This window comes from Lactuca serriola, chromosome 5 (assembly GCF_051521515.1).
Source record: "Lactuca serriola cultivar US96UC23 chromosome 5, Lser_US96UC23_V15, whole genome shotgun sequence".
NCBI classification, from domain to species: Eukaryota; Viridiplantae; Streptophyta; class Magnoliopsida; order Asterales; family Asteraceae; genus Lactuca; species Lactuca serriola.
In genome coordinates this window covers 8,346,665-8,418,753 of record NC_136412.1, presented here as the reverse complement: position 1 = coordinate 8,418,753, position 72,089 = coordinate 8,346,665, and the positions used below count along the sequence as shown (strand labels likewise).

Below are 72,089 nucleotides of genomic sequence, written 5' to 3'. Positions count from 1 at the left end.
ATATTACTGAAAGCACAGGATCCATACTCAAATCGGTGAAAGTCATGGACAGTCTAAGGAGATCTTGGGAAGAGGATTCTTGGGCAGATTTTGATCTTTGGCATGTTGTATTTTAGTTTGGAGATGAGCACTCAGGGAGGTGGTTTAGGTTCTGGTTCGGGTTCTTCTATGTTTCAGGTGTTGGGCTGATTAGCGAGCAGTTTTTGGAGTTCATTTCTTCAGAAATTTCTTGTAGTATTTCAAAGATCTTGGATGAGCGCTTGGGTGTGTTCCATGCTGAAATTATGGCTATTGTTAGAGCTCGAACTCCTTCTTTCTTGGAGTTTCATGCTTGCAGAGCTCCTCCGTTCTATGGGGAGAGAGACCCCACTGTTAGTAGGAGGTGATTAGTAGATATGGCTAATGCATTCCGGATGAGTTTCTGTCCTGAGGAAGCGAAGATTAGATATTCTTCCTGCCTATTGAAGAATAGGGCACATGATTGGTGCGAAGAAGTTGGTAGTGAGTTAGGTGATGATGTTGTTGATGCTATGTCATGGGATGACTTCTTGACCAGGTTCCAATCTGAGTTTTCACCGGTGATTGAGGTACAACAGTTGGCGCAAGAGTTTCTAGATCTTCGCTAGACTACGGAGACTATGGTAGAGATCACTGCCAAGTTCCGGGAGAGGGCTTTAGTGGTTCCGCAGTATGCAAAGGATGACTAAATAAAGAAGGTGAGGTATCATGATATGTTGTGGGATGATATCAGGGAGTTCATGAGTATTATGGGCTGTAACACCCTGAATGATATGATTTCTAGGGCCTCAGAGTGAGAGGTCGATTTGGAGCACCTCAGGAAGAGGGGTTCAGGTCAGTTGCATGTGTTGAACGGTCCCAAGAAGAGACCCAAGACTTCTGATCAGTATTGAAGAGGCCTCCACGGCTGGAGTCAGTGCAGCACATGCATGAAACTGCATGATGGAGTTTGTCATTCCAGGGGATTGGGCTGGTACAAGACTAGCAGGGTTTGTCACGTCAGCAGGGATTGTCCATAGGGGGGATCCCATTATGTTTTCTCTGCGATTAGGTGGGCCACAAGAAGTCGGTTATCCGATGTTAATGGTATGAGCATTGAGTGCGCCTACTCTTGCAACTTTGAGGATCACCCATGAACGAAAGGGTAGGGCAGGATCCCCAGCGGAGAGGAGTCGGGCTTTGCAGCATCAGACACGGGAGGCCAGGACTCCAACAGGCGATGTTGCGGGTGTGTATCTTTTACTTTCTTTTCGGTTTATATCTTTATTTTGTTGTTTGGAATCTTGCATCATTTTAGATAATCACATCTTTGGTTTACTTCTCAGCTTATGGTTGGGTTATATCTTCAAGAAATGTTAGATGCTATTTGCATGCGATGAATCTTTAGTAGAGTAGGGAAATGTCGGCTACCTATTTGGCAAGTTCCTAATGTTTGGTTGTTATTTTAGATTGAGGTCGAAATCGGTTTTGGAGGCTTTGTATGGGAGGTTTATGGTCAGAATTCAGCATGTTAGTTATTCAGTATCGCCAGAATTCTGGGGGTTTTGCATTGGTGCGCGAATTGGCTTTTGAGGGTGCCAAGGGTGATGGCTTGTCGCTGTGGTTTGGATTGGAGCATTCATCCTTAGGACTTCAAGATTGAGTGTGATAACATTTTGAGCATCCGGGGTTATCAATAATTTTGAAATTTGGGAAGTGTTCAGTTCCTCTTCAGGGGTTCTTTGGTCTTCGAAAGTGTCAAAAGTGCCTTATTTCCGGCTGCGTTGTAGTCAGTCAGAATCAAACAATTCTTTGGTATTGGAAGTGGGATAAGATTCCTCATTTCACTGAATGGGTTATAATTTTAGTTGCCATCGCGAGGGATCGGGAAGTTGGTATAGTATCATGGGAGGTGAGCTGGATGATCAGATCGGTTGAGATTTCAAGGGTATCCGTTAGGGTTCAAGAATCGGGTGAATAATGAATTTGGCTAGAAATGGAATGCTGGTATTGTTCGGTGTAGGGTATGGACAGTTCACGTTAGTCAAAATAGATGGATCGGGAGAATCCATAAGGAGTAAGATGTGGGAAACCTTAGTCCAATCAAATTGGGGGAGAACCGTTTAGGTATTCCGGACAATAGTAGGTATGGAACAATGATGAGTTTCGCATCCCCATCAGGTTGGAAGGCGGCCTGAGTGGCTATCTAGATTAAGGATCATGTGATTTGGGAGTTCGGGAAACTCCCCAACATTGGGTTTGTATCTTTCTGGTGTTTGATAGCAGGCTTTGGGGGAACCAGGTTAGGGTTCCAATCATAACTCGAGTTCAGCTTGGATGTTTGATCAAGTGCATGCTCGAATCTAGTTGTGCATGAATTGCAAAGTTAGCAGTAAGGATTTGGGTTGCAGTTGTGGCTAGGTGCAAGTGTTGTATGACTGCGAGGTGGCCTGTAGCATTCACTAGTTAGCGGTTAGCATGGAAAGTGTTGTAGACTATGGGGTGGCCCGTAGCATTCACGAATCCCTCTGCAGCGGTGAGAGTGTGGAAAATATATGATTTGGTCATAGACTTCTTCAGATGGTTTATGCTAGGGTGATCTATTTGCAAGGTTGTAGCAGGGCCACAACATGTTTGGAATCAGGATTTGGTAGGTCATAGGGGACCAGGTATGAGAGAAGACTATAACTGGTCCTGTAGCGTTCAGTTATCATCAGGAGGGTGTCGTAATGGTTCAGGTAATTATTAATAGTCAAGGTTTTCTTTCAGAAGTCACGTACGGAGACTGTAGATGTGTCTTTTGGCTTAGCAGGTAGGTAGGAATTAGGTATTTCAGATAGTTGACGGGATTTGGGACCTAGGAGGTCTCAGTTGTTTGTGGGAAGCAGTGTCATTAAATAATCTCAGAGTAATTGATTTGACCTTGTTGCATAGCTCTCGTCTGAGTCTAACCGTTGTTGGGATGAATCTTCTACTTGAAGGATTATTTGAGCCTTCTGTCGAGTATCAGTCTCCTATAACTGTATATGGTCAGTAACTATGTTCCCTTTGAAGCAGCAATGTGATCTAGGGTTGGAAGCATTTTGTTTGGTACGAAACTCTATGGGGTTAGCATGGTGGTGGTTTGGTGTGGGAAGTCTCATAGGGAATTAGACCATTGATACTTTAGGTTTCGAATTTCAGGTGAGGTAGGATTGGTTTTTATTCAAGAGATTGAGGAGTAGCTCTTCATCGAGCTTGAAGAACTTTTCTAAGGATGGTTTCAGAGATTGGGTTAGGCTAGTGTATGATCAGAGTTGGAAGTGTTATGTTTGATCTGTTATTCATCGAAAGTTTGGCATAGAGTTGTTTCAGCGTGGGCGGTCTATCGGGGATTCAAATCATTATAGATTTCAAATCTTAGAAAAGAAGAAGTGGTTTGCAGAGGTTGAGGGTTTGATTGTTGTCCTCGGGATGGAAGTTTCAATTTCGGTTTTAGTTGTTTTGGGAAGACTATCGTATGCACATAATTTTCGATTGTGCTCCTTAGGTTGTTTGTTTTGATATGAGTCTTGTTGAGGAGCGATTTTTGAGGATGAATCTAAGTTAAGTGGGGGAGAGTTGTAACACCCAGAATCTAGAAGATTAATTGTGGAAATAAATCCCCTTTTGAAGGGACCAACATGGTGAGTTGATGGTGGGAAACTCGACGTGTTGGAGGCTTTTGGGACTCGCAATTTTTTGGACCAACTCGACGAGTCTGTGAAGGGAACTCGGCGAGTTGAATACTGATTGAGAAACCCTAATTTTTAGGGTGTTGCACCGTGTTTGAAGACCTTATGTTCTTTGGTTGGCCTCCTTACCAGCCTCCTCTGTCCAAAAACAATAAAATTGAGCATTATCTTCCATTGTTTAGTGTGTGAGTTTAGGAGAGCCTTGAGTGTTCAGTTTTGGTGCAGGTTGAAGGAGCTAAGGAATTAGGAGTTGCTTGGCATGAAGAAGAAGTGTTAGATCCAAAAACTTTGTCTGCCATGTTTTGAGGTATCAAGTTCTCACTTTGCTTATTAGTTTCTTAGATCTCTTCTTGGGTTAGATTTTATGTTTTTTAGCCATGGTTGGGTGGATGTTAGGGATTAGGATGTCACAAATGTTTATTCTTTCAAATATAAGGTCTAAATGAGTTCTTTTGGCATAAAGGTTCCAAGTTTATGGATTTAAGGGATTCATTTATTTATTAAGTCTTTCATTTAGCCCTTTTTGAGCTTTTGAGCTCCCCCTAGTCATGCTTAAGCATAATGTTGGAAACTCTACATGGCCATCTAGCCTTATGGGATCAGATCAGTATTTTGGGGTTTTGTTTTTGATGATTAAGTGCTTCATGGTTAAGCCCTCCCTCTTTTAAGTCTAGGGTTTGGGTTTTGACCCATTTACGTGATTCCTAGAGGTAAAGTTGGACACTTTAACCTTTTAAATCTCATATTGGTCAATATATGAGTTATGGAGTTCCTAAAGTCAATAATGTTGGCTTAATGTATTAAGATATGGGTTTCTGGCGAACTCGGCGAGTTTAAGAATAAACTCGGCAAGTTGACTCGGTTTTTCCCCAACTTTGTAGTTTTTAGAGGAACATGGCAGGTTGACGGATAAACTCGGCGAGTTGGGCCAGCTCAGGCCATTGACCTTGTCTTTGAAGAAGTTGTTCTAAGGGGGTACTTGAGGTAATCAAAATCGTAATTAAGAAAATTATGGGCTTAGGATAAGACGCATATGGGGTTGAGCCCAATTTTGAAAATTAGGCCATTGGTGGGCCTTTGTGGATATTTTGGATTTTGGCCTCTGTCTTGGTTCATGTTGGGTTAGGGGTAAAATGGTCATTTTACCCCAAGTAAGGATTATGGATAATAGCTAGGAACCCAATTGCTAATTGGATGTGTTGTTGGTATTGATAGCTCGAAAAGTCGGTAGGGCAGTAGCTAAGGATTTCTTTCAATGAGCTTCTGCATTCGAGGTGAGTCTCCTCACTGTTCTATGGGTCGAAGGCACCAATGCCGACCCAGTTGGTTTATTTATTATAAAAAGACCCAAGGGTAACCTTTGGCAGTTTGTATGAATGACCAGGAGATGACTTTTAGGAAACTATATGCAGTACCATAATCTGAATCCTGATAGTTAATTAGTTAAGTAGTGTAGATTGTATGCTAGTTGTCTTTGTGATGATTGTATGGAAGACACGGAGGTGGTTCATGGCACTGGTCTGTAAGACCTAGGTTTTTGGACCCCGGACCGGCAAGGAAGACCACGAGGTGGCTCTTCACATAACACCAAGACTATGGATGACATGTATGGATCGAAGTTATGATGTTATTTATGGCTCAATTGGTATGTGTAGTATGAGGTATTTGGGGAACTCACTAAACTTTGTACTTACAGTTTGTAGTTTAAGGTTTCAGGTACTTCCGGTTCAATAGGGAAGGGTCTGGCTTGATCACAGTGCATCCACCCGTTTTTTCTGCAATATGTGATCTTTGGATAAACTCCGATAAATTGTTTTGTGTTGAAATGTTTTGCAATGATAGAAAAGATTACTTTAGTGTTTAGAATATACTAAAATTGAAATTTTTACCCTTGAATTTTGGGATGTTACAGTATCAGAGCGTTGGTTTGAGGGATTCAGGCACACTCTTGGGTGTGTGTGAACTCAAACTGAGGACTTAATAAAAATCTTTTGAAAGAAAACTATTTTTTTCTAAAAAGGTTTTTACAAAGAAAAATAAGGTGTGATGTATGTAATCATTTTAAGCTTAAGTAAGTGATTCCTGGAATACCTATACTTGAATGTTATGCCTTAGTATGCTTCAATGTGAATTACATGCTAGAATATAGCTAAGGATCTGCTCATGATTTCTTGATTGGATGCTTAATTAGGATAGATACCTTACATTCCTGATATGTGAATTATAAGCAATGCATAATAGTGAGTAGTTGGAGGATCTTCTGGAATTGCATGATAGAATTGCCTAGTTTTTAGGATTATTTATTACCAGATGGTTTTGCTCAAATGCTATTCGCTTTGTGCGATATGAGGCCAATGTTGATGTATTAAGTGAATAAGTTAGGTTGCATTATATAAGGATTAAATAATTTGTGAATGCTTGATTTGGCTCTATCACGCAGCTCATGGTTGAGTCTAGCTATTGCCATACAAGATCTAGTACTCAAGGATTATTTAATTCCTATTGCATGTGATTATATTTGCGAGATAGTTAGCCAACATTGGTGGAAGTTTCAATTATGGCTGAGAGCATGGTGAGGTAGGGTTCCTCGTAGAGTGATTAAGGATAGTGTTAAAAAGTGCTTATATGGATAGGGGGACCCTAGGAAAGCCTAGGAAGTATCTTAGTGTGATTGAAGTATGTTGTTTAACAAAAGGCCCTATGAGTTTAGTTATAAAGGAGTGACGTAGAGGATTCAGGATGATTCTTGAGGAAAGTACGGATAGGTGTGGAAGGTAGTATTGAGCCAGTACTACTAAAAGCACAAGATCTACTTGAATAAAGGAGAATCGCGTAGATCATAAGGAGCATGTAGTGTAAGAGATTCCTCATATATGTTTTGATCGTTTATATGTTTTCCTTTCAGCATGGTGGTAATCACTCGAGGAGGAGGTTATGGTTAGGCTTTGGGGTTGAACCGATTGATTAGATCATGCAAGAGTTCATCACGTTAGAGATTACTCGTCGTGTTTTGGATCATAATCTTTTGATCTTTGGTACGATTAAGGAGGGGGTCATGGATATTTTGGATGGGCTCTAGGGATCTTTCCATAAAGAGATACTAACAAGTGTGGGAAGTCGTACCCTCACTTTTCGACTGTTTCGTGCATGTAGGGTGTAACACCTGGTTTAAGTGATGTTCTAATTTCAAAATGTCGGGACGAAATTACGGTTTAGGCTCTTTTCCAATATTTTAAATGTTGGATTAAGTTATTAAAGCCATTGATTTGTGCAGTGAAGAAGATGGTAAAATTAGGAAGGTTTTATCTTGCTCTTCTTGCATGAATTAAGGATTTTAGTTTCGTATGTTTTTAGTCAAAGGTAACTTGATAACAATTTGGGGCTCATTGATACCTTTCTGCTCATATGAATAACACTGAAAATGGAGTTGAAACGAAGAAGTTATAGTTATTTGAAGTTAAATTGGAAGTTTGGGGTTTTGCCCTACATAGGGTGTAGTCAAGCTACACAGGGCATAGCTTCTTAAATGTGGATCATATTTCTAACGGGCTACAGATGGTGTAACTTAGGTTACGTCAGGCGCAATCGCAGCAGATGAAAACCGTAATTATTTGGTTTTGAGCCCTATTTAAGAGCTCTAACTTTTGGGAAACCCTCTCATGACCAGCCTCCATCACCTAAGATCACTCTCTAGGAAACCCTAGCCTCCTATTGCTTGTTTTGAGCATTGGCATCAATTATGAGTGTAATATCTGACGTTTCGGGTATGTTAGTTTGTGTTTCAATTTTGAGGATTTAGGAGGGACTCGACGAGCCGAGAGTCTGACTCGTCGAGTGACGTCGAGTTGATTGCGGGTATTTAATGAGAGGACTCGATGAGTCCAAGTATGGACTCGCCGAGTAGGTGATGGGCAGAGAAAACCCTAAGTTCCAGGGTTGGAGCCGATTTATAGGAACTTAAGACCTTAGATGCGCCTCATATCTCCTATGAGAAACCCTAAATCGCCATTGCATCCTTAGGAGAGTTCTTATGATGAAATCAAGTAATTTGGTGGCTTTTGTGGAAGGAAAAGAGCATGACTCAAGCAAGGAATGAGATGGGGGCAGTGGATCTAGCATCTCTTCGCATGGGATTGCTATAGGAGGTATGAATCTATACTTGTTCTCGTATATTTAGTGGTTTTCTTGAATCTAGGATTTTCTTATTGATTCTTTAGCTTGGATTCGAAGATTATGAGGTCCCAAGCTGGAATAAGTCTTAGATCTGGACCTTAAGAGGTCCAGAGAGTCCCAATCATTCTGCTTTATGTTGTTCCATTACAGATATGAACCTAGGTTGCCATTTTAGAAACTATTTCACCAAAAGAAGCCTTGTGTGCATTGCATGAGTGTCAAGATTGGACCTTTACGTGATTATTGGGCATAGGTAAGTCAATTCTATAGGTTAGAGAAATAGATCTGACCTCAGAAGGTCGTTTGAGTGTTGCCATGGAAGAAACTCGTCGAGTCCATAAGAGGACTCGACGAGTCGATTCGGGTTGCCCCGCGATTCGTGACCAGTGGTAACCCGTCGAGTGAAAGGTTAACTCGACGAGCCGAGTGAGAACTTAGGAGAATTCATAGGAAAAGCACGGACTCGCTGAGTCACCTGAGTGCACTCGACGAGTTTGGTCAAAGTTTGACCGTTGATTAGAGTTGACTTCAGTTGACCTTAGGGTTTTGGTCAAACTGATTCAAGAGAGGTCAGGAAGGGGTAGAATGGTCTTCTACCCATTCTATAGAGATGAGGACAAGAGAAAGTATTAATTAGAGATGTTTTCCTTATGTGTTAGGCAGAGGCTCAATCGAGGTTATCAAGCCAGAAGCTTTACTAGACATCATGAGAGGTGAGTCTTCTCACTATACTTTACCTAAAATGGTAACTATGTGTGACCGGAAGGTCTTATATGCTACGCGGAGTATGTGATATGTGTTGCTATGTGATATGTATGTGTTATGATATGTTGTGAGTACCATGATATGGACCGAAAGGTCAACTATGTATGGACCGGAAGGTCAAGATGATGAGGACCAGAAGATCATACGGGTAAGGTCGGAAGGTCTACCAGAGTTGGGATGGAAGTCCCCTGAGACACATGGATCGGAAGATTCCATAAAGTTATGGCCTTGAGTGGCGTATGTGTTGTATGTGGTATTTTGAGGAACTCACTAAGCATTTATGCTTACTGTTTTATGTGATATGTGTTTTAGGTACCGGCGGGATCGCAGGAAGCGCCGGCATGATCCGTACACACTGATAGGAGATATGTATATGAGATCTTGGGATTTTTTATTACGATTACATATGATACATTGGATTTTATATTACCTTATGAATGAAATTATGTTTTTAAAAGTGAAAAATTGTTTCGAAAATTTACGTTGTTACAAGTTGATATCAAACTGAGGATTTGAGAAATTTTTTCATAAAAAAACAATTTTTCAATAAGCGGGAAGAAGTAGTGTGTACGATCAGTCAGCGCCCGAACGGTGATTTCTCAAAATACCCTTACATTATGTGTTATGAGATATGATATGATATGATATGCTATGTATGCTAGAGTAGGCTAGGTATTCATATTAGGACTAGAGTGGCCTGATTTGTGATGCCTTAGCCTAGGAGATTATTCTTGTTATGAGATGCTTGAGAGTGAGTAGGTAGTAGTGAGGAGCTTATGAGGGGCCTACCGAAGGGTAGCCTATGTTTAGCGAGAAGTAGAGTACTTGTGATCTAGGATCCTAGGAGGAGGACTTGGGGTGAATACTGATGTGGTGTGAACGGTAGTATAGGGTCCATACTACTGAAAACACCGGATCAGTGCGCAGCCCAAGTAAGAATCTGTCACACCCCAAAACCAAGAACGGCGGAAACGTTCTGGGGCGGAGGACGTCGTGTATAGTATCACAACACAGTAAATGTAAATAAGCAAACAACATCATCCATTGCATTAAATATATAATTTTAATACAAGTGTGTTCTGTACAGTTATAGACACCAAAAATAATGAAACACAAAATAATATGAGATGAGTCTTGAATGCACTCCATCTTCTCAAAAGTTGGCCCCGGTACCTGTCTACTGATGACCTAAGAATACAAGTTATTTTGAAAGAGTTTATCAGCATAAAGCTGGTGGGTTCATAAGTATTTTTAGTGTCAATGTTTCTTGTAAAAACGTTTGAACCTGTCTCAATGTATAAGTTTGTAAAAATGTAAGTAAATGTTTGAAAGTGTTTGTAAAAGTTTGAATCACTCAGAAAATCCTATATTTTCTATAAAAGTAACCTTCTACCAAGGCTAGGCTGTTTTGTAAACTTTTCTGTTGTAAAGTGTGTGATTACCCAAATATAACTATCATTTGTTAAAATATAGTTTGTACATTAATGCTTAAGTGAGATTATCACTAAAATATGTAATGGGTAAATCATTGTAGTACGGTAGCTTTGTATATTAAGACTACTGCTGTACTAAATACTACTACCTTAAACCGGATTTATATTAAGGCATAATGTGATAAATTGCACCATGCTATCGACTGGTAACAACGACATAATGAATGGTCGTAATAAAAGAAATGACGTTTGGCACCCGCAGACCTGCAGGTCCGGCTGTAGCTAGCAGCAAGGTGTAGGATAGTCAATCCAGTATAGATCTATACGCAAACTCACGCTCTCCCTCCAAGAGAATTCTGGCTACAACTCGGGCCATGACATTTAAGGCATGCCCGATACAGTGGATCACAATTATTACGTATTTATGTATATGTATTGTTTCTCGTATATCTGTATATGTATTGTTTCTCGTATATCTGTATATGTATTGTTTCTCGTATCTCTGTATATGTATTGTTTCTAGTATTTCTGTATATGTATTGTTTCTAGTATTCTGTATATGTATTGTTTCTAGTATTCTGTATATGTATTGATCCTGCGTTACCCCGACGGTAACCAGCTAATGATGTACTGATGAGTATGACTATGGAAGTACTTTTATGTCTATACATGTATATATGATATATAAGTAATATGGAAATGACCTTCGGAGGGTCACCCGAAATCCCACCAGACCACATCCAAATCGAGGAAAAGGAAATAGGGCGGATGGCATTCCTAAGCCTTTTGAACATTATTTATATACCTATACATATATGGGCATGCAATTGGATATATATAAAAGCATAATTAAGTTTTCATAAAACATTGGAAGCATAAATATGATTTCAAGAGGAGGTCGACTTGATGTCGATCTATAAAACAATTTGAAGGCATAAGTTAATAAAACAGTTTAAGTATAAGAAGCATCTGTTTAAATCACAGTCTATAAGTAAGTTTGGATAGTAACACAGTTTGTAAAACATTTCAAAGTAAAACAATTTGATAAACAGTTTGAACAGTGGTAAAAATCGTTGTTTTCCTAGTTATTAATCACATGTGATTAAATGCAATCACATGTGATTGAAGCAATAACTTATAAGTATTTGACTTGTATCCCCCCCCCATAAAGTATTTAAAACACTTAAAATCATTTCAAAGGTTGATTCAAGGGGTATGAACTCACTTGTGGTGAATCGTTTGAATTGCAGTTTCGGCTACCGTGCTAGGTGACAAACGGAGACTGGTTTACACGCACGAGCCTAGTTATCATATAATAAGCATATATATAACTAATTAGTCAAATAATAACTTAAATAAATAAGTTAAGACACTTAGAAAACATTTAAACACTTTTTGTGAGTCTTTAGGGTTCAAATGGTTGTATCTAAGTTGCTACGGGACAAGGCAAAAGGGTTTGAAACATCAAATAGCCTTGTATAGGAGTTCACCATCCAACAAACCCCACACCTTGGAGTTTACGGCCGTAAACTCATAGGTTTATGGCCGTGAACTCCTCAAATGGTGTTTTTGGGTGTTTTGTGGTGTTATCTTGCATCTAGAACACTCCTATCTTTATTGGAATAATGCATGAAGTAGTTTTAAGGCTCTAGAACACTCCATAAGGGAGTTTACGGCCTAAGGTCCTTCACCTTAGAGTTTACGGCCGTAAACTCTAGGAAATTAATTGATTTGAGGCACTTAAACATCAAGAATGGCATCCATGATTTTATCTAAGGCTAATGGGGACAAGAGGCACACTTTGGTGCCTTCACTTGGAGTTTACGGCCCAAGTCATGTTCCTTGGCCGTAAACTCCTTTCAAGGAGTGATTTCTATGTGTTCTACTCTCCATTCTAGTCCCAAAGGTGCAAGGTAAATTGTCTAAAGGCTTAAGGGTAGCTTGGAATGATTTTTGTCCCACAAAATGGGGTTTACGGCCCAAGAAGGGTTCTTGGCCGTAAACTCTAACTAACTTGTGATTTTGATGAGCTTTTGGTGTTCTAAACAAGCACAAGTACTAGTAGTTAAAGTCCTTAAGCATTTGGGGAAAGTTTTAGGGCATTTAAGCCCTTGAAAAGGGGTTTACGGCCCAAGGTAGTTCCTTGGCCGTAAACTCCTAGAACTTATGTTTCTTGGATGATTTCTAGGCTATAAAGATCATACACAATGTCCTTGATAAGTCCCCTAACATGTGGATGGGTCTAGAAAGCATTAAAGTTTCATTTTGGAGTTTACTCCCCAAGAACGTTCTTGGGCGGTAAACTACCGGATCTTGATATCTAGACAAGTAATTGTTGTTAATATGCATTAAACAAGTATTGAAACACATATAGAAAAGTAGACTCACAATCTGGGATGAAAACCCGAAGATCCGTCAGAGAGAATATGGCTTTTCTCTATTTGGAATTGTGAATAATGAATTAATTTAATTCAGAAAACTATTTATAGTCCTGGAATATTTTGACAGAAAATATTTTTATTCCTGACGTTGGACTGTAACAGTATGAAACTTGAAATGCCCAAGTTTCACAAAACCAGGAGTATCCACTCTCCTGATATCATCTAAAACATGAACCCTAATGTACACAAACTTGTTCTGAAAAGCTTGAAAATCACTGAAACTGAACTAGCTTCTATTGAATAGATGATGTTCGTACAATGGAAATTTCGGGTTGTCACATCATCCCCCTGTTAGAGGGAATTTCGTCCCGAAATTAGAATTTAAGCAAATAAAAGTTACAAACAATTAAGCGAAAAGATGAGGGTATTTCAACTTCATCTGATCCTCGCGTTCCCAAGTGAATTCCGGTCCTCGCTTGGCGTTCCAGCGAACCTTCACGATAGGGATACGGCTTTATTTCGTCTGCTTGACCTCACGGTCCATGACCTCTACAGGTTCTTCCACGAAGTTGAGGCTCTCGTTGATCTCGATCTCGTCTAGTGGGATTACGAGAGTCTCGTCGGACAGACACTTTTTCAAGTTAGATACGTGGAATGTAGAATGTACGTTACGCAGTGTGTCGGGTAGATCTAGTTTGTAAGCTACGGGGCCGACTCTGGCAAGAATCTCGAAAGGCCCTATGTACCTCGGATTAAGCTTCCCACGCTTGCCGAAGCGTATCAAGCCTTTCCAGGGTGAGACTTTGAGAAGGACTCGGTCTCCCACCTGAAATTCCAAAGGTTTTCTTCGTTTGTCGGCCTAGCTCTTCTGTCGGTCTCTAGACGCTTTCAATCGTTCACGGATTTGAACGATTTTCTCTGTCGTTTCCCGAATGATTTCCGGACCAGTGAGAGTACTGTCGGAAGCTTTCCCCCTCGCTAATTGGGTATCACCAACCTCAGCCCAGCACAGCGGGGATCTGCACTTGCGGCCGTAGAGAGCTTCGAATGGTGCAGCCTTGATGCTTGTGTGATAACTGTTATTATAGGAAAATTCGACAAGGGGTAAATGAGTATCCCATGCCTTCCCAAAATCAATCACACAGGCTCGCAACATATCTTCCAATGTTTGGATGGTTCTCTCACTCTGTCCGTCGGTCTGTGGATGGTAGGCTGTGCTCATGTCCAGCCTTGTTCCCAGGGAACGTTGTAGGGATTGCCAAAATCTGGAAGTGAACCTACTATCTCTATCAGAGATAATGGAAATAGGTACACCATGCACTCGTACAATTTCCCTAATGTATGTTCTCGTAAGTTTCTCCATCTTGTCGGTTTCTTTGATAGGCAGGAAGTGTGCAGACTTGGTCAATCTATCAACGATGACCCATATGGTGTCAAGTCCACCCGTCGTCTTGGGCAACATGGTTATGAAATCCATAGTGATCCGCTCCCACTTCCATTCCGGGATCTCTGGTTGTTGCAGTAAACCAGAGGGCTTCTGGTACTCGACCTTAACCTTCGCGCAAGTAAGGCATTTACTCACAAAGGTAGCAATCTCTGCTTTCATATTGGGCCACCAGTATAGCTTTTTAAGATCCAGATACATCTTATCTGAACCTGGGTGGACGGAATACCGAGTGTTGTGCGCCTCGGTCATGACCACGTCTCGGAAACCACCGTGTTTCGGTGTCCAGATCCGGTACATGAAATATAAAGCTCCGTCACCCTTGGCTTCGAAGTTCTTGTCCATTCTCCTAAGGGCTTCAATCAACACATTTTCAGGTTTCATGGCCTCAAGTTGAGCCGCCTGAATTTGCTCAGTCAAGTGTGAATGGATGGTTATTGATAATGACTTGACTTTGCGACCAGAATATTCTTTCCGACTTAGGGCGTCTGCTACTACGTTGGCTTTACCCGGATGATAACGAATATCGCATTCGTAGTCACTGAGTAGTTCGACCCACCGTCGTTGTCTCATGTTGAGCTCCTTCTGATCGAAAATGTGTTGTAAACTCTTGTGGTCGGTAAAGATAGTGCTCTTCGTTCCATACAAGTAATGTCTCCAGATCTTCAGAGCAAACACTACTGCTCCTAGCTCAAGATCGTGGGTCGTGTAGTTAACCTCATGTGTCTTCAACTGTCTCAAGGCGTAGGCGATGACCTTACCTCGCTGCATCAGAACACATCCGAGTCCTTGGTTGGATGCATCGCAATAGACTACGAAGTCTTCTATTCCTTCAGGAAGGGACAGTATTGGTGCGGTGCACAAGGCTCGTTTAAGCGTTTGGAACGCTCTTTCTTGCTTCTCTTCCCAGTCAAAGGCCATGCCTTTCTGGGTCAGGGTCGTAAGAGGCTTCGCTATTCGGGAGAAGTTCTGAATGAACCTGCGGTAGTAGCCAGCTAAACCTAGAAATTGACGAATTTTTGTAGGTGTCTTTGGTGCTGACCAGTTCTCAATGGCTTTTATTTTGGATGGGTCCACGTGGATTCCTTCTTCACTAACCACGTGTCCTAAGAATTCGACTCTTCGGATCCAAAATTCACATTTTGAGAACTTCGCATAAAGTTTCTCTTTCCGTAGTGTCTCTAGAACTTGTCGCAGATGATCACTATGCTCCTTCTTACTTCGGGAGTAGATCAGGATGTCGTCAATGAAAACGATGACGAACTGATCTAAGTAAGGTCGGCATACTCTATTCATCAGATCCATGAAGACTGCGGGCGCATTGGTCAATCCGAATGCCATCACCACGAACTCGTAGTGTCCGTAACGAGTTCGGAAGGCTGTCTTCGGCACATCCTCCTCGAGCACTCATAACTGGTGATATCCGGATCTCAGATCAATCTTGGAAAAATAGTTCGCCCCTTGCAGTTGGTCGAATAGATCATCTATGCGTGGCAGAGGGTAACGATTTTTGATCGTCAATTTGTTGAGTTCTCAGTAGTCAATACACATACGGAATGATCCGTCTTTCTTCTTAACGAACAAGACCGGTGCTCCCCAAGGTGAGAAACTTGGTCTTATAAAGCCCTTGCTGAGCAGTTCGTTAAGTTGACCAGAGAGTTCTTGCATCTCGGCTGGTGCTAAACGGTAGGGCGACTTGGCTACTGGGGTAGCTCCTGGGACTAAGTCTATTCTGAACTCGACTTGTCGTTGCGGAGGCAACCCGGGTAGTTCTTCTAGGAAAATGTCGGGAAAGTCGCTCACTACTGGGAGGTTCTTCAGTTCTTTCGTTTCTAGGTTCGTGTCGACGACGTGAGCAAGGAATGCGTGGTATTCTTTGCGCAGATATTTCTGTGCTTGAATACTAGATATTATGCGAAGACTTGCACCCGGTTTGTCGCGGTAGACTATAAGTGTTTCGTTAGACGGGAGGTTTAGTCGGACTGCTTTCTCGTAGCACATGATGTCGGTGCGATGATGACTTAACCAATCCATGCCGATAATAACGTCGAAACTTTTTATCGAGACCGGCATAAGGTCAATTGGGAATGAATGGTTATCTAAGGTTAGAAGACAACCTAAGTATATGCTATTAGTGCTTTCAGTTTTCCCATTGGCCATTTCTACTGTGAATTGTTCATTAAGTGCGTGTGGTTGTTGCTTCAGCATGCGAGCAAATTTGTGGTTTACGAAGCTTCGCTCCGCTCCACTATCGAACAGAATGCATGCATAGGAGTTATCAAGGAGGAACGTACCAGTCACCACTGTCGGGTCAGCAACTGCTTCCCCGTGGCCTATTGCTAGTACCCTCCCTGCTCCTCCAGTATTCCTCGCCTTTGGGCAGTCCCTTTTAAAGTGGCCTGTTTCGCCACATCCATAGCAAGTTGGGCTCACGCCAGAGCCATGAACTTGGGAGATCGGTTGCGCCGGGAACCTACAGAATCGGACGGTGTGTCCTTTCCTGTGGCAGTTAGTACACTGCATTTCACGGCAGGCGCCGTTGTGGTGGAAGTTGCATTTGTTGCACTTCGGCAAACTTCCAGAATACTGCTTCCCCGGAGCAGTAACAGCAGTAGGGGCTACCGCAGCATGTACTGCTACGATTTGCTGTTTCTTTGAAGCTCGCTGTTTCTTCTTCTCATCCCAAAACTTCCGCTTGTTGCCAGCGGGTTTAGAGGGTTCTGGGATGGCTAGAGTGGTTGTAGTTGCAGGGGTCTTGACTCCATGGTCAATAAGTCTTTGTGCCAATCGCTTAGCATTGTCGAAAGTAGCAGGGTTGGATGCTAAGACATTCCCCTGGTATGGAGGTACTAGCCCCCATACATACCGTTCGATCTTTTTCCCCTCAGTGGGAACCATGTTGGGGCATAGAGCCACCAGTTCGCTAAAGCGGGCAGTGTAAGCGATCACGTTGGTGCCCTTCATTGTCAGATTCCAGAGTTCATGCTCCAACTTCTGGACTTCGCCCCTAGGGCAGTACTCCTCAGTCATGAGGTCCTTCATCGTTGCCCAGCCCATGTCGTTAGCCACGACGAGAGTTAGGGCTTTGACGTGGCCGTTCCACCACGTTAGGGCTTTATCCTCGAAGGTGCACGCGGCATATTTCACTTTAAATGCAGCCGGGCATGAACATATTTTGAAGACTGATTCAGTCTTCTCGAACCATTGCGAGAGAGCAATGACTCCGCCGGTGCCATAGAAAGGCTTCGGCTTGCAGTTTGTAAAATCCTTGTAAGAGCACTCTCTCGAGCGCACAGGGATTTCAACTGGGATAGATTCAACAGAGGTTCCACCTCTGCTAGCATCCGATGAGTGATACTGAGCCATGGCAGTTGCCACTGCTGCAGCTACGGCAGCATTCAGGGCTGCAGTATCGATGACTGCAGGCGGTGGAGGTACAGGATTATTCCTATTTCTGGGAGACTTGTGAGGAGGCATCCTTCAGCTATAAGTTTATAAAAACAAGAAGGATGATAAGAATCAATTTGTAAGCAATGTGAGAGTGACCCATGGACTAAATAACCATAGCCCAACAGTTGAATGAGTGTTTGAAATCACAATAAGAAATATTAGTAGGAATACACTAGTGTACAAATTTTTCCCACAGATTAGGTAGATTTCAATAGTACGGGTATTACTGATGTAATAAGTTCAAGGAAAAATCGACCTAACAGTAGGTCTTACATCATACCATAAGGACAATACTGATAGTCCTAGATTCCTAATTAGAGTACCGAAAGTTAGGAATATTTTACAGACAAGTGCTACTTAGAGCCCATAAGTTCAAGGCTATCCCTAAATCAAAAGAGAGAGATGTACTAGACATCATCTAATGGCGATGGGAATTCCTCGGGCGATCTCTGAGGTCGGACACTTGGCGAAACACCTCTTGAAGGTGTCGGTCCTGAGCTCTCTGACGAGTTCGAAGTTCTAAGACTTCAGCACGGGAGGCAGCCAGCTGTTGCTGCAGAGTTTCGTTGGTTCTTCGGGTCCGTTCCATGTCTTCTTCAAGACGGCGAATGCGGACTGTATTGACACCTAAATTGGCATCAATCTCCACGACCCGGTCGATGGCTACTCGACCTTGCTCGACATTACGAGCTATTCTGCGGATGATTACCGGCAGAGCTCTATCAACAGAGCCACCATCGCTAACATTGTAAAAGGTTCGGTCCCCAAAATATGGTAAGGGATGACCCTGCTCATCACTCCAGCGATTCAGATTGTTTGCCCACATGGGAGTAGGACCTGGAAACGCTGGTCGAGGGTTGTTGTTTGGGGCTTGACCTACAAGCGGTAGGTTGTTGACTTCAGGCTCGGAGTCAGATCCATCTGAAAAACCTTCTGCGAGGTGATCATCCAAAGGGATTGGATGATCATCTTCGGGCTCTTCATCGATCCACCCGGCATTGCCTTCATTGGGAAAGTACGGGTCGCCATGATGGAATCCAGCCATTTAGATATACGCGAGAAGAGAGGTATAAGAATATAGTATACGTGTAACTAATAGAACAAAATACTCCTATAGTATTTTAAGGTTAAGTTCTACTGATCTTCTTGTGGTATTGTTGGTAAGTTTTTAGACTTGTTAACATATCACAACCATTCTAGGGCATATGCTAATCACTCCTAGGACCAGCATAGTTGATCAGGCTATGCCATTCCACGGACTGACCATACATCCCCGAGCTCACTTGTGATATTCAACAATCGTAATACTTTTGTTCTTGTCATTGTGACACTGATTTTAGTATAATGTAGACTAGTATACTTAATTAAATATTTTATTATTTAAAGTATAGACACTTGGTCAGAGTGTTTTAGTCCCTTTTGGGTTTATAGATTAGTATATCTTTTGTGGGTTGATATACTTGATTCACTATAAACAATGCTCTGATACCAATCTGTCACACCCCAAAACCAAGAACGGCGGAAACGTTCTGGGGCGGAGGACGTCATGTATAGTATCACAACACAGTAAATGTAAATAAGCAAACAACATCATCCATTGCATTAAATATATAATTTTAATACAAGTGTGTTCTGTACAGTTATAGACACCAAAAATAATGAAACACAAAATAATATGAGATGAGTCTTGAATGCACTCCATCTTCTCAAAAGCTGGCCCCGGTACCTGTCTACTGATGACCTGAGAATACAAGTTATTTTGAAAGAGTTTATCAGCATAAAGCTGGTGAGTTCATAAGTATTTTTAGTGTCAATGTTTCTTGTAAAAACGTTTGAACCTGTCTCAATGTATAAGTTTGTAAAAATGTAAGTAAATGTTTGAAAGTGTTTGTAAAAGTTTGAATCACTCAGAAAATCCTATATTTTCTATAAAAGTAACCTTCTACCAAGGCTAGGCTGTTTTGTAAACTTTTCTGTTGTAAAGTGTGTGATTACCCAAATATAACTATCATTTGTTAAAATATAGTTTGTACATTAATGCTTAAGTGAGATTATCACTAAAATATGTAATGGGTAAATCATTGTAGTACGGTAGCTTTGTATATTAAGACTACTGCTGTACTAAATACTACTACCTTAAACCGGATTTATATTAAGGCATAATGTGATAAATTGCACCATGCTATCGACTGGTAACAACGACATAATGAATGGTCGTAATAAAAGAAATGACGTTTGGCACCCGCAGACCTGCAGGTCCGGCTGTAGCTAGCAGCAAGGTGTAGGATAGTCAATCCAGTATAGATCTATACGCAAACTCACGCTCTCCCTCCAAGAGAATTCTGGCTACAACTCGGGCCATGACATTTAAGGCATGCCCGATACAGTGGATCACAATTATTACGTATTTATGTATATGTATTGTTTCTCGTATATCTGTATATGTATTGTTTCTCGTATATCTGTATATGTATTGTTTCTCGTATCTCTGTATATGTATTGTTTCTAGTATTTCTGTATATGTATTGTTTCTAGTATTCTGTATATGTATTGTTTCTAGTATTCTGTATATGTATTGATCCTGCGTTACCCCGACGGTAACCAGCTAATGATGTACTGATGAGTATGACTATGGAAGTACTTTTATGTCTATACATGTATATATGATATATAAGTAATATGGAAATGACCTTCGGAGGGTCACCCGAAATCCCACCAGACCACATCCAAATCGAGGAAAAGGAAATAGGGCGGATGGCATTCCTAAGCCTTTTGAACATTATTTATATACCTATACATATATGGGCATGCAATTGGATATATATAAAAGCATAATTAAGTTTTCATAAAACATTGGAAGCATAAATATGATTTCAAGAGGAGGTCGACTTGATGTCGATCTATAAAACAATTTGAAGGCATAAGTTAATAAAACAGTTTAAGTATAAGAAGCATCTGTTTAAATCACAGTCTATAAGTAAGTTTGGATAGTAACACAGTTTGTAAAACATTTCAAAGTAAAACAATTTGATAAACAGTTTGAACAGTGGTAAAAATCGTTGTTTTCCTAGTTATTAATCACATGTGATTAAATGCAATCACATGTGATTGAAGCAATAACTTATAAGTATTTGACTTGTATCCCCCCCCATAAAGTATTTAAAACACTTAAAATCATTTCAAAGGTTGATTCAAGGGGTATGAACTCACTTGTGGTGAATCGTTTGAATTGCAGTTTCGGCTACCGTGCTAGGTGACAAACGGAGACTGGTTTACACGCACGAGCCTAGTTATCATATAATAAGCATATATATAACTAATTAGTCAAATAATAACTTAAATAAATAAGTTAAGACACTTAGAAAACATTTAAACACTTTTTGTGAGTGTTTAGGGTTCAAATGGTTGTATCTAAGTTGCTACGGGACAAGGCAAAAGGGTTTGAAACATCAAATAGCCTTGTATAGGAGTTCACCATCCAACAAACCCCACACCTTGGAGTTTACGGCCGTAAACTCATAGGTTTATGGCCGTGAACTCCTCAAATGGTGTTTTTGGGTGTTTTGTGGTGTTATCTTGCATCTAGAACACTCCTATCTTTATTGGAATAATGCATGAAGTAGTTTTAAGGCTCTAGAACACTCCATAAGGGAGTTTACGGCCTAAGGTCCTTCACCTTAGAGTTTACGGCCGTAAACTCTAGGAAATTAATTGATTTGAGGCACTTAAACATCAAGAATGGCATCCATGATTTTATCTAAGGCTAATGGGGACAAGAGGCACACTTTGGTGCCTTCACTTGGAGTTTACGGCCCAAGTCATGTTCCTTGGCCGTAAACTCCTTTCAAGGAGTGATTTCTATGTGTTCTACTCTCCATTCTAGTCCCAAAGGTGCAAGGTAAATTGTCTAAAGGCTTAAGGGTAGCTTGGAATGATTTTTGTCCCACAAAATGGGGTTTACGGCCCAAGAAGGGTTCTTGGCCGTAAACTCTAACTAACTTGTGATTTTGATGAGCTTTTGGTGTTCTAAACAAGCACAAGTACTAGTAGTTAAAGTCCTTAAGCATTTGGGGAAAGTTTTAGGGCATTTAAGCCCTTGAAAAGGGGTTTACGGCCCAAGGTAGTTCCTTGGCCGTAAACTCCTAGAACTTATGTTTCTTGGATGATTTCTAGGCTATAAAGATCATACACAATGTCCTTGATAAGTCCCCTAACATGTGGATGGGTATAGAAAGCATTAGAGTTTCATTTTGGAGTTTACTCCCCAAGAACGTTCTTGGGCGGTAAACTCCCGGATCTTGATATCTAGACAAGTAATTGTTGTTAATATGCATTAAACAAGTATTGAAACACATATAGAAAAGTAGACTCACAATCTGGGATGAAAACCCGAAGATCCGTCAGAGAGAATATGGCTTTTCTCTATTCGGAATTGTGAATAATGAATTAATTTAATTCAGAAAACTATTTATAGTCCTGGAATATTTTGACAGAAAATATTTTTATTCCTGACGTTGGACTGTAACAGTATGAAACTTGAAATGCCCAAGTTTCACAAAACCAGGAGTATCCACTCTCCTGATATCATCTAAAACATGAACCCTAATGTACACAAACTTGTTCTGAAAAGCTTGAAAATCACTGAAACTGAACTAGCTTCTATTGAATAGATGATGTTCGTACAATAGAAATTTCGGGTTGTCACAAAATCCTTAAGGTACCAAGGAACAAGTAGGATTGGGTGATCGAGTGCGAGCATACTCGATCGAGTCTCTGGTATCTTTGTGTTGTGTTTCAGAGACATCATGGTGGGTATACGTCATGCCAGAGAGCAGCGGAGTTAGAGATGACGAGATTTGCAGGATGATTCACGATAAAGTGGGCCTCTAACGTTGAGGGATATTTCTACACTTGTTCCTGTCTGGAGCATTTGAGGGTACGATTCGCGCTGAACCAGCTCCGCTTGGGAGTGAAGGACTAGTGGAAGTTTGTGTCGACAGACTTCACTCCTACAGAGATTACAGCGGTGACCTGGAAGAAGTTCACCACCATGTTTCGAGAAGGTTAGGTTCCCTAGTGGACAGGGAACGGTTAGCGCAGGAGACCTTCTCCTTTAAGCAGGGGACGGAGTTCGAGACTGTGATTACACAGATGTTTCATCAGAAGGCGCAGTTTTGCCCTAAGCATGTGTCTTTTGAGCAGGCATGCATGAGTCGATATTTGAGCATTCTGAGGAGATATATTCGGGAGTTCATGGCGAAGTCGATGTACCGAACATTTTCCAAGCTCCAGGAAAATGCTCGGAAGAGGGAGATTGAGTTGGGGACTCAGGCCAACGACGGGGTTGAGCCTCAGAAGAGGTGATGTCATGGTTCGAGTACCATGATTGGTAGCAGACCGAGAGGTGATGTCATGGTTCGAGTACCATGGTGGGTGGAAGATTGAGAGGTGGTGTCATGGTTCGAGTATCATGATTCGTAGTAGATGATGCTTGTACCTTTTTCCGAATTATTCTGTCATGATGGATTAGGTGGAGATTGAATGTGGAAGGGTATTAGGCTTGAGGGACATGTTGAATGAGTTTCAAAGAAGCATCCCTTGAGAACGAGGTTGAGATAATTTCAAGGATTTTTGGTGATATAACAGATGTAGTCGCAAGACTCAAGGATGAGTAGAGATGGTGCTTATGGAGGATTGTGGCCTGAGTTGAGCAATCAGCCGATAGCAGGGATGTCATTTTCTGTGACCGGAGTAATTCTATTCCGTTTCATGTGGGAGACGTAAGAAGTGTTGAGATTTCGGTTTCAAAGTTTGGGAGTACACCCTATGGGTTGACATTGATGGTGATCTTCCCCCAGAGTATCGGGCAGTATATTTTCCGTGAGATAATGATATAACCTGAGCAGGTTGTCAGCGGAGACTGAGATGATCAATGACCAGGATGCACCCTATTTGGGCATAGTAGGGCGTATGTTGGTTGTAGCATCTGATAAACAAGAAGAGTGTGTCGGGGTGGTGGCCCTTTTGTTTATGATTGGTATCGAGTGGGGGAATGGAGTCCTTGTTCTTGTGATGATTCATGTGATGGAACATTGGTTGAGAAGACGAGGATGAGGAGTATGATTATTCATAATTTCCAGACTGAGAGTCAGGTGTCTTACTGGACGATCGAGAATCCTGGTAGTAGAATAGTATGAGATTATGAATGACTAAGAGGCAATCATGATGAAAAGTTTCTGGAGATTTCATCTCCGGTTCGGGGTAATGGAGTTGCTTTATCCCTATCGGGGAGTTCATCAAGCATTACGTAGCACCTTCCAGGAGTAGGTGCGATGTTACTGGTGGAAACAGTCTATGAGATAGATTGTTAGTGCGCCAATTGGTGTTGGCTCAAACCCTAAGTGGGGGAGAACCGGGTACTTTATTAAGGAGATTTGATATTTGTTCAAAATCGGTTAGAGAACTGGATATATAGATATGTTGTGCAGGTTCATGAGATCATGGGTATTGGTGGTCGAGGCAAGACGTAGAGCGAGATAATGCATGTAGTGCATGTTTGTGAATGGATGAGTTTCCCCATGGCAAGTAGCCGTTGGTCGGAGACCTTGGGGTAGTTAGGAATTCTTCAAAATTATTATGGTGAATTCGAGATGGTTGGCTCGTAAGATTAGTCCGGCAACGGAGAGAACTCTGGTTCATTGTATGGGCGGTTGTACGGTTTTGAAAGAGCAGGAATTAATTATGCAACAACATCAGGGTCGTTATGAGTATTGTTGCATGAGTTTTGAGCAATATAGAAGGAAGTTTTAGATTGTCGCCCATATGTTCTGAGTCACTGACGATTCCTTCATGCTTCAATTGAGAGTTGGGATACTCTGTAGTGGCGTGTTGTGAAATGAAGATTTGTTGTAAGATTCGAAGGGAATGTGTAGGTGTATCTATGTATGATGCTGAAAGAAAGAGATCAGGGGTTGAGGCAGTATGTCGTGAGGTTCTATGGTCATTGTCGAGGTATCTGAGTATGATGACCTGAAGTTCGGATTAATGTTGAGTCTTGAGTTGAGACTGCAAGTGGCATATTAAGTATCTCTGATACCAGTGGGAGCCCTTGGGTATTGGCATCAGAAGGAATTGTTTAAGAATGAGAATTCAAGCAGGGAGAGGTGTCTTGGTGATGGCGGTTGTCGTCAGGCGGTTGTCGTCAGGAATAATGATGTGTAATTTGGATAAGTGTAGGCACCTATCTATGTTAGTCCACGGAGCATGAGCTAGTGGACGCAGGGTGGCGGTAACGTGAGAATGAGATGGTGGGGATAAGTCATAGGTTGTTGTGATGCTACAAGAAGCCGTAGTACTTACTAGTTAGAGGTAGTTGTGATGCTACGGGAAGCCGCAATACTCATTAGTCAGAGGGAGGCTGTTGTGATGCTACGGGAAACTGTAGTACTCTCTAGTCAGCGAGAGGTGGTTATGAGGAAGTACTCTTTGATCAGAGCACGACGCCGAAGAGTTTTGGGTTAGGGTAGCCCTAATAGTTAAGTTTTTGGGAGCCTGGCAGTCGAACCAGGGAAGAGAACGGGGTCCCCATACGTGTCGGGAATTCTTATATCCTGACTTGAGTGGTGGTTTTCGCAACAAGGGGAATTGGAAAAGTGGTATTAGCGCGGATTGCAGGTTGAGTCATGAGATGATTGTTTCATTGGGACAAGTGGTTCCAACTTTGGGTCGGACCAAACTCTCGAGTTTGAGCTTGGCTTTGGTAGTGTGTTAGGTAGGCAAGAGGAGATTTTGGATTCTGAGGTGGATTATTAGTGGAGGGGTATTGTTGTCACATGATATCTTAGACCCGGTGGGGTCACTTCGTTAGTACGGGAAATACCAGTAGGTGCATGAGGCAAATGAGTATTAATTCGGCTAAGGTCAAGGGTAAGACGATTCCCAATGGGAGTATGGTATTCGTTGGGGTAAAGAGAACTTATGACTTGTGTGTCACTGGGCCGAGATAATTGATTTGACAATTAAGTGAGCGAGACACTGGGAACATGTTATGAGTAACCTTTGGAAGTTAATGGCTGGTTGAGAGATGACCTAATACCCAGGTGATATTGTCATATTTATACATATTTTAGGCAATATTTATTTACGTTTCTATTGATATTTTGGTTATTTCCTTAGAATAATGGTACTTATGACTTTAAATTTTTATTTTGCAGCCAAATAGAAGCATCTTCGAAGATAGGGACTGAAATTGATAGAATATGGAACTTTGGAGGATTAAAGAAAAGAAGAACGGAAAATAACCAAAAGACGTTCTCACGACGTGAACAAGTCATGGTTCACGACGTGAGTGGAGATTTCTATAAGATATGCATGCGGGTGGAAGAGTCCTTGCCGAAAACGTTTATCCCATATTCACGACGTGAATCCTTATGGTTCACGACGTGAGCTCGGGAAATCAAAAAACTATAAATTCCCTTGCCCATTACGACTTGAGGACTTTTTGGCTGATCGAGGGGTTTCCAGAAGACGATTTTTAGCAGAGGAGAAGTTCTGGAAAAAGGTTTTCAACACCAAAGGAGTAGAGGTTCATAATTTAGTTTATTTATTTGATACTTATGAACATGTTTGCCTATTTAGTTTGTGTTTGTTAGTTGCTATTATGAGCAGCTGAATCTAGATACTCTTGTTTAGCTAGATGAAGTTTCTAACTTATGAATAGCTTAATTTTACATGGATTTATTTAGTAAGTTGCTTGTGTTTGATTTATCATTACCAAGCATTCTTATGTTTGTTTCTTTAGTTGTTTAAATTCATGTTTTGTGTAGCTTAGTGACCATTAACTGCATGAACTTGTTTACCTAATGAATTAGTGAACATTAAATTGTTAGAGCTAGGATTGACCAATCTTAGTTAGTAATTAAAGTAAATAAATTTAGCTGTGCTAGAGAACGTAGATTATGACTATACTTGCGTTTGCATAATAAATCTTACATAGCATATTCATAATCATAATTGGTTCTGCGTTTAATTATGTGTGACCATACATAGTTTTACATGAATTAATTAATTATTGGTAAAGTTAGACTTAAATTACTAATATAATAGTAACCAACTTGATAATCCATAATAATGAGCTAGCCAAAAGGACGAAGTTGATTCGAACTAAACAAGAGTGTTTTTACTTATTGATTAAATTTGAGTTAAGTTCGTCTGATCTTGTAAAATAAGATAAAACCCTTTTTAAACTTTTTAATAATTACGTTAATTAGATAGCAAGTAGATTAATTAGTAACATCGTTCCCTGTGATCGATACCCGACTTACCCAAGCTATACTATAATCTGACTAGGTACACTGCCTATAGGTGCATAGTTACTCTAAATTTTGTTAGGTTATAAATATTAAAATTAGTGGGTACTTTTGTGCACATCAAGTTTTTGGCGCCGTTCCCGGGGAACAGTTTAGTTAATTATTAGTTTGTTTGCTTTAAATTAATCGATCCTTTTTGTAGGGTAAAACCTGCAAGAAGTTACTTTTCTGTTTTAATTTATTTTCTGCATTACAGGACTCACGACGTGAACCCTTAAGATTCACGACGTGAGAACTAAAGTTCTTAGTTTTGTTTATTTTAGTTCGTCTTTCTTAATTCAGTTTTATGTTTCAACTTTTTGTTTTATTTCAGGAGTTCATGGCCAGAGGTTCTAACACACCTTTGGTGCCACCACTTAAAGATCCCGATTCTACAATTCACAAAAAAAAAAAGGATAAGAGCGTGAAAGAAGATAGAACACCAAAGAAAACGCCTTTACAAGAATTCAAGACAGTGTTCTCAAAGAAGTCAGGGAAGAAAATGGGGGAGTCAAGTTCATCTTCAAAGAACAAGAGCAAGCTTGAACACTTAGATCAAATACTCGTCCAAACCGAGTCTGAATACGATACTGAGCCTGAATTTGAATAACATACAAGTGAACCCGAAACCGAGCCAAGAAACGAGATGGAAAATATTGAAGAAATTTCCATGGGAGCCTACAGAAAGAGAATTCGAGATGATGTGGTCCAGGTTTAGTACAACCCGTTATTCCTATCACTGCCACATTCAAGCTGAAAGGACATATCCTTTTTGCACTAAAGGATATCCCATTCTATGGAAAAGATCATGAGGGTGCGTTCAAGCATTTAGATGAAGTGAACGACATTGTTGATTACTTCAATGCCCCGAATGTTAACATAGATACCGCCTTGCTAAGGATGCTTCCCGTTACCTTTAAAGAAGCTGCAAAGGACTGATTAAAAGCACTTCCACCAGGTACAATCACTACTCGGGCTCAAATGCGTGAGCAGATTCTAAACCAATTCTGTCCACCATCCAAGATAGCTAAACTCAATAAGGCAATAGCTAATTTTGAGAAAAACCCGCGGGAGTCACTTTATGAAGCATGGGAGTGTAATAAAGGGTTGTTAAGGAATTGTCCTCAACATGACCTAAACATTCAACAAGAAGTGTTCATATTCTATGACAGGGTCAATGTAATGACAAGACAAATCTTCGATTCTCAAGGACCGTTTATGAAGAAAAAACTGGGCGAGGTCAAGGAATTGGTTGAAGAATTTGCGAAGCACTCTCGTGAATATCATAATCCAAGAAATGAAAGTGTGACGGAGTTGGGGGTGCACATTCTGACTAAATAGCTGCCATGATGGCAATGCTTATCACTATGGATAGGAGATTGACCCAAATGGACCAATCAATTCATGCAATTCGTGTTGGTTGCAAGAGATATAGTGGCCCACATTTGACAAAAGATTGCAACATGGATGAATATGGGAACAAGACAGCTCAAGTTTGCTATTCAAGTGGAGATAAATACGATGAAGACTGGAGAAAACCGAAGAAAGAGTGGCTGCCATATGAAGAATACAAGAAGCAAAAGGAAGAGAAATATAAGCAAACTGGTCGAGGCTTCTACCAAAAAGAGCAGCCACCAACCGAGAAGAAAGTGGATTTAGAAACCATGTTGACCCGATTCATGGAAGCATCCGAGAAAAGGCACAAAGATACCAATGTAGTGCTAAAAGAACACATGAATATGATGAAGGAACAACTCAAAATGATGATTGACCAGCAAGCTTCATTAAGAAATCATCAAGCATCAATTCAAAGTTTAGAAGTCCAAGTTGGTCATCTTACTACTTTGGTTAATAACAAATTGTCTTCATAATCTCCCGAAAAGCAAGTTCAATCTCACGTCATGGCCATTGGTACTGAAGAAGAGGCGATTTCTGAATTCCTAGAAGCACTAGAAGTGGAGACAAGGCCATCTGAACCGAAGCCAAAGAAGTCCAATCTAAAAAACGAAGAAGCTGCAGAAATGCCAAATTCACGTCGTGAGCTCGATACGTGGGATCGGTCTGCACAGAAAAAAAATTGTATCTGGTCCAACTTATAAACCGCCTTTGCCATTCCGTCTCGAGCACATCTTAGCCCACTAGAAAGGGAACATCTGGAGTTTATTCAACAAATAAAGGGTATTCCTATTAATACTCCTTTCATTGATTCGCTTCAAAATTCTAGAATACGCAAACTTCCTCTAAGACTTAATAGACACTCGTCAGCAACTAAAGAAGAATTCTAAGGTGATTCTAAGTGAGCAAAGATCAAAAGCTGTATTAAGAGAGTTGCATAAGAAGATGGGAGATCCTGGATGCCTTACTCATCCATGTGAGTTCGGGAATAATTTGAAGATTTATGCTTTAGCCGATTCTGGGGCTAGCATAAATTTGATGCCTTTTTCATTTTATCGGAAGCTGAATATTCCGAGGTTGAAGGCTACAAAGATGACTATTCACATGGCAAACCGTTCAATGACACAACCTCGGGGCATTGTGGAAGATATTCTTGTAAAAATTGAGAAATTCGTTTTTCCAATAGATTTTGTTATGTTGGACATGAAAGGAGATCCTGATGTTCCGATTATTCTTGGCAGCCCTTTACTAAACACTGTTGGGGCTTTAGTTGATATACGTGAATCTAAGCTCACCTTGAGAGTTGGAGATGATAAGGAAATTTTTGGAATGGAAGATGGGTTTCAAGGATATGATGTTAAAGGTGAAGTGTTCAATATTGATGAAGACATCTCTAATTAATACTTTCTCTTGTGCACATCAAGTTTTTGGCGCCGTTCCCGGGGAACGGTTTAGTTAATTATTAGTTTGTTTGCTTTAAATTAATCGATCCTTTTTGTAGGGTAAAACCTGCAAGAAGTTACTTTTCTGTTTTAATTTATTTTCTGCATTACAGGACTCACGACGTGAACCCTTAAGATTCACGACGTGAGAACTGAAGTTCTTAGTTTTGTTTATTTTAGTTCGTCTTTCTTAATTCAGTTTTATGTTTCATCTTTTTGTTTTATTTCAGGAGTTCATGGCCAGAAGTTCTAACACACCTTTGGTGCCACCACTTGAAGATCCCGATTCTACAATTCACAAAAAAAAAGGATAAGAGCGTGAAAGAAGATAGAACACCAAAGAAAACGCCTTTACAAGAATTCAAGACAGTGTTCTCAAAGAAGTCAGGGAAGAAAGAGGGGAGTCAAGTTCATCTTCAAAGAACAAGAGCAAGCTTGAACACTTAGATCAAATACTCGTCCAAACCGAGTCTGAATACGATACTGAGCCTGAATTTGAATAACATACAAGTGAACCCGAAACCGAGCCAAGAAACGAGATGGCAAATATTGAAGAAATTTCCATGGGAGCCTACAGAAAGAGAATTCGAGATGATGTGGTCCAGGTTTAGTACAACCCGTTATTCCTATCACTGCCACATTCAAGCTGAAAGGACATATCCTTTTTGCACTAAAGGATATCCCATTCTATGGAAAAGATCATGAGGGTGCGTTCAAGCATTTAGATGAAGTGAACGACATTGTTGATTACTTCAATGCCCCGAATGTTAACATAGATACCGTCTTGCTAAGGATGCTTCCCGTTACCTTTAAAGAAGCTACAAAGGACTGATTAAAAGCACTTCCACCAGGTACAATCACTACTCGGGCTCAAATGCGTGAGCAGATTCTAAACCAATTCTGTCCACCATCCAAGATAGCTAAACTCAATAAGGCAATAGCTAATTTTGAGAAAAACCCGCGGGAGTCACTTTATGAAGCATGGGAGTGTAATAAAGGGTTGTTAAGGAATTGTCCTCAACATGACCTAAACATTCAACAAGAAGTGTTCATATTCTATGACAGGGTCAATGTAATGACAAGACAAATCTTCGATTCTCAAGGACTGTTTATGAAGAAAAAACTGGGCGAGGTCAAGGACTTGGTTGAAGAATTTGCGAAGCACTCTCGTGAATATCATAATCCAAGAAATGAAAGTGTGACGGAGTTGGGGGGTGCACATTCTGACTAAATGGCTGCCATGATGGCAATGCTTATCACTATGGATAGGAGATTGACCCAAATGGACCAATCAATTCATGCAATTCGTGTTGGTTGCAAGAGATATAGTGGCCCACATTTGACAAAAGATTGCAACATGGATGAATATGGGAACAAGACAGCTCAAGTTTTCTATTCAAGTGGAGATAAATACGATGAAGACTGGAGAAAACCGAAGAAAGAGTGGCTGCCATATGAAGAATACAAGAAGCAAAAGGAAGAGAAATATAAGCAAACTGGTCGAGGCTTCTACCAAAAAGAGCAGCCACCAACCGAGAAGAAAGTGGATTTAGAAACCATGTTGACCCGATTCATGGAAGCATCCGAGAAAAGGCACAAAGATACCAATGTAGTGCTAAAAGAACACATGAATATGATGAAGGAACAACTCAAAATGATGATTGACCAGCAAGCTTCATTAAGAAATCATCAAGCATCAATTCAAAGTTTAGAAGTCCAAGTTGGTCATCTTACTACTTTGGTTAATAACAAATTGTCTTCATAATCTCCCGAAAAGCAAGTTCAATCTCACGTCATGGCCATTGGTACTGAAGAAGAGGCGATTTCTGAATTCCTAGAAGCACTAGAAGTGGAGACAAGGCCATCTGAACCGAAGCCAAAGAAGTCCAATCTAAAAAACGAAGAAGCTGCAGAAATGCCAAATTCACGTCGTGAGCTCGATACGTGGGATCGGTCTGCACAGAAAAAAAATTGTATCTGGTCCAACTTATAAACCGCCTTTGCCATTCCGTCTCGAGCACATCTTAGCCCACTAGAAAGGGAACATCTGGAGTTTATTCAACAAATAAAGGGTATTCCTATTAATACTCCTTTCATTGATTCGCTTCAAAATTCTAGAATACGCAAACTTCCTCTAAGACTTAATAGACACTCGTCAGCAACTAAAGAAGAATTCTAAGGTGATTCTAAGTGAGCAAAGATCAAAAGTTGTATTAAGAGAGTTGCATAAGAAGATGGGAGATCCTGGATGCCTTACTCATCCATGTGAGTTCGGGAATAATTTGAAGATTTATGCTTTAGCCGATTCTGGGGCTAGCATAAATTTGATGCCTTTTTCATTTTATCGGAAGCTGAATATTCCGAGGTTGAAGGCTACAAAGATGACTATTCACATGGCAAACCGTTCAATGACACAACCTCGGGGCATTGTGGAAGATATTCTTGTAAAAATTGAGAAATTCGTTTTTCCAATAGATTTTGTTATGTTGGACATGAAAGGAGATCCTGATGTTCCGATTATTCTTGGCAGCCCTTTACTAAACACTGTTGGGGCTTTAGTTGATATACGTGAATCTAAGCTCACCTTGAGAGTTGGAGATGATAAGGAAATTTTTGGAATGGAAGATGGGTTTCAAGGATATGATGTTAAAGGTGAAGTGTTCAATATTGATGAAGACATCTCTAATTAATACTTTCTCTTGTGCACATCAAGTTTTTGGCGCCGTTCCCGGGGAACGGTTTAGTTAATTATTAGTTTGTTTGCTTTAAATTAATCGATCCTTTTTGTAGGGTAAAACCTACAAGAAGTTACTTTTCTGTTTTAATTTATTTTCTGCATTACAGGACTCACGACGTGAACCCTTAAGATTCACGACGTGAGAACTGAAGTTCTTAGTTTTGTTTATTTTAGTTCGTCTTTCTTAATTCAGTTTTATGTTTCATCTTTTTGTTTTATTTCAGGAGTTCATGGCCAGAGGTTCTAACACACCTTTGGTGCCACCACTTGAAGATCCCGATTCTACAATTCACAAAAAAAAAGGATAAGAGCGTGAAAGAAGATAGAACACCAAAGAAAACGCCTTTACAAGAATTCAAGACAGTGTTCTCAAAGAAGTCAGGGAAGAAAGAGGGGAGTCAAGTTCATCTTCAAAGAACAAGAGCAAGCTTGAACACTTAGATCAAATACTCGTCCAAACCGAGTCTGAATACGATACTGAGCCTGAATTTGAATAACATACAAGTGAACCCGAAACCGAGCCAAGAAACGAGATGGCAAATATTGAAGAAATTTCCATGGGAGCCTACAGAAAGAGAATTCGAGATGATGTGGTCCAGGTTTAGTACAACCCGTTATTCCTATCACTGCCACATTCAAGCTGAAAGGACATATCCTTTTTGCACTAAAGGATATCCCATTCTATGGAAAAGATCATGAGGGTGCGTTCAAGCATTTAGATGAAGTGAACGACATTGTTGATTACTTCAATGCCCCGAATGTTAACATAGATACCGTCTTGCTAAGGATGCTTCCCGTTACCTTTAAAGAAGCTACAAAGGACTGATTAAAAGCACTTCCACCAGGTACAATCACTACTCGGGCTCAAATGCGTGAGCAGTTTCTAAACCAATTTTGTCCACCATCCAAGATAGCTAAACTCAAGAAGGCAATAGCTAATTTTGAGAAAAACCCGCGGGAGTCACTTTATGAAGCATGGGAGTGTAATAAAGGGTTGTTAAGGAATTGTCCTCAACATGACCTAAACATTCAACAAGAAGTGTTCATATTCTATGACAGGGTCAATGTAATGACAAGACAAATCTTCGATTCTCAAGGACCGTTTATGAAGAAAAAACTGGGCGAGGTCAAGGAATTGGTTGAAGAATTTGCAAAGCACTCTCGTGAATATCATAATCCAAGAAATGAAAGTGTGACGGAGTTGGGGGTGCACATTCTGACTAAATAGCTGCCATGATGGCAATGCTTATCACTATGGATAGGAGATTGACCCAAATGGACCAATCAATTCATGCAATTCGTGTTGGTTGCAAGAGATATAGTGGCCCACATTTGACAAAAGATTGCAACATGGATGAATATGGGAACAAGACAGCTCAAGTTTGCTATTCAAGTGGAGATAAATACGATGAAGACTGGAGAAAACCGAAGAAAGAGTGGCTGCCATATGAAGAATACAAGAAGCAAAAGGAAGAGAAATATAAGCAAACTGGTCGAGGCTTCTACCAAAAAGAGCAGCCACCAACCGAGAAGAAAGTGGATTTAGAAACCATGTTGACCCGATTCATGGAAGCATCCGAGAAAAGGCACAAAGATACCAATGTAGTGCTAAAAGAACACATGAATATGATGAAGGAACAACTCAAAATGATGATTGACCAGCAAGCTTCATTAAGAAATCATCAAGCATCAATTCAAAGTTTAGAAGTCCAAGTTGGTCATCTTACTACTTTGGTTAATAACAAATTGTCTTCATAATCTCCCGAAAAGCAAGTTCAATCTCACGTCATGGCCATTGGTACTGAAGAAGAGGCGATTTCTGAATTCCTAGAAGCACTAGAAGTGGAGACAAGGCCATCTGAACCGAAGCCAAAGAAGTCCAATCTAAAAAACGAAGAAGCTGCAGAAATGCCAAATTCACGTCGTGAGCTCGATACGTGGGATCGGTCTGCACAGAAAAAAAATTGTATCTGGTCCAACTTATAAACCGCCTTTGCCATTCCGTCTCGAGCACATCTTAGCCCACTAGAAAGGGAACATCTGGAGTTTATTCAACAAATAAAGGGTATTCCTATTAATACTCCTTTCATTGATTCGCTTCAAAATTCTAGAATACGCAAACTTCCTCTAAGACTTAATAGACACTCGTCAGCAACTAAAGAAGAATTCTAAGGTGATTCTAAGTGAGCAAAGATCAAAAGTTGTATTAAGAGAGTTGCATAAGAAGATGGGAGATCCTGGATGCCTTACTCATCCATGTGAGTTCGGGAATAATTTGAAGATTTATGCTTTAGCCGATTCTGGGGCTAGCATAAATTTGATGCCTTTTTCATTTTATCGGAAGCTGAATATTCCGAGGTTGAAGGCTACAAAGATGACTATTCACATGGCAAACCGTTCAATGACACAACCTCGGGGCATTGTGGAAGATATTCTTGTAAAAATTGAGAAATTCGTTTTTCCAATAGATTTTGTTATGTTGGACATGAAAGGAGATCCTGATGTTCCGATTATTCTTGGCAGCCCTTTACTAAACACTGTTGGGGCTTTAGTTGATATACGTGAATCTAAGCTCACCTTGAGAGTTGGAGATGATAAGGAAATTTTTGGAATGGAAGATGGGTTTCAAGGATATGATGTTAAAGGTGAAGTGTTCAATATTGATGAAGACATCTCTAATTAATACTTTCTCTTGTGCACATCAAGTTTTTGGCGCCGTTCCCGGGGAACGGTTTAGTTAATTATTAGTTTGTTTGCTTTAAATTAATCGATCCTTTTTGTAGGGTAAAACCTACAAGAAGTTACTTTTCTGTTTTAATTTATTTTCTGCATTACAGGACTCACGACGTGAACCCTTAAGATTCACGACGTGAGAACTGAAGTTCTTAGTTTTGTTTATTTTAGTTCGTCTTTCTTAATTCAGTTTTATGTTTCATCTTTTTGTTTTATTTCAGGAGTTCATGGCCAGAGGTTCTAACACACCTTTGGTGCCACCACTTGAAGATCCCGATTCTACAATTCACAAAAAAAAAAAGGATAAGAGCGTGAAAGAAGATAGAACACCAAAGAAAACGCCTTTACAAGAATTCAAGACAGTGTTCTCAAAGAAGTCAGGGAAGAAAGAGGGGAGTCAAGTTCATCTTCAAAGAACAAGAGCAAGCTTGAACACTTAGATCAAATACTCGTCCAAACCGAGTCTGAATACGATACTGAGCCTGAATTTGAATAACATACAAGTGAACCCGAAACCGAGCCAAGAAACGAGATGGCAAATATTGAAGAAATTTCCATGGGAGCCTACAGAAAGAGAATTCGAGATGATGTGGTCCAGGTTTAGTACAACCCGTTATTCCTATCACTGCCACATTCAAGCTGAAAGGACATATCCTTTTTGCACTAAAGGATATCCCATTCTATGGAAAAGATCATGAGGGTGCGTTCAAGCATTTAGATGAAGTGAACGACATTGTTGATTACTTCAATGCCCCGAATGTTAACATAGATACCGTCTTGCTAAGGATGCTTCCCGTTACCTTTAAAGAAGCTACAAAGGACTGATTAAAAGCACTTCCACCAGGTACAATCACTACTCGGGCTCAAATGCGTGAGCAGTTTCTAAACCAATTTTGTCCACCATCCAAGATAGCTAAACTCAAGAAGGCAATAGCTAATTTTGAGAAAAACCCGCGGGAGTCACTTTATGAAGCATGGGAGTGTAATAAAGGGTTGTTAAGGAATTGTCCTCAACATGACCTAAACATTCAACAAGAAGTGTTCATATTCTATGACAGGGTCAATGTAATGACAAGACAAATCTTCGATTCTCAAGGACCGTTTATGAAGAAAAAACTGGGCGAGGTCAAGGAATTGGTTGAAGAATTTGCGAAGCACTCTCGTGAATATCATAATCCAAGAAATGAAAGTGTGACGGAGTTGGGGGTGCACATTCTGACTAAATAGCTGCCATGATGGCAATGCTTATCACTATGGATAGGAGATTGACCCAAATGGACCAATCAATTCATGCAATTCGTGTTGGTTGCAAGAGATATAGTGGCCCACATTTGACAAAAGATTGCAACATGGATGAATATGGGAACAAGACAGCTCAAGTTTGCTATTCAAGTGGAGATAAATACGATGAAGACTGGAGAAAACCGAAGAAAGAGTGGCTGCCATATGAAGAATACAAGAAGCAAAAGGAAGAGAAATATAAGCAAACTGGTCGAGGCTTCTACCAAAAAGAGCAGCCACCAACCGAGAAGAAAGTGGATTTAGAAACCATGTTGACCCGATTCATGGAAGCATCCGAGAAAAGGCACAAAGATACCAATGTAGTGCTAAAAGAACACATGAATATGATGAAGGAACAACTCAAAATGATGATTGACCAGCAAGCTTCATTAAGAAATCATCAAGCATCAATTCAAAGTTTAGAAGTCCAAGTTGGTCATCTTACTACTTTGGTTAATAACAAATTGTCTTCATAATCTCCCGAAAAGCAAGTTCAATCTCACGTCATGGCCATTGGTACTGAAGAAGAGGCGATTTCTGAATTCCTAGAAGCACTAGAAGTGGAGACAAGGCCATCTGAACCGAAGCCAAAGAAGTCCAATCTAAAAAACGAAGAAGCTGCAGAAATGCCAAATTCACGTCGTGAGCTCGATACGTGGGATCGGTCTGCACAGAAAAAAAATTGTATCTGGTCCAACTTATAAACCGCCTTTGCCATTCCGTCTCGAGCACATCTTAGCCCACTAGAAAGGGAACATCTGGAGTTTATTCAACAAATAAAGGGTATTCCTATTAATACTCCTTTCATTGATTCGCTTCAAAATTCTAGAATACGCAAACTTCCTCTAAGACTTAATAGACACTCGTCAGCAACTAAAGAAGAATTCTAAGGTGATTCTAAGTGAGCAAAGATCAAAAGCTGTATTAAGAGAGTTGCATAAGAAGATGGGAGATCCTGGATGCCTTACTCATCCATGTGAGTTCGGGAATAATTTGAAGATTTATGCTTTAGCCGATTCTGGGGCTAGCATAAATTTGATGCCTTTTTCATTTTATCGGAAGCTGAATATTCCGAGGTTGAAGGCTACAAAGATGACTATTCACATGGCAAACCGTTCAATGACACAACCTCGGGGCATTGTGGAAGATATTCTTGTAAAAATTGAGAAATTCGTTTTTCCAATAGATTTTGTTATGTTGGACATGAAAGGAGATCCTGATGTTCCGATTATTCTTGGCAGCCCTTTACTAAACACTGTTGGGGCTTTAGTTGATATACGTGAATCTAAGCTCACCTTGAGAGTTGGAGATGATAAGGAAATTTTTGGAATGGAAGATGGGTTTCAAGGATATGATGTTAAAGGTGAAGTGTTCAATATTGATGAAGACATCTCTAATTAATACTTTCTCTTGTGCACATCAAGTTTTTGGCGCCGTTCCCGGGGAACGGTTTAGTTAATTATTAGTTTGTTTGCTTTAAATTAATCGATCCTTTTTGTAGGGTAAAACCTACAAGAAGTTACTTTTCTGTTTTAATTTATTTTCTGCATTACAGGACTCACGACGTGAACCCTTAAGATTCACGACGTGAGAACTGAAGTTCTTAGTTTTGTTTATTTTAGTTCGTCTTTCTTAATTCAGTTTTATGTTTCATCTTTTTGTTTTATTTCAGGAGTTCATGGCCAGAGGTTCTAACACACCTTTGGTGCCACCACTTGAAGATCCCGATTCTACAATTCACAAAAAAAAAGGATAAGAGCGTGAAAGAAGATAGAACACCAAAGAAAACGCCTTTACAAGAATTCAAGACAGTGTTCTCAAAGAAGTCAGGGAAGAAAGAGGGGAGTCAAGTTCATCTTCAAAGAACAAGAGCAAGCTTGAACACTTAGATCAAATACTCGTCCAAACCGAGTCTGAATACGATACTGAGCCTGAATTTGAATAACATACAAGTGAACCCGAAACCGAGCCAAGAAACGAGATGGCAAATATTGAAGAAATTTCCATGGGAGCCTACAGAAAGAGAATTCGAGATGATGTGGTCCAGGTTTAGTACAACCCGTTATTCCTATCACTGCCACATTCAAGCTGAAAGGACATATCCTTTTTGCACTAAAGGATATCCCATTCTATGGAAAAGATCATGAGGGTGCGTTCAAGCATTTAGATGAAGTGAACGACATTGTTGATTACTTCAATGCCCCGAATGTTAACATAGATACCGTCTTGCTAAGGATGCTTCCCGTTACCTTTAAAGAAGCTACAAAGGACTGATTAAAAGCACTTCCACCAGGTACAATCACTACTCGGGCTCAAATGCGTGAGCAGTTTCTAAACCAATTTTGTCCACCATCCAAGATAGCTAAACTCAAGAAGGCAATAGCTAATTTTGAGAAAAACCCGCGGGAGTCACTTTATGAAGCATGGGAGTGTAATAAAGGGTTGTTAAGGAATTGTCCTCAACATGACCTAAACATTCAACAAGAAGTGTTCATATTCTATGACAGGGTCAATGTAATGACAAGACAAATCTTCGATTCTCAAGGACCGTTTATGAAGAAAAAACTGGGCGAGGTCAAGGAATTGGTTGAAGAATTTGCGAAGCACTCTCGTGAATATCATAATCCAAGAAATGAAAGTGTGACGGAGTTGGGGGTGCACATTCTGACTAAATAGCTGCCATGATGGCAATGCTTATCACTATGGATAGGAGATTGACCCAAATGGACCAATCAATTCATGCAATTCGTGTTGGTTGCAAGAGATATAGTGGCCCACATTTGACAAAAGATTGCAACATGGATGAATATGGGAACAAGACAGCTCAAGTTTGCTATTCAAGTGGAGATAAATACGATGAAGACTGGAGAAAACCGAAGAAAGAGTGGCTGCCATATGAAGAATACAAGAAGCAAAAGGAAGAGAAATATAAGCAAACTGGTCGAGGCTTCTACCAAAAAGAGCAGCCACCAACCGAGAAGAAAGTGGATTTAGAAACCATGTTGACCCGATTCATGGAAGCATCCGAGAAAAGGCACAAAGATACCAATGTAGTGCTAAAAGAACACATGAATATGATGAAGGAACAACTCAAAATGATGATTGACCAGCAAGCTTCATTAAGAAATCATCAAGCATCAATTCAAAGTTTAGAAGTCCAAGTTGGTCATCTTACTACTTTGGTTAATAACAAATTGTCTTCATAATCTCCCGAAAAGCAAGTTCAATCTCACGTCATGGCCATTGGTACTGAAGAAGAGGCGATTTCTGAATTCCTAGAAGCACTAGAAGTGGAGACAAGGCCATCTGAACCGAAGCCAAAGAAGTCCAATCTAAAAAACGAAGAAGCTGCAGAAATGCCAAATTCACGTCGTGAGCTCGATACGTGGGATCGGTCTGCACAGAAAAAAAATTGTATCTGGTCCAACTTATAAACCGCCTTTGCCATTCCGTCTCGAGCACATCTTAGCCCACTAGAAAGGGAACATCTGGAGTTTATTCAACAAATAAAGGGTATTCCTATTAATACTCCTTTCATTGATTCGCTTCAAAATTCTAGAATACGCAAACTTCCTCTAAGACTTAATAGACACTCGTCAGCAACTAAAGAAGAATTCTAAGGTGATTCTAAGTGAGCAAAGATCAAAAGCTGTATTAAGAGAGTTGCATAAGAAGATGGGAGATCCTGGATGCCTTACTCATCCATGTGAGTTCGGGAATAATTTGAAGATTTATGCTTTAGCCGATTCTGGGGCTAGCATAAATTTGATGCCTTTTTCATTTTATCGGAAGCTGAATATTCCGAGGTTGAAGGCTACAAAGATGACTATTCACATGGCAAACCGTTCAATGACACAACCTCGGGGCATTGTGGAAGATATTCTTGTAAAAATTGAGAAATTCGTTTTTCCAATAGATTTTGTTATGTTGGACATGAAAGGAGATCCTGATGTTCCGATTATTCTTGGCAGCCCTTTACTAAACACTGTTGGGGCTTTAGTTGATATACGTGAATCTAAGCTCACCTTGAGAGTTGGAGATGATAAGGAAATTTTTGGAATGGAAGATGGGTTTCAAGGATATGATGTTAAAGGTGAAGTGTTCAATATTGATGAAGACATCTCTAATTAATACTTTCTCTTGTGCACATCAAGTTTTTGGCGCCGTTCCCGGGGAACGGTTTAGTTAATTATTAGTTTGTTTGCTTTAAATTAATCGATCCTTTTTGTAGGGTAAAACCTACAAGAAGTTACTTTTCTGTTTTAATTTATTTTCTGCATTACAGGACTCACGACGTGAACCCTTAAGATTCACGACGTGAGAACTGAAGTTCTTAGTTTTGTTTATTTTAGTTCGTCTTTCTTAATTCAGTTTTATGTTTCATCTTTTTGTTTTATTTCAGGAGTTCATGGCCAGAGGTTCTAACACACCTTTGGTGCCACCACTTGAAGATCCCGATTCTACAATTCACAAAAAAAAAAGGATAAGAGCGTGAAAGAAGATAGAACACCAAAGAAAACGCCTTTACAAGAATTCAAGACAGTGTTCTCAAAGAAGTCAGGGAAGAAAGAGGGGAGTCAAGTTCATCTTCAAAGAACAAGAGCAAGCTTGAACACTTAGATCAAATACTCGTCCAAACCGAGTCTGAATACGATACTGAGCCTGAATTTGAATAACATACAAGTGAACCCGAAACCGAGCCAAGAAACGAGATGGCAAATATTGAAGAAATTTCCATGGGAGCCTACAGAAAGAGAATTCGAGATGATGTGGTCCAGGTTTAGTACAACCCGTTATTCCTATCACTGCCACATTCAAGCTGAAAGGACATATCCTTTTTGCACTAAAGGATATCCCATTCTATGGAAAAGATCATGAGGGTGCGTTCAAGCATTTAGATGAAGTGAACGACATTGTTGATTACTTCAATGCCCCGAATGTTAACATAGATACCGTCTTGCTAAGGATGCTTCCCGTTACCTTTAAAGAAGCTACAAAGGACTGATTAAAAGCACTTCCACCAGGTACAATCACTACTCGGGCTCAAATGCGTGAGCAGTTTCTAAACCAATTTTGTCCACCATCCAAGATAGCTAAACTCAAGAAGGCAATAGCTAATTTTGAGAAAAACCCGCGGGAGTCACTTTATGAAGCATGGGAGTGTAATAAAGGGTTGTTAAGGAATTGTCCTCAACATGACCTAAACATTCAACAAGAAGTGTTCATATTCTATGACAGGGTCAATGTAATGACAAGACAAATCTTCGATTCTCAAGGACCGTTTATGAAGAAAAAACTGGGCGAGGTCAAGGAATTGGTTGAAGAATTTGCGAAGCACTCTCGTGAATATCATAATCCAAGAAATGAAAGTGTGACGGAGTTGGGGGTGCACATTCTGACTAAATAGCTGCCATGATGGCAATGCTTATCACTATGGATAGGAGATTGACCCAAATGGACCAATCAATTCATGCAATTCGTGTTGGTTGCAAGAGATATAGTGGCCCACATTTGACAAAAGATTGCAACATGGATGAATATGGGAACAAGACAGCTCAAGTTTGCTATTCAAGTGGAGATAAATACGATGAAGACTGGAGAAAACCGAAGAAAGAGTGGCTGCCATATGAAGAATACAAGAAGCAAAAGGAAGAGAAATATAAGCAAACTGGTCGAGGCTTCTACCAAAAAGAGCAGCCACCAACCGAGAAGAAAGTGGATTTAGAAACCATGTTGACCCGATTCATGGAAGCATCCGAGAAAAGGCACAAAGATACCAATGTAGTGCTAAAAGAACACATGAATATGATGAAGGAACAACTCAAAATGATGATTGACCAGCAAGCTTCATTAAGAAATCATCAAGCATCAATTCAAAGTTTAGAAGTCCAAGTTGGTCATCTTACTACTTTGGTTAATAACAAATTGTCTTCATAATCTCCCGAAAAGCAAGTTCAATCTCACGTCATGGCCATTGGTACTGAAGAAGAGGCGATTTCTGAATTCCTAGAAGCACTAGAAGTGGAGACAAGGCCATCTGAACCGAAGCCAAAGAAGTCCAATCTAAAAAACGAAGAAGCTGCAGAAATGCCAAATTCACGTCGTGAGCTCGATACGTGGGATCGGTCTGCACAGAAAAAAAATTGTATCTGGTCCAACTTATAAACCGCCTTTGCCATTCCGTCTCGAGCACATCTTAGCCCACTAGAAAGGGAACATCTGGAGTTTATTCAACAAATAAAGGGTATTCCTATTAATACTCCTTTCATTGATTCGCTTCAAAATTCTAGAATACGCAAACTTCCTCTAAGACTTAATAGACACTCGTCAGCAACTAAAGAAGAATTCTAAGGTGATTCTAAGTGAGCAAAGATCAAAAGCTGTATTAAGAGAGTTGCATAAGAAGATGGGAGATCCTGGATGCCTTACTCATCCATGTGAGTTCGGGAATAATTTGAAGATTTATGCTTTAGCCGATTCTGGGGCTAGCATAAATTTGATGCCTTTTTCATTTTATCGGAAGCTGAATATTCCGAGGTTGAAGGCTACAAAGATGACTATTCACATGGCAAACCGTTCAATGACACAACCTCGGGGCATTGTGGAAGATATTCTTGTAAAAATTGAGAAATTCGTTTTTCCAATAGATTTTGTTATGTTGGACATGAAAGGAGATCCTGATGTTCCGATTATTCTTGGCAGCCCTTTACTAAACACTGTTGGGGCTTTAGTTGATATACGTGAATCTAAGCTCACCTTGAGAGTTGGAGATGATAAGGAAATTTTTGGAATGGAAGATGGGTTTCAAGGATATGATGTTAAAGGTGAAGTGTTCAATATTGATGAAGACATCTCTAATTAATACTTTCTCTTGTGCACATCAAGTTTTTGGCGCCGTTCCCGGGGAACGGTTTAGTTAATTATTAGTTTGTTTGCTTTAAATTAATCGATCCTTTTTGTAGGGTAAAACCTACAAGAAGTTACTTTTCTGTTTTAATTTATTTTCTGCATTACAGGACTCACGACGTGAACCCTTAAGATTCACGACGTGAGAACTGAAGTTCTTAGTTTTGTTTATTTTAGTTCGTCTTTCTTAATTCAGTTTTATGTTTCATCTTTTTGTTTTATTTCAGGAGTTCATGGCCAGAGGTTCTAACACACCTTTGGTGCCACCACTTGAAGATCCCGATTCTACAATTCACAAAAAAAAAAGGATAAGAGCGTGAAAGAAGATAGAACACCAAAGAAAACGCCTTTACAATAATTCAAGACAGTGTTCTCAAAGAAGTCAGGGAAGAAAGAGGGGAGTCAAGTTCATCTTCAAAGAACAAGAGCAAGCTTGAACACTTAGATCAAATACTCGTCCAAACCGAGTCTGAATACGATACTGAGCCTGAATTTGAATAACATACAAGTGAACCCGAAACCGAGCCAAGAAACGAGATGGCAAATATTGAAGAAATTTCCATGGGAGCCTACAGAAAGAGAATTCGAGATGATGTGGTCCAGGTTTAGTACAACCCGTTATTCCTATCACTGCCACATTCAAGCTGAAAGGACATATCCTTTTTGCACTAAAGGATATCCCATTCTATGGAAAAGATCATGAGGGTGCGTTCAAGCATTTAGATGAAGTGAACGACATTGTTGATTACTTCAATGCCCCGAATGTTAACATAGATACCGTCTTGCTAAGGATGCTTCCCGTTACCTTTAAAGAAGCTACAAAGGACTGATTAAAAGCACTTCCACCAGGTACAATCACTACTCGGGCTCAAATGCGTGAGCAGTTTCTAAACCAATTTTGTCCACCATCCAAGATAGCTAAACTCAAGAAGGCAATAGCTAATTTTGAGAAAAACCCGCGGGAGTCACTTTATGAAGCATGGGAGTGTAATAAAGGGTTGTTAAGGAATTGTCCTCAACATGACCTAAACATTCAACAAGAAGTGTTCATATTCTATGACAGGGTCAATGTAATGACAAGACAAATCTTCGATTCTCAAGGACCGTTTATGAAGAAAAAACTGGGCGAGGTCAAGGAATTGGTTGAAGAATTTGCGAAGCACTCTCGTGAATATCATAATCCAAGAAATGAAAGTGTGACGGAGTTGGGGGTGCACATTCTGACTAAATAGCTGCCATGATGGCAATGCTTATCACTATGGATAGGAGATTGACCCAAATGGACCAATCAATTCATGCAATTCGTGTTGGTTGCAAGAGATATAGTGGCCCACATTTGACAAAAGATTGCAACATGGATGAATATGGGAACAAGACAGCTCAAGTTTGCTATTCAAGTGGAGATAAATACGATGAAGACTGGAGAAAACCGAAGAAAGAGTGGCTGCCATATGAAGAATACAAGAAGCAAAAGGAAGAGAAATATAAGCAAACTGGTCGAGGCTTCTACCAAAAAGAGCAGCCACCAACCGAGAAGAAAGTGGATTTAGAAACCATGTTGACCCGATTCATGGAAGCATCCGAGAAAAGGCACAAAGATACCAATGTAGTGCTAAAAGAACACATGAATATGATGAAGGAACAACTCAAAATGATGATTGACCAGCAAGCTTCATTAAGAAATCATCAAGCATCAATTCAAAGTTTAGAAGTCCAAGTTGGTCATCTTACTACTTTGGTTAATAACAAATTGTCTTCATAATCTCCCGAAAAGCAAGTTCAATCTCACGTCATGGCCATTGGTACTGAAGAAGAGGCGATTTCTGAATTCCTAGAAGCACTAGAAGTGGAGACAAGGCCATCTGAACCGAAGCCAAAGAAGTCCAATCTAAAAAACGAAGAAGCTGCAGAAATGCCAAATTCACGTCGTGAGCTCGATACGTGGGATCGGTCTGCACAGAAAAAAAATTGTATCTGGTCCAACTTATAAACCGCCTTTGCCATTCCGTCTCGAGCACATCTTAGCCCACTAGAAAGGGAACATCTGGAGTTTATTCAACAAATAAAGGGTATTCCTATTAATACTCCTTTCATTGATTCGCTTCAAAATTCTAGAATACGCAAACTTCCTCTAAGACTTAATAGACACTCGTCAGCAACTAAAGAAGAATTCTAAGGTGATTCTAAGTGAGCAAAGATCAAAAGCTGTATTAAGAGAGTTGCATAAGAAGATGGGAGATCCTGGATGCCTTACTCATCCATGTGAGTTCGGGAATAATTTGAAGATTTATGCTTTAGCCGATTCTGGGGCTAGCATAAATTTGATGCCTTTTTCATTTTATCGGAAGCTGAATATTCCGAGGTTGAAGGCTACAAAGATGACTATTCACATGGCAAACCGTTCAATGACACAACCTCGGGGCATTGTGGAAGATATTCTTGTAAAAATTGAGAAATTCGTTTTTCCAATAGATTTTGTTATGTTGGACATGAAAGGAGATCCTGATGTTCCGATTATTCTTGGCAGCCCTTTACTAAACACTGTTGGGGCTTTAGTTGATATACGTGAATCTAAGCTCACCTTGAGAGTTGGAGATGATAAGGAAATTTTTGGAATGGAAGATGGGTTTCAAGGATATGATGTTAAAGGTGAAGTGTTCAATATTGATGAAGACATCTCTAATTAATACTTTCTCTTGTGCACATCAAGTTTTTGGCGCCGTTCCCGGGGAACGGTTTAGTTAATTATTAGTTTGTTTGCTTTAAATTAATCGATCCTTTTTGTAGGGTAAAACCTACAAGAAGTTACTTTTCTGTTTTAATTTATTTTCTGCATTACAGGACTCACGACGTGAACCCTTAAGATTCACGACGTGAGAACTGAAGTTCTTAGTTTTGTTTATTTTAGTTCGTCTTTCTTAATTCAGTTTTATGTTTCATCTTTTTGTTTTATTTCAGGAGTTCATGGCCAGAGGTTCTAACACACCTTTGGTGCCACCACTTGAAGATCCCGATTCTACAATTCACAAAAAAAAAAGGATAAGAGCGTGAAAGAAGATAGAACACCAAAGAAAACGCCTTTACAATAATTCAAGACAGTGTTCTCAAAGAAGTCAGGGAAGAAAGAGGGGAGTCAAGTTCATCTTCAAAGAACAAGAGCAAGCTTGAACACTTAGATCAAATACTCGTCCAAACCGAGTCTGAATACGATACTGAGCCTGAATTTGAATAACATACAAGTGAACCCGAAACCGAGCCAAGAAACGAGATGGCAAATATTGAAGAAATTTCCATGGGAGCCTACAGAAAGAGAATTCGAGATGATGTGGTCCAGGTTTAGTACAACCCGTTATTCCTATCACTGCCACATTCAAGCTGAAAGGACATATCCTTTTTGCACTAAAGGATATCCCATTCTATGGAAAAGATCATGAGGGTGCGTTCAAGCATTTAGATGAAGTGAACGACATTGTTGATTACTTCAATGCCCCGAATGTTAACATAGATACCGTCTTGCTAAGGATGCTTCCCGTTACCTTTAAAGAAGCTACAAAGGACTGATTAAAAGCACTTCCACCAGGTACAATCACTACTCGGGCTCAAATGCGTGAGCAGTTTCTAAACCAATTTTGTCCACCATCCAAGATAGCTAAACTCAAGAAGGCAATAGCTAATTTTGAGAAAAACCCGCGGGAGTCACTTTATGAAGCATGGGAGTGTAATAAAGGGTTGTTAAGGAATTGTCCTCAACATGACCTAAACATTCAACAAGAAGTGTTCATATTCTATGACAGGGTCAATGTAATGACAAGACAAATCTTCGATTCTCAAGGACCGTTTATGAAGAAAAAACTGGGCGAGGTCAAGGAATTGGTTGAAGAATTTGCGAAGCACTCTCGTGAATATCATAATCCAAGAAATGAAAGTGTGACGGAGTTGGGGGTGCACATTCTGACTAAATAGCTGCCATGATGGCAATGCTTATCACTATGGATAGGAGATTGACCCAAATGGACCAATCAATTCATGCAATTCGTGTTGGTTGCAAGAGATATAGTGGCCCACATTTGACAAAAGATTGCAACATGGATGAATATGGGAACAAGACAGCTCAAGTTTGCTATTCAAGTGGAGATAAATACGATGAAGACTGGAGAAAACCGAAGAAAGAGTGGCTGCCATATGAAGAATACAAGAAGAAAAAGGAAGAGAAATATAAGCAAACTGGTCGAGGCTTCTACCAAAAAGAGCAGCCACCAACCGAGAAGAAAGTGGATTTAGAAACCATGTTGACCCGATTCATGGAAGCATCCGAGAAAAGGCACAAAGATACCAATGTAGTGCTAAAAGAACACATGAATATGATGAAGGAACAACTCAAAATGATGATTGACCAGCAAGCTTCATTAAGAAATCATCAAGCATCAATTCAAAGTTTAGAAGTCCAAGTTGGTCATCTTACTACTTTGGTTAATAACAAATTGTCTTCATAATCTCCCGAAAAGCAAGTTCAATCTCACGTCATGGCCATTGGTACTGAAGAAGAGGCGATTTCTGAATTCCTAGAAGCACTAGAAGTGGAGACAAGGCCATCTGAACCGAAGCCAAAGAAGTCCAATCTAAAAAACGAAGAAGCTGCAGAAATGCCAAATTCACGTCGTGAGCTCGATACGTGGGATCGGTCTGCACAGAAAAAAAATTGTATCTGGTCCAACTTATAAACCGCCTTTGCCATTCCGTCTCGAGCACATCTTAGCCCACTAGAAAGGGAACATCTGGAGTTTATTCAACAAATAAAGGGTATTCCTATTAATACTCCTTTCATTGATTCGCTTCAAAATTCTAGAATACGCAAACTTCCTCTAAGACTTAATAGACACTCGTCAGCAACTAAAGAAGAATTCTAAGGTGATTCTAAGTGAGCAAAGATCAAAAGCTGTATTAAGAGAGTTGCATAAGAAGATGGGAGATCCTGGATGCCTTACTCATCCATGTGAGTTCGGGAATAATTTGAAGATTTATGCTTTAGCCGATTCTGGGGCTAGCATAAATTTGATGCCTTTTTCATTTTATCGGAAGCTGAATATTCCGAGGTTGAAGGCTACAAAGATGACTATTCACATGGCAAACCGTTCAATGACACAACCTCGGGGCATTGTGGAAGATATTCTTGTAAAAATTGAGAAATTCGTTTTTCCAATAGATTTTGTTATGTTGGACATGAAAGGAGATCCTGATGTTCCGATTATTCTTGGCAGCCCTTTACTAAACACTGTTGGGGCTTTAGTTGATATACGTGAATCTAAGCTCACCTTGAGAGTTGGAGATGATAAGGAAATTTTTGGAATGGAAGATGGGTTTCAAGGATATGATGTTAAAGGTGAAGTGTTCAATATTGATGAAGACATCTCTAATTAATACTTTCTCTTGTGCACATCAAGTTTTTGGCGCCGTTCCCGGGGAACGGTTTAGTTAATTATTAGTTTGTTTGCTTTAAATTAATCGATCCTTTTTGTAGGGTAAAACCTACAAGAAGTTACTTTTCTGTTTTAATTTATTTTCTGCATTACAGGACTCACGACGTGAACCCTTAAGATTCACGACGTGAGAACTGAAGTTCTTAGTTTTGTTTATTTTAGTTCGTCTTTCTTAATTCAGTTTTATGTTTCATCTTTTTGTTTTATTTCAGGAGTTCATGGCCAGAGGTTCTAACACACCTTTGGTGCCACCACTTGAAGATCCCGATTCTACAATTCACAAAAAAAAAAGGATAAGAGCGTGAAAGAAGATAGAACACCAAAGAAAACGCCTTTACAAGAATTCAAGACAGTGTTCTCAAAGAAGTCAGGGAAGAAAGAGGGGAGTCAAGTTCATCTTCAAAGAACAAGAGCAAGCTTGAACACTTAGATCAAATACTCGTCCAAACCGAGTCTGAATACGATACTGAGCCTGAATTTGAATAACATACAAGTGAACCCGAAACCGAGCCAAGAAACGAGATGGCAAATATTGAAGAAATTTCCATGGGAGCCTACAGAAAGAGAATTCGAGATGATGTGGTCCAGGTTTAGTACAACCCGTTATTCCTATCACTGCCACATTCAAGCTGAAAGGACATATCCTTTTTGCACTAAAGGATATTCCATTCTATGGAAAAGATCATGAGGGTGCGTTCAAGCATTTAGATGAAGTGAACGACATTGTTGATTACTTCAATGCCCCGAATGTTAACATAGATACCGTCTTGCTAAGGATGCTTCCCGTTACCTTTAAAGAAGCTACAAAGGACTGATTAAAAGCACTTCCACCAGGTACAATCACTACTCGGGCTCAAATGCGTGAGCAGTTTCTAAACCAATTTTGTCCACCATCCAAGATAGCTAAACTCAAGAAGGCAATAGCTAATTTTGAGAAAAACCCGCGGGAGTCACTTTATGAAGCATGGGAGTGTAATAAAGGGTTGTTAAGGAATTGTCCTCAACATGACCTAAACATTCAACAAGAAGTGTTCATATTCTATGACAGGGTCAATGTAATGACAAGACAAATCTTCGATTCTCAAGGACCGTTTATGAAGAAAAAACTGGGCGAGGTCAAGGAATTGGTTGAAGAATTTGCGAAGCACTCTCGTGAATATCATAATCCAAGAAATGAAAGTGTGACGGAGTTGGGGGTGCACATTCTGACTAAATAGCTGCCATGATGGCAATGCTTATCACTATGGATAGGAGATTGACCCAAATGGACCAATCAATTCATGCAATTCGTGTTGGTTGCAAGAGATATAGTGGCCCACATTTGACAAAAGATTGCAACATGGATGAATATGGGAACAAGACAGCTCAAGTTTGCTATTCAAGTGGAGATAAATACGATGAAGACTGGAGAAAACCGAAGAAAGAGTGGCTGCCATATGAAGAATACAAGAAGCAAAAGGAAGAGAAATATAAGCAAACTGGTCGAGGCTTCTACCAAAAAGAGCAGCCACCAACCGAGAAGAAAGTGGATTTAGAAACCATGTTGACCCGATTCATGGAAGCATCCGAGAAAAGGCACAAAGATACCAATGTAGTGCTAAAAGAACACATGAATATGATGAAGGAACAACTCAAAATGATGATTGACCAGCAAGCTTCATTAAGAAATCATCAAGCATCAATTCAAAGTTTAGAAGTCCAAGTTGGTCATCTTACTACTTTGGTTAATAACAAATTGTCTTCATAATCTCCCGAAAAGCAAGTTCAATCTCACGTCATGGCCATTGGTACTGAAGAAGAGGCGATTTCTGAATTCCTAGAAGCACTAGAAGTGGAGACAAGGCCATCTGAACCGAAGCCAAAGAAGTCCAATCTAAAAAACGAAGAAGCTGCAGAAATGCCAAATTCACGTCGTGAGCTCGATACGTGGGATCGGTCTGCACAGAAAAAAAATTGTATCTGGTCCAACTTATAAACCGCCTTTGCCATTCCGTCTCGAGCACATCTTAGCCCACTAGAAAGGGAACATCTGGAGTTTATTCAACAAATAAAGGGTATTCCTATTAATACTCCTTTCATTGATTCGCTTCAAAATTCTAGAATACGCAAACTTCCTCTAAGACTTAATAGACACTCGTCAGCAACTAAAGAAGAATTCTAAGGTGATTCTAAGTGAGCAAAGATCAAAAGCTGTATTAAGAGAGTTGCATAAGAAGATGGGAGATCCTGGATGCCTTACTCATCCATGTGAGTTCGGGAATAATTTGAAGATTTATGCTTTAGCCGATTCTGGGGCTAGCATAAATTTGATGCCTTTTTCATTTTATCGGAAGCTGAATATTCCGAGGTTGAAGGCTACAAAGATGACTATTCACATGGCAAACCGTTCAATGACACAACCTCGGGGCATTGTGGAAGATATTCTTGTAAAAATTGAGAAATTCGTTTTTCCAATAGATTTTGTTATGTTGGACATGAAAGGAGATCCTGATGTTCCGATTATTCTTGGCAGCCCTTTACTAAACACTGTTGGGGCTTTAGTTGATATACGTGAATCTAAGCTCACCTTGAGAGTTGGAGATGATAAGGAAATTTTTGGAATGGAAGATGGGTTTCAAGGATATGATGTTAAAGGTGAAGTGTTCAATATTGATGAAGACATCTCTAATTAATACTTTCTCTTGTGCACATCAAGTTTTTGGCGCCGTTCCTGGGGAACGGTTTAGTTAATTATTAGTTTGTTTGCTTTAAATTAATCGATCCTTTTTGTAGGGTAAAACCTGCAAGAAGTTACTTTTCTGTTTTAATTTATTTTCTGCATTACAGGACTCACGACGTGAACCCTTAAGATTCACGACGTGAGAACTGAAGTTCTTAGTTTTGTTTATTTTAGTTCGTCTTTCTTAATTCAGTTTTATGTTTCATCTTTTTGTTTTATTTCAGGAGTTCATGGCCAGAGGTTCTAACACACCTTTGGTGCCACCACTTGAAGATCCCGATTCTACAATTCACAAAAAAAAAGGATAAGAGCGTGAAAGAAGATAGAACACCAAAGAAAACGCCTTTACAAGAATTCAAGACAGTGTTCTCAAAGAAGTCAGGGAAGAAAGAGGGGAGTCAAGTTCATCTTCAAAGAACAAGAGCAAGCTTGAACACTTAGATCAAATACTCGTCCAAACCGAGTCTGAATACGATACTGAGCCTGAATTTGAATAACATACAAGTGAACCCGAAACCGAGCCAAGAAACGAGATGGCAAATATTGAAGAAATTTCCATGGGAGCCTACAGAAAGAGAATTCGAGATGATGTGGTCCAGGTTTAGTACAACCCGTTATTCCTATCACTGCCACATTCAAGCTGAAAGGACATATCCTTTTTGCACTAAAGGATATCCCATTCTATGGAAAAGATCATGAGGGTGCGTTCAAGCATTTAGATGAAGTGAACGACATTGTTGATTACTTCAATGCCCCGAATGTTAACATAGATACCGTCTTGCTAAGGATGCTTCCCGTTACCTTTAAAGAAGCTACAAAGGACTGATTAAAAGCACTTCCACCAGGTACAATCACTACTCGGGCTCAAATGCGTGAGCAGTTTCTAAACCAATTTTGTCCACCATCCAAGATAGCTAAACTCAAGAAGGCAATAGCTAATTTTGAGAAAAACCCGCGGGAGTCACTTTATGAAGCATGGGAGTGTAATAAAGGGTTGTTAAGGAATTGTCCTCAACATGACCTAAACATTCAACAAGAAGTGTTCATATTCTATGACAGGGTCAATGTAATGACAAGACAAATCTTCGATTCTCAAGGACCGTTTATGAAGAAAAAACTGGGCGAGGTCAAGGAATTGGTTGAAGAATTTGCGAAGCACTCTCGTGAATATCATAATCCAAGAAATGAAAGTGTGACGGAGTTGGGGGTGCACATTCTGACTAAATAGCTGCCATGATGGCAATGCTTATCACTATGGATAGGAGATTGACCCAAATGGACCAATCAATTCATGCAATTCGTGTTGGTTGCAAGAGATATAGTGGCCCACATTTGACAAAAGATTGCAACATGGATGAATATGGGAACAAGACAGCTCAAGTTTGCTATTCAAGTGGAGATAAATACGATGAAGACTGGAGAAAACCGAAGAAAGAGTGGCTGCCATATGAAGAATACAAGAAGAAAAAGGAAGAGAAATATAAGCAAACTGGTCGAGGCTTCTACCAAAAAGAGCAGCCACCAACCGAGAAGAAAGTGGATTTAGAAACCATGTTGACCCGATTCATGGAAGCATCCGAGAAAAGGCACAAAGATACCAATGTAGTGCTAAAAGAACACATGAATATGATGAAGGAACAACTCAAAATGATGATTGACCAGCAAGCTTCATTAAGAAATCATCAAGCATCAATTCAAAGTTTAGAAGTCCAAGTTGGTCATCTTACTACTTTGGTTAATAACAAATTGTCTTCATAATCTCCCGAAAAGCAAGTTCAATCTCACGTCATGGCCATTGGTACTGAAGAAGAGGCGATTTCTGAATTCCTAGAAGCACTAGAAGTGGAGACAAGGCCATCTGAACCGAAGCCAAAGAAGTCCAATCTAAAAAACGAAGAAGCTGCAGAAATGCCAAATTCACGTCGTGAGCTCGATACGTGGGATCGGTCTGCACAGAAAAAAAATTGTATCTGGTCCAACTTATAAACCGCCTTTGCCATTCCGTCTCGAGCACATCTTAGCCCACTAGAAAGGGAACATCTGGAGTTTATTCAACAAATAAAGGGTATTCCTATTAATACTCCTTTCATTGATTCGCTTCAAAATTCTAGAATACGCAAACTTCCTCTAAGACTTAATAGACACTCGTCAGCAACTAAAGAAGAATTCTAAGGTGATTCTAAGTGAGCAAAGATCAAAAGCTGTATTAAGAGAGTTGCATAAGAAGATGGGAGATCCTGGATGCCTTACTCATCCATGTGAGTTCGGGAATAATTTGAAGATTTATGCTTTAGCCGATTCTGGGGCTAGCATAAATTTGATGCCTTTTTCATTTTATCGGAAGCTGAATATTCCGAGGTTGAAGGCTACAAAGATGACTATTCACATGGCAAACCGTTCAATGACACAACCTCGGGGCATTGTGGAAGATATTCTTGTAAAAATTGAGAAATTCGTTTTTCCAATAGATTTTGTTATGTTGGACATGAAAGGAGATCCTGATGTTCCGATTATTCTTGGCAGCCCTTTACTAAACACTGTTGGGGCTTTAGTTGATATACGTGAATCTAAGCTCACCTTGAGAGTTGGAGATGATAAGGAAATTTTTGGAATGGAAGATGGGTTTCAAGGATATGATGTTAAAGGTGAAGTGTTCAATATTGATGAAGACATCTCTAATTAATACTTTCTCTTGTGCACATCAAGTTTTTGGCGCCGTTCCTGGGGAACGGTTTAGTTAATTATTAGTTTGTTTGCTTTAAATTAATCGATCCTTTTTGTAGGGTAAAACCTGCAAGAAGTTACTTTTCTGTTTTAATTTATTTTCTGCATTACAGGACTCACGACGTGAACCCTTAAGATTCACGACGTGAGAACTGAAGTTCTTAGTTTTGTTTATTTTAGTTCGTCTTTCTTAATTCAGTTTTATGTTTCATCTTTTTGTTTTATTTCAGGAGTTCATGGCCAGAGGTTCTAACACACCTTTGGTGCCACCACTTGAAGATCCCGATTCTACAATTCACAAAAAAAAAGGATAAGAGCGTGAAAGAAGATAGAACACCAAAGAAAACGCCTTTACAAGAATTCAAGACAGTGTTCTCAAAGAAGTCAGGGAAGAAAGAGGGGAGTCAAGTTCATCTTCAAAGAACAAGAGCAAGCTTGAACACTTAGATCAAATACTCGTCCAAACCGAGTCTGAATACGATACTGAGCCTGAATTTGAATAACATACAAGTGAACCCGAAACCGAGCCAAGAAACGAGATGGCAAATATTGAAGAAATTTCCATGGGAGCCTACAGAAAGAGAATTCGAGATGATGTGGTCCAGGTTTAGTACAACCCGTTATTCCTATCACTGCCACATTCAAGCTGAAAGGACATATCCTTTTTGCACTAAAGGATATCCCATTCTATGGAAAAGATCATGAGGGTGCGTTCAAGCATTTAGATGAAGTGAACGACATTGTTGATTACTTCAATGCCCCGAATGTTAACATAGATACCGTCTTGCTAAGGATGCTTCCCGTTACCTTTAAAGAAGCTACAAAGGACTGATTAAAAGCACTTCCACCAGGTACAATCACTACTCGGGCTCAAATGCGTGAGCAGTTTCTAAACCAATTTTGTCCACCATCCAAGATAGCTAAACTCAAGAAGGCAATAGCTAATTTTGAGAAAAACCCGCGGGAGTCACTTTATGAAGCATGGGAGTGTAATAAAGGGTTGTTAAGGAATTGTCCTCAACATGACCTAAACATTCAACAAGAAGTGTTCATATTCTATGACAGGGTCAATGTAATGACAAGACAAATCTTCGATTCTCAAGGACCGTTTATGAAGAAAAAACTGGGCGAGGTCAAGGAATTGGTTGAAGAATTTGCGAAGCACTCTCGTGAATATCATAATCCAAGAAATGAAAGTGTGACGGAGTTGGGGGTGCACATTCTGACTAAATAGCTGCCATGATGGCAATGCTTATCACTATGGATAGGAGATTGACCCAAATGGACCAATCAATTCATGCAATTCGTGTTGGTTGCAAGAGATATAGTGGCCCACATTTGACAAAAGATTGCAACATGGATGAATATGGGAACAAGACAGCTCAAGTTTGCTATTCAAGTGGAGATAAATACGATGAAGACTGGAGAAAACCGAAGAAAGAGTGGCTGCCATATGAAGAATACAAGAAGCAAAAGGAAGAGAAATATAAGCAAGCTGGTCGAGGCTTCTACCAAAAAGAGCAGCCACCAACCGAGAAGAAAGTGGATTTAGAAACCATGTTGACCCGATTCATGGAAGCATCCGAGAAAAGGCACAAAGATACCAATGTAGTGCTAAAAGAACACATGAATATGATGAAGGAACAACTCAAAATGATGATTGACCAGCAAGCTTCATTAAGAAATCATCAAGCATTAATTCAAAGTTTAGAAGTCCAAGTTGGTCATCTTACTACTTTGGTTAATAACAAATTGTCTTCATAATCTCCCGAAAAGCAAGTTCAATCTCACGTCATGGCCATTGGTACTGAAGAAGAGGCGATTTCTGAATTCCTAGAAGCACTAGAAGTGGAGACAAGGCCATCTGAACCGAAGCCAAAGAAGTCCAATCTAAAAAACGAAGAAGCTGCAGAAATGCCAAATTCACGTCGTGAGCTCGATACGTGGGATCGGTCTGCACAGAAAAAAATTGTATCTGGTCCAACTTATAAACCGCCTTTGCCATTCCATCTCGAGCACATCTTAGCCCACTAGAAAGGGAACATCTGGAGTTTACTCAACAAATAAAGGGTATTCCTATTAATACTCCTTTCATTGATTCGCTTCAAAATTCTAGAATACGCAAACTTCCTCTAAGACTTAATAGACACTCGTCAGCAACTAAAGAAGAATTCTAAGGTGATTCTAAGTGAGCAAAGATCAAAAGCTGTATTAGGAGAGTTGCCTAAGAAGATGGGAGATCCTGGACGCCTTACTCATCCATGTGAGTTCGGGAATAATTTGAAGATTTATGCTTTAGCCGATTCTGGGGCTAGCATAAATTTGATGCCTTTTTCATTTTATCGGAAGCTGAATATTCCGAAGTTGAAGGCTACAAAGATGACTATTCACATGGCAAACCGTTCAATGACACAACCTCGGGGCATTGTGGAAGATATTCTTGTAAAAATTGAGAAATTCGTTTTTCCAATAGATTTTGTTATGTTGGACATGAAAGGAGATCCTGATGTTCCGATTATTCTTGGCAGCCCTTTACTAAACACTGTTGGGGCTTTAGTTGATATACGTGAATCTAAGCTCACCTTGAGAGTTGGAGATGATAAGGAAATTTTTGGAATGGAAGATGGGTTTCAAGGATATGATGTTAAAGGTGAAGTGTTCAATATTGATGAAGACAATGAACTTGAAGAATTAGAAAAGCTTATGAAAGAAGAAATCAAGACAATTGATCAAGTCAACCGCACTAAACCAAGGGCATCCATTCCATTTTTCGTTGAAGTCATTACTTATACAAAACAAACATCTTGGGTAAGTAAGGAAAGTGATGACATGTCTAGTAATAAAAAGTTGGTTACATCAAAGGTGACTAGCTCAGTGGTGAAGGAGGAGGAGGATATTATAAAGCTTAAAAATGATGAAAAATTGAAGACTCAAGGGATCAAACGTAAGCTCGATGGAAACGAAGTCAAGGCTAAAAAGGAGAAGTCTAAAAAGGCATATATTCGTCAAGTGCAAGCTTATAAGAGGCGTTTCAAGGAGCAAAAGATCCTGATGGTGGACTCATCTGAAGATTCAATGTAGGAGGCATGGAGTCCAGCTAACGACTCCTCAAAAAGAAGCGCTTCTCGAGAGGCAACCCGGGTTTGGTTTGCATTTTCTTTCTGTTTTTTTTTTTTGCATTTTTAGCTTTTAGGAAATCGATCATGTCATCCGAATCACTTTATGCACAATATAACACTGAGTGTGGGGTACCTAAAAATTAATTGATAATGATAGACAAATTTGGATTTTATAATTAATTTCATGATCAGACAGTATTCACGACGTGAGTCCAGGTTGAACGGACAATATACTCCTTAGCACATTATTCGTCCAGCCCACTCCATGTTATAGTTTTGTATTATTGAATGGCCCAATTTTACAGCCCACATTGAATTCACGACGTGAACCCTTAAAGATTCATGACGTGAATCCTAAAACACTCGGCACCACAGATTTAAGATAGAATCCAATTGACCTAATTCCTTTCTTACTCCCCACGAATTGAACGTGTTTCTTCTCCCCCCCCCCCTTCGCGATTGCGGTTGATTTCTTTATTTAGTCATCTTTTGCATACGTAATCTTCCAAACTAGGTAATTTAATCTTCTTTACATTGATTATTATTGACTTATTTGCTAAATTTAGGGGTTAGGGTTTCCATTTGACTTGAATCTTAAAATTGTTACCCTATCTATGTGAAGTTGTTGTTGCATGTGTGTGTAATGAGTATGAAATGGCCTTAGGAGTAAACCTTAAAATTGTTCCTTTTCATAGTTTGTGATGGGGATATTTAAAGAAACAAGAATAGATTGTACCTTCTTGATCAACTCATCACATTCGTTGATCTGCACACTAACAGGTTTCGATGCAAAACACCTGTCTTCACGCTCTTTTGCTTCGTCTAGTCCCCTATCAGTAGTATAACCTCTCATTTGTGATACCTCAGAGGTCACCATCATACACTTTCCAGCAACATTCTCTTATTGTAGCAATAAATCCCTGCCATGATTGGGCTTTCTCACTTCTTCATCTTCAGAATCAGTTGACCAAACTTAAACACTGCTAAATTCATCATCAATAGTATTTCCCTACACAATTAGAGCATTCATAGTGTTATTAGTTCCAGCTTTCTTTATCCTGATTTCCTCCAACCGTCATATGAGATTCGCTTCCTCGTCATCTTCGTCATTCTTTTTAGACTCCTTTCTCAACATACAATATTTGGAAAAGTGGTTTTTGCCTCCATAGTAGTGACAATTAAAACCTGAGTCACCACCAAGTTTAGCTTCCTTCTTTGGTTCTTCGCTTTTAGAGACACTCTTCAGTTCCTCCTTCACCTTTTTAACATTATAGCTTCCCTGCCAGTTTCGGTTCTTATTGACTGGGAATCTTCTTTTGATGAACTTCTTGCGATTTGACACCATTAAAGCAAAATCTTCACTTGTTAGATCATATTCAGAAAGATCTAAATCTTCTTCATCTTCAGCAACATTCTTTCCCTTGGAGATTAGAGCTAATGACCCCATGCTAGAAACCACGTTCGTTTCTTTAGTCACTGAACTCTCATGTGACTTTAATATTCCCACTGGCTTTGCAAGAGAATAATCCTTGAATTGTTTGTGTGCCTTCACAGTCGACACTACAGCCATCGATTCAGGTCTAAGGCCATTCATAAATGTAACCTTTTGTTCAATGACTTTCCTTTCTATCCCATGCTATATCATCTTAATAAGGAGATGATTAAAGCGATCGAAATCTTGAATGAGCTTCTCTTTAGGCTTCTGCTTGAAGTCACCAAATTCTGAGAGCAATAACGTTTAGATGGAATGCTCAAGATCTTCATCTGTAGAATACAGTTCCTTCAACTTGTCCCATATCTCCTTCGTTGTTGTGCATGAACTCACCAATCAAAACGTGTCCGACTATAAAGCAAACCTAATCATCCTTAAAGCTTTGATGTTGCACTGAAACTTCTCTTTCTCATCTTGGGGAATGTCTTTCACATCATTAATGAGTTGATTATACTCCTTTTGAGTTTTGAAAATTCTTGAAGTGCTTGAATGAGTGAATAGACCAACTGTTATCGCCTCCCAGATCAAGTATCCATTATCTTCTAAACCAATCACGTAGTCTTCAAAGTGATACGTCCAGACCTCATAATCTTGAGTGTACAGTATGGGAATTCTCGTCATCGATCCTATGCTATTGGAGATATTGATTGGGTTTGGCTGGGTATCACCCATGGACATGACGATGTTTGTATAAAAACCTATTTAAGATCAGACTTGTAAATAACGTTAGGGTAAGGTTGATTTAAAGAACTACGTCAATAGAGAATGAAGGCTCCAACAAAATCAATCAAAGCGGAAAAACCCTAAGATCTTCTTCAACAAAAGAGATGTGTATGGATTACATAGTCTCCTACTCTGATACCAATTGAAGAGTTAAGAAACTCTTAGATTGATTAGATCTTCAATAGGTTAATCAGTAAAACAAACAAAACAAACACAGATAAAGCAAGATGGAATCAAATAATGCTTAATGATTCAAAAGTACTCACGCCTCAGCAGAGCTCAATCAAGAATTTCCACTATAGAGGCAAGCTAGGGTTTTTAGTACAGTAATCCAAATAATAGTTAAAGCATTGTCTACTAAGAATGCATGCATGCATCTTAAATACTAAACCCTAATAACACAATAACGGTTGGACAGGCCCAAACCGAGTAACAAAACTGGGCTAAGGATCGAGCCCATGACGCAACACATTTAGACCCAATAGGTATCATTATTATTCCATTAGATTTCATGTTCTAAGGCCTACTCGACAAGTGGACGTTGTGACTCGTTGAGTAGAAGCGGGTCAGGAGACGTCATTTAATGAGTGACTCGACGAGTCAGCATGGGGGACTCGATGAGTAGGAGCTGGCAGAGGAAACCCTAAATTTCAGGGCTTTTGCACCTTATATATTGGACCATTAGCGCCTCCCACTGTCCTCTATCACGCCTTGAGATCCATAAACCCTAACTTTCGTCAGTGTGAGCTTGGAGAGTGTTTTGGTGCTTTAGCAAGTGATATTTGTGAATGAAACTTGTAGATCAAGAGGCTAGCATCAAGGATTTCGTGTGGATCCAGAGTCTACTTCAGTTTGGGCACGTTTTGGAGGTAACAAGCTGTTACCTTGACCTCTTTTCTTCTAGAATCTTTCATATGTGAATTTTAGGGCTTTCTTTAGTTATTCATGAAGGGATTATGGTATGGGAGCTAGATCTGAAGTTGAAACTTCGGATCTGTACCTCTTTTGAGCCCTAAGTTCATAAAGTTATTAATAGGTTTGTTAGAACGTAGTTCTATCAGGATCGATTGATTCTAAGCATGCAAACAAATGATTACATAAAAATAAACACAAATATGGATTGAATATGTTGAATGATTAATGCTTCAACGCCTCAGAAGAGCTCGATTAAGAACTTCGACTGTAGAGGTGTTTTAGGGTTACAAAACTCAAGCGTAATTAAAAAGACATCTCACAATAATGCATACATGCATGCATGTATATAGTCTAACCCTAAGAGATAATCACGGATGGACAGGCCCGATCCGTATATATACAAAAAGCCCTTAGACGCAACACAATAAGCCCCAACAATCTCCACCTTTGCGTCTTTGGGTCCGAGACTTCAACTCTGTTTAGCAACCGAAGGCTTCTTCACCATCTTGAACACTCTCGGAATGATAGCTAATAGATGGTACCGAAAGGTAATGTACCACCGAAGCATATCAGTAAAAATTTTCTTATCAGCATCCAAGTTCTGCTTGCACCGATGTATCAAGTTGATAATGTGCTCCAAGCAATCAGTAGAAAACAGATGTTTATCTACCAAAGCAAACAAGAACCTGTGAGCTTCACCTTTCGTAAACATCACAATCAGATGTGTTGAATCAATTTTCCCTATCTTCATCTTGTTCACATCCCTGGCTTTTGAGTAGTCTTGACCTTCGGCTTCTTATTAATCACTTTTGCTATCTCCTTATCCATTGTTGCAACTTCATAGATGTAGGTGGCCAACATTCTTTTTAAGTGCTCCAGAATCAGCTCATACTCCTTTGAATTAGTGAGCAGAATATTGTATAGCAAAATCCAATCATGTGGATTAAGATTGGGAAGATCTGCTAAAGATATCATCGAGACAGAGTTTGTAGACCCTCGTGTGATCTTGAAATGCACATTCATAGATTTGCCAGTGGGAGTCAGTTTCAATACCTTGACAGTTGTAATTTTCTGCGCACTCCATGTCAGGTATTGAGGTTGGCCGTACTTTAAGTAAAAGTCGATGAGCTCTCGGTCAACCTTTGGATTTGGAAAAGGAACCTCAACAGTTGAGTCAAAACAATGAAATGTAAATGCCTTCCTTGTAATTGGCATATCAAACTGTGAATCCTTGGAATTGTCGCAGTCAAAAGGGGCAATCGGTTCTAACCAATAGACACTCGGTGATTCAATTGCTTGACTGATCAACACATCTCTTGTCTATTCAGGAAACAAAGCCTTCTTACACTGCAAGATATCTTCTTCTTCTTTATTGTGTCTCTCTGTTTCCTTAGCCTCCTTTGTGATTTTTATATTTTCATCTAATTCTTTATCCATCTTCTTTCGTTTAAGGGCATCAGCAATAGTTTCTTCAACATCACTATCACTGTCATTGACAACATGTTTCAGCTTTTCAGTTGGACCAGAACCTAAAGCTACATTAACCTTCAGTTCTTTTGTTACAATCACTTTCTTTGGTCCCTTTCCCCCTTGTTTTGGAGTAACGAAAGGCTCTGAAACACCTTTCATTTCATGAAGCATGGCAAGAGCAGGGAGCAGTTTGCTAGTTAGATGATTGCGAATGGTGAGAGTGAGAATCAGATCATGAGCACCAAGGAGATTGGTCAACATGTCCTTGACATCGTTTGCACAGCTGCGGAAGACAGCTCTCTCTGTTTTTAACAAGGAAATTTCCTTCCCTGATTGAGCAAGTTGGACTTACTGAACTGCAATTGTAGAGGCTTGACGAGCTATCTCTTCCTTCAAAGCACTCTCTTTGGCAATGTCTGCATGCAGTGAGTCCATTCGAGAAGATACTGAACCTATCAGAGAAGCGTTGTCAGCCTTGATGGAGGAACGAACATCATCAAACTTCTGTTGTTCTTCCTTTAAAGACTGTGAAAGAGATTCAACCGATTCATGAATTTTGGTAGCATTCGTATCAGCATGCCCTTTTAAAGAATCTAAAAATATCTGTGTGGTGCGAATAACTTCAGCAACATCAGCAGATGCTTTCTTGCAAGTTGAAGTTGATTCCTTGATGGCATCGGTTGATTTATCCATAGCTTGTGTATATTTCTCTATAGTAGTCTCCACAAAAGCTTTGAGAACAACCCATCCATAAGCGTTATTATCGGCAAGCAGCTTATCCAACTTCTCATGAATGCTCTGTAAATGTTGGCGGTTGACAAGAGCATCAGTGTCTTTTCATCAGAATGAAGCCGATAGGGACTAAAGTATGTAGAGTCATACTCATCATTGTCGCCTCCTAGAGTAGCACTTGACTCGGTTGAGTGGGTTGGAGATATAGGCTTAGGTGTTGTTTGTTTTTCTATAAAAACCTCTTCAAACCACTTATTGCTGCGCGGCGAAACACACGTGCAGCACTTTACCTCTCGCAACAGTTTGTTTTTTGGAAGGCTTCAAACTACAAAACCTCTGTGCGTGTGCTGCGTGGCGCATCACTTGACTTGCCTCTTCTAACCTCTTCAACTTTCATTATTTTAAGTGTTTTTTTAAGAATTTTTGTATAACTTTTTTTTAAACTTTGATTTTCTTAAATTTTTATTTACGGATGTGATACAATTTATTTTTATAATTTCCATGATTTTTTTTTAATTTTTTTTACCGTTTTATTAATAATATTTTCAATTTCAGTTGCATCTTTTTAACGTGTGTAATTTTTTACGAACTTTGTAGACATCGTTTGCAATACTTTCTTAATTTTTTATTATTTTCTTTTTTAATTTTTTTTAAAATTAGTTTTTTTTTCTAGAATAAAACTATTAGCTTCTTTTACACTTTTTTAAGTTTTTTTTTAAAAAAAAAATTATATTTTTGTTTTTTTACATGTTCTTTTTATTATTATTTCAATGTTTTAAAACTAGAATTATTAAATTTCGATGTTGATAACTATTTTCAATTTATAAAATTAGTTTATTTAAATTTCAGTTTACTGCAACAGTCTGCAGATGTTAAAAAACAAACATGCTTCTTATTATAGGTTGCAGCCATTTGTTCCACCTTTTCTGCTACAGAGGATTGCAGAGGTGGTCCGCAGACTTCATGAATTTTCTCTTCGAAAAAACAAACAACACCTTAGTGATGACTAGGGTTTCGGTTTCAGTAGATGCCCCCATATCAGATACATTGACCCTTGTTGTTTGTTCCGGAAGTGTAGTAGTGGTGGTTTGGGTAATGATTGGAATTGATAAGGTTGTTGGAGGAATGGAAACAGAAGAAACTGGTGGTGGTGGTGGTAAAGAGGTTTCTGTTGTGGAAGTGGGAACAACCGAAACTGGGACTTTGGTGTCAGCTGTGGAGGTGTTTGTTTCGGTGATGGAGGTGGGGTTGGAATTTTATGAGGTGGAGATTCAGTTTGTGGAGGTGATCTAGGAGGAGTATTACCTCATGGAGATTCTGGAGGAACGCCGTCTTCTTCATCATTTTCAGGATGATCTGGACTTGGAGTAATGTATTGTTTTGATCTCTTCGCCATTTTCTTAATTTTCTTTGGCTTTGAGGAGGACTCCAATTCTGACTTTCTCTTTGTTGATTTGGAGGGCTTAGATTATTCCTCCTCGGTTGTTTCCTTCTTTGTAGTCACTTGTTCTCCTCTGTTGTTGGGCTTGTCAACAGCTTCTAAGGCAGCCTTCTATTCAGGAGTAAGAACTCTCGGCTCCTTGGGTGGAAGTTGTCTATAATCAGTCATCACCTTACTCTTGGCTATAACACCCCTGTATATGGTCTCCAGAATGGAACCATAATGAAGAAACTTTGTGGGGTCCGAGATGATGATCTTCTTGGTGTGAAAAATTTCCATGGACGCGATGAGAGCATCCTTCATCATTGGAACTTCCAGAGTGTCAATTCCCCTTCAGGTAATGAGAGTCCAAAACATTCCACATGAAATTTTGGACTGACGAGTGGAAGTGTTTAGGCTCTGCACAACCTGAGACGATATGATAGACCCATAGTCCAGGTTTATACCATTATACAGACCATAGAGAATGGTCTGCAAACCTTTACTTGTGCCATCTGATCCAGCACTTCTTTCCGCCAATCCTTTGATTAGAAGAGTGAGAAGACCGTTCCACTGAGATGGCAGACACGACTTCGTGGCTTTGGCAATGGTTGTCAGCACATCTGTATAGCCCATTTCATACAGCATTGAGAAGATTTGTGCTGTTGTGATAAAGTCCGGAGAAATCGTAGAAGAATCCACGGTGAGAGGAAGTAAGGAACAAAACCTCACTTTTGAAATAGAGGCCTTCTTGGAGTGGATTTGAAAATATATTTGTTCCTTGTTCTTTTCATATGATGCAGAAGAATAAACTTGATACAATAAAGACATCAGAACAGCCTCGAACTGGGTTAGCGCAATAACCAGTGGAGAGTACTTTAAGCATTCAACAACTTGTAACATGTAAGAATCATAGAAACGGATTAAGTTCTATAATCATATTCTGATTTGGCTTGATAGTAAGAAAGGCTGATAAAGTAATCTGATCTTGTGCAGAAGAAGAATTCGCCATTGTTGAACAAGGGAAGAAGATGAACAGTTGAAATCGCCGTTACAGTTTAGAAATCTTGATACTAGTAGAAGATAAGGAATCGTGCAAACCCTTTATATACCGTTTCCAGGAGAGAGAAAATCATGACGATTATGACGTTATCGCTAAACTATAGCCTGGAAAAGCGGGATTTGACAGGTTGGGGTTCCTAGGTATGCGGCAGCACGCGTGCGTATAGTGACCGTTCAAATTCACGCGCCCAAAAAGATTTCGACAATCTGCATTTGAAATAGAACACGCCATCCGAACCTAAATTGCCCTTGATTCACTAGAGGACAAATAAACTCAAATATACCATCAACAGAATGTGGGAAAATTAAAAAAATTTGTGCATTAGAGTGACAACCGATAAAGTAATAAAGCAAATGTGTATGGGATGTGAGTGATAAAAACAGGGGATTGCGGGCAAGAATCACTTCCTTCGAAGTCAAGAATCACTTGAAGTGCTTGTGTGGATTCCCGAGAATACGACCAAGTGTTTGTAAATAAACATTGAAAGGCTTCTTTTCATGACATAGGCTTATCTTCAACCGAACATCGATACTCAAAATAAAACCGAGTGTTGGAAGAAGTACTTGTGAGACCGATGTGGTCTGTTGAACAAGTAGGCATGTTATATTTTGTGATGACCAAAAAGTGTATATAAATCTCAAAAAAAAAAGTGGATCTTTATGGGTAGAATAGTCTTGGTTTTAGACAAATTCATAAAAGACCTCGCAAAGAAAAGAGATTTCATTAGGTAACAAGTAAGATCTTGAATATAGCAATTCACCGTTAATTCATTATGGATGCTGAATTTTGGGTTTCACTCAGCACGTGGTATACGTATCTAAGATCATAAACACAAATTTTGTGTAACCATAAACCTCAGTGCTATGAACCGAGAGTCTCAAGGGTTACAATTGTGAACCGAGATTATATGGAGAATGGTTTGAGGATGGTGAAAGAAACGAAAGTACCTTCTGCTATAAAACAGGACAAAGTAGAGAAACTCTTAAATCATGTGAGAAGAGTAAGGTAGCTCTAGACCAAGTAAATCAAAATATCCTGATTGGGAAGAAACGATAGGTATTGATCGAATCACTAAGGCCTTGCTCTAGGTCGTAGAGGCTTGGGTCAACATGAAGCAGCATGCTTCTAGGGACCCTTAACTAGTTCATAAAATAAGCATCATACCTGTCCCAGCTCCAACTTTTGTTATACTTGTATCCTTGTGACTGAATAGAGGCAAAAAGAAACAAATATACCACACAAACAAAACAAAAAATATTTTCGAGAGACTGATTATTCCGAAAAAAAAACAGAAAAAGAAAATATTTTTGAATTTTTGAAGGTTTTCTGAAAAAGAATAAAAACAAAAAAACAAAATTTTGAATAAGCATAGAGTAAATTAAAGACGAGAAAAGAAACGTAAACAGTTTACAACCGAAACATTATCTCATTTGAGTGAAGAGAAATAGACCGAGCGGTCGGTTCATTTCGGTTCCCGAAATTTAAGGAGTCGAAATAGACCGAAGGGTCGGTTCATTTCGGTTCCCAAAATTTAAGAAGCCGAAATAGACCGAGCGTTCGCCCCATTTCGCTTGTCTAATTTTTAGTCAGAGGATTGAGGATTTGGTACTGACTCTGCTTCCATCATACCCAAGCCTTGCAAAATTTTGTTAAAGAGTGCTTCAGGTAATGCCTTAGTGAATATGTCGGCCAATTGATCAGTAGATCGAACAAAATGTACTTCTACGTTTCTATCTTCTACATGATCCTTAATGAAGTGATATCTAAGTGCAATGTGCTTAGTCTTTGAGTGTTGTACCAAATTGTGACAAATCATTATTGCACTTTCTGAGTCACAATAGAGAGGTACCTTCTTCATGCTTAGCCCATAATCTCTCAGTTGACTTTGAATCCAGATTACTTGAGAAGTGCAAGAGGCTGCAGCAATATACTCTGCTTCAGCTGTAGACAATGATACGCAAGTTTTCTTCTTGGACTGCCAGCTAACAAGTATTACATCAAGAAATTGGCATCCACCTGTGGTGCTCTTTCTGTCCAGTCCACATCCTCCAATATCAGCATCAGAATAAGACTGAATGAAGAATCCAGTTCTTGCAAGATACCAGAGACCGAGAGATGAGGTTCGCTTTTGGTAGCGTAATATGTTCTTCACAACAACCATTTAAGGTTCTCTTGGATTAGCTTGAAACCTAGCACAATAACACACAGAAAACATAATGTCCGGTCTACTAGTCGTTAAATACATAAGTGACCCTATCATTTGACGATATTGTGTTATCTCAACAGCAGGTTTATCCATAGATGGTGTTAATTTAGTGCCAAATGCCATTGGAACCTTCACTTTTCAATCGCCATTCATACCGAATTTCGTCAGTAAGGTCTTTGGATAAGCCTCCTGGTTGATGAATATACCTTCTATTCCTTGTCTAATGTTTAAACCAAGAAAAAAGTTAATTGGACCCATTGCGCTCATTTCAAATTTAGTCTCCATCAACTTTCTGAATTCAGCTGTCAAGCTAGGATTCGTAGAGCCGAAGATGATATCATCAACATAAATTTGAACGATCATTAGATGTTCGCATTCTTTCTTTCAGAAGAAGGTAGGGTCAACCGAACCTTGCTTAAATTTTTAACATTTTTAGAAAATGAGTTAAGGTTTCATACCAGGCTCTCGGTGTTTGCTTTAATCCATAGACTACTTTATCCAGTACATAGCAATGATTAGGGAATTTCTCGTTCACAAACTCAGGCGGTTGCTCAACATAAACTGTTTCTTCTAATTCTCCATTCAAGAAGGCACATTTGACATCCATTTGGAAGACTTCGAAGTTTTTATGAGCAGCATATGCCAAGAAGATCCTTACTGATTCCAACCTAGCTACTGGAGCGAAGGTTTCCTCATAATCTATCCCTTCTTCTTAACAATATCCTTTCACCACCAATCGAGCCTTGTTGCGAATGACATTCCCTTCTTTATCCAACTTATTTCTGAAGACCCACTTCAAGCCAACCACAGACGCATCCTTTGGTGTGGGTATCAGCCTCCAAACTCGGTTCCGTTCAAACACATGAAGCTCATCTTGCATTGCCTGGACCCAATCTCAATGATCAAGTGCAGCATTTACGGTTTTCGGTTCAATCTTGGAAACAAACGAATTAAATGTTGGGTCAAAATATGGTTTATACTTTGCTTTTCTGGACAATTGTATGTTTTTGTAATATTTTTGGAATTTACGGTCATGTTTACCGTTGAGTTTACGGCTGTAAACCCATTTACGGCCCATGTTATCTGGCCCATGTTCTCCAAGTATAAATATAGGTGTTAGGGTGAGGAGTAGAGATTGATAAACGACAGAAGAGAGAAACGGGAGCGTATGTGTTGTGTGTGAATCTCATGTAAAGGAGCATCATTCCAATCTATTCAATACATTGAAGATTCATATTATTCTTCTTCTCCTTCTCTTCTACTTGATCTAACATCATCTGTTTGATTGGGTTTCCGCACCATCAAACGGATCTGATTGATACATGGGCAGATTAGGGACTTACAATTGGTATCAGATGTTGGTTGTATCAATCATTTTTTCATATCTGGAGCTTATTTGATCTTATTTTGAAGAGATTTTTGCGTTTTTAGATAGATCTCGCAAAAATAAGGGGGGTTTGTTCTTCGCGTTTTTCGTAAAAACGAGTTTTTGATCGAGTTTTGGAGCAAAAATGGTGAAAAAACGTTGTTTTTCGTCAAGAACAACGATTTCTAAAGAGTTTAAGGTCTTTGAAGAGTTTACAGTCCGGAGTTTACGGCCGTAAACATTCAGTAGCTCTTTAGTATAAAAAGATAGGGGATTTAGAGATGACGAGGTTCGAACTTGAGACCTCCAACTCTTCAAACCACACGCCTTATCCAGTTGAGCTACAAGGGATCTTGTTAAACCATTTGATTGCTTAAACTTTATACACTTCTCAGTAGCAGCAAGCCTCGCATCATATCAGTAGCTTCGCACGCCTTCTCGATTAGCAGCCTCGCACGTCCTCGCATCGCATCGCATCAAAAAAAAAAATAAGACGCGCTTTGAGGGAGCCGATGTTCGAACCTACGACTTCCGGATCAGCAACCCAAGCGCCTAACCATCACGGCTAGCCAACCCTTTGTGCATTCACTTTGAAAATTTACACATAACCATTCCCTACCGCTTCCAACTTTCGCATTTTTGTCATTTTCAGCCCAAAATTGATTTTCCTTTAATTTTAAATTCTTTTTTCAACCAAAAATTTTAGTTTTTAAATTTTTAATTTTTATTTTTGACTTTTTACTTAAAATTTTGATTTTGACTTTTAAAGTTTGACCTTTGACTTTAAACTTGACTTTTTCGTTTAACTTTTAAATTTTCAAATTTAGCTTTTTGGTTTGACTTTTCAAGTTTGACTTTTGAGTTTGATTTTTTAAATTTGACTTTTAAGATTGACTTTTGAGGTTTATAGTCAAAGGGCATTTTTAAATTTAAGTTTGACTTCTAGTTGTGCTTCTAATAGTTTTTTGAAGTTTTACGAGGGAATTGAAAACATGAAAGAGAGTCGTCAGGAGATGTTAAGACAAAATTTCATCATGTTCGATTATATCCCTGGAGAAACCCTGGAAACTCAGTTGCAGCGATTTACTACACTCACTACTGAGATGAATATAGCTAGGATCCTCTTGTCCAAATCTGAGATAAACAAAAAACTGCTGAATGCACTTCCGAAATCGTGGGATATGGACGTGGTTGACATCAAGAACACAAAAGATCTCAATCGTCTTAGTCTGGCTGATATAATTGAAGAACTTGATGCTTTGAATTGTCGAAAAACAATGAGCTCCGCAAACCTTCCGGTCAATGAAGTTTCATGTTCTCAATCATCTGAAGTTTCATGTACGCTATCTAGTGAAGATACGATTAAATTTCTTCGGGAACAAATTGATTTATTAAAAAGGGAAGTTGAGGACCTGAGATATAAAGAATATCAACTCAGGAAAGGACAGAAACCCCTGAAGGCGGAATTAGAAGCAAAAACCAAAGATTTTAGGAAACTTTAGGAAGAGTATAGCAACAAGTGTGAAAATTATAACTATATTAAGAGACAACTTGCTGCTGTAACTAAAGAACTTGATGCCTTGAAAATTAAGTGTGGAAAAGCATACGTTAGTCTCAAAAATTATACTGCGTCAAGTCAGATAGTCGAGTCCTTATATGAAACCCAATTAAAATTCAAAGAAAATCAAAACAAGGGTCTAGGGTATGATAGTGTACCTCCTCCTTATAATCATAACTACCATCTATCCCTATGACACAGGACGAAATTAACAGAGAGGCACATCTTCAATATGGCAAACGAGTTGGATTTGTGTCAGGTGGAGTTATTAATGTTGAAGATACTAATGTTGCTACTTCATGTGCAAGTAAAGTAGCAGAAGATGAGAACAAAGAAAACACTACTGAACAAACCAATGACTCCTTGAACTCAGAATCTGTTACTTCGAATTCTGTTACTCCTAACAAACCTGCCGTTGAGAAATACAGGCCACCAATTCCAACGCAACAGAGTTCTTGTGGCAATTGTGCATGTGGGAAAAATCAGAGACAATGCAAGGATACGCCACCAGGGGCAGAAAGAAACAACTTCACAGTAAAGAAAAAGACATGTTTTCACTGTGGAACACCTGGACATATTGCCAGAAATTGTCCAAATCGCGCATACGTTCCCTATTATGCACAAGGCTGGCAGAACGCGCCAAGAGGGAGATACTTCAAAAGAAATCCCTCAAGGTCACGTTCAGACAATAGCGACTGGAATGCGCAAAAGGTGAAGAATCAAACCTATAAGGCCAAGAATCTGAATCCCAAGAGAAATAAGGGAATGCCGACCAAAAAGACCAATCCAAGAGATGCTCCCATGAAGCCAAACTCAAAGTCATCTCAACGGCCGACATCAAGTTCCAAAGAAAGTACTGAGCCACCCATCAAATCGAGAAAGAAATGGGTTAAACCCAACTACAAATGGGTTCCAAAGGCTCACTCTCCCAAATCAACTAATGACCCTAATATTTCATCGTCTTCTGTTTGTGATAAACAGGATATGTCATGGGAGAGAGTACCGTGCAAGGATGAAAAAGGTCAACCCAGTTTCAAAATGGACTGGGTTCCAAATACCAATTAATCTCGCTCTGTGTCGGAGTAGCTATGGAGGCATATCATCAGACTTCGGTTTGTTGGTAGTGGATGTTCCAGGCACATGATAGGAGACATCTCTCAACTGTACAACATTCCGACTTTTGCTTGAGAGTATGTGTCCTTTTGTGGGAAGGGAAGAAAGGGAGGGATCACTCATGGGGTTAGTACTTAACGATGTGAAGAATTTTCGGATCTGTTATGAGATTATGCTTTCTGTTCTCAGACCTTCTGAATGCAGATTCAATTGGTGAATTACGTTTTGCGTTTTCTTCTCTATACTCCTGAATTTTTCTTAAGTTGATTCGCTTTAAAGACTAATTTTTGTTTTACGATAGTTTAAATTTGCGCATTTATTTTCGTTTCTCTCCTATGCACAAATTTAGGGGGAGAAATAAAACAAAACAAAAATTAGAAAATATAAAAAAAAAATTCAAAAACATTACAAAATCAGAAAATCCAACAAATATGGTGTAAATGAAATGTGCTTGAGGGAGATGTTTTGGGAAATGATATTAGCAAGTGATAACGGGCAATCTGAATCGGCGTAACGTACCTATGTTGAATCGTCTACGCTATGTGTTCAATGCGCTGGTAGGCACGAAAGATTTTAAATGGACTTGACTAGGAAAGTTGAACCTAATGAATTTAAGGACTTGACAAACTTTGACCTAGTTAGATCCATTTAACCTGATTTCATGACGCTCGGATAGGTTGAGCAGGGAGATATACATGGGAATCTACTGGTCACATTAAATAACCCGTATCTAGAACTGTGGATTCACTTTTCCTCGATGTGCGGATTCTGTCCTTAATTCTGGTTGGATGGGGC

The 72,089-nt window shown here is 39.6% G+C and overlaps 11 non-coding genes across 11 annotated transcripts; all 11 read right to left on the bottom strand.

Annotated features, from left to right (window-relative positions):
- Positions 1-27,732: 27,732 nt before the first annotated feature.
- Positions 27,733-27,839, bottom strand: LOC145055970 (small nucleolar RNA R71). The gene has a single exon (XR_013685512.1). It is a non-coding gene; the product is annotated as a small nucleolar RNA R71 (small nucleolar RNA).
- A 2,623-nt stretch (positions 27,840-30,462) lies between these two features.
- On the bottom strand, positions 30,463-30,569 carry LOC145055969 (small nucleolar RNA R71). Its single transcript, XR_013685511.1, has one exon. It is a non-coding gene; the product is annotated as a small nucleolar RNA R71 (small nucleolar RNA).
- Positions 30,570-33,193: 2,624 nt separating this feature from the next.
- LOC145055980 (small nucleolar RNA R71) lies at positions 33,194-33,300 on the bottom strand. The gene has a single exon (XR_013685522.1). It is a non-coding gene; the product is annotated as a small nucleolar RNA R71 (small nucleolar RNA).
- Positions 33,301-35,925: 2,625 nt separating this feature from the next.
- Positions 35,926-36,032, bottom strand: LOC145055979 (small nucleolar RNA R71). The gene has a single exon (XR_013685521.1). It is a non-coding gene; the product is annotated as a small nucleolar RNA R71 (small nucleolar RNA).
- A 2,623-nt stretch (positions 36,033-38,655) lies between these two features.
- LOC145055978 (small nucleolar RNA R71) lies at positions 38,656-38,762 on the bottom strand. The gene has a single exon (XR_013685520.1). It is a non-coding gene; the product is annotated as a small nucleolar RNA R71 (small nucleolar RNA).
- A 2,624-nt stretch (positions 38,763-41,386) lies between these two features.
- On the bottom strand, positions 41,387-41,493 carry LOC145055977 (small nucleolar RNA R71). Its single transcript, XR_013685519.1, has one exon. It is a non-coding gene; the product is annotated as a small nucleolar RNA R71 (small nucleolar RNA).
- Positions 41,494-44,117: 2,624 nt separating this feature from the next.
- LOC145055976 (small nucleolar RNA R71) lies at positions 44,118-44,224 on the bottom strand. The gene has a single exon (XR_013685518.1). It is a non-coding gene; the product is annotated as a small nucleolar RNA R71 (small nucleolar RNA).
- Positions 44,225-46,848: 2,624 nt separating this feature from the next.
- LOC145055975 (small nucleolar RNA R71) lies at positions 46,849-46,955 on the bottom strand. The gene has a single exon (XR_013685517.1). It is a non-coding gene; the product is annotated as a small nucleolar RNA R71 (small nucleolar RNA).
- A 2,624-nt stretch (positions 46,956-49,579) lies between these two features.
- On the bottom strand, positions 49,580-49,686 carry LOC145055974 (small nucleolar RNA R71). Its single transcript, XR_013685516.1, has one exon. It is a non-coding gene; the product is annotated as a small nucleolar RNA R71 (small nucleolar RNA).
- Positions 49,687-52,309: 2,623 nt separating this feature from the next.
- LOC145055973 (small nucleolar RNA R71) lies at positions 52,310-52,416 on the bottom strand. Its single transcript, XR_013685515.1, has one exon. It is a non-coding gene; the product is annotated as a small nucleolar RNA R71 (small nucleolar RNA).
- A 2,623-nt stretch (positions 52,417-55,039) lies between these two features.
- LOC145055972 (small nucleolar RNA R71) lies at positions 55,040-55,146 on the bottom strand. Its single transcript, XR_013685514.1, has one exon. It is a non-coding gene; the product is annotated as a small nucleolar RNA R71 (small nucleolar RNA).
- Between the last annotated feature and the right edge of the window lie 16,943 nt (positions 55,147-72,089).